General features: G+C 36.0%; 3 protein-coding genes across 5 annotated transcripts in view; 1 reads left to right on the forward strand and 2 right to left on the reverse strand.

Annotated features, from left to right (window-relative positions):
* The window catches only part of LOC133335646 (protein gooseberry-neuro), a 16,635-nt gene extending 671 nt beyond the window's left edge, over positions 1 to 15,964 (forward strand). The window contains exons 2-5 of the mRNA XM_061543955.1: positions 1,224 to 1,537; positions 8,028 to 8,139; positions 14,988 to 15,566; positions 15,633 to 15,964. Coding sequence (XP_061399939.1) covers positions 1,224 to 1,537; positions 8,028 to 8,139; positions 14,988 to 15,566; positions 15,633 to 15,964 — 1,337 coding nt within the window. The remainder of the gene's footprint in view (positions 1 to 1,223; positions 1,538 to 8,027; positions 8,140 to 14,987; positions 15,567 to 15,632) is intronic.
* Positions 15,965 to 38,145: 22,181 nt separating this feature from the next.
* LOC133335609 (neuropeptide-like 1) lies at positions 38,146 to 49,251 on the reverse strand. 3 transcript variants are annotated; one of them, XM_061543917.1, is made up of 5 exons: positions 49,151 to 49,251; positions 42,694 to 42,807; positions 41,723 to 42,380; positions 41,168 to 41,499; positions 38,146 to 38,502 (listed from the first exon to the last, which is right to left on the reverse strand). In XM_061543917.1, the coding sequence occupies exons 1-5, from the start codon at positions 49,241 to 49,243 to the stop codon at positions 38,185 to 38,187; spliced, it is 1,515 nt and encodes a 504-aa protein (XP_061399901.1). In that variant the 5' UTR covers positions 49,244 to 49,251; the 3' UTR covers positions 38,146 to 38,184. The 3 variants fall into 3 exon arrangements, with proteins under 3 accessions (XP_061399901.1, XP_061399903.1, XP_061399902.1); XM_061543918.1 differs by having other exon boundaries at positions 38,369 to 38,502; positions 41,162 to 41,499; XM_061543919.1 differs by lacking the exon at positions 41,168 to 41,499 and having other exon boundaries at positions 38,304 to 38,502.
* Positions 49,252 to 57,650: 8,399 nt separating this feature from the next.
* On the reverse strand, positions 57,651 to 59,212 carry LOC133335647 (protein unzipped). The gene is made up of 3 exons (XM_061543956.1): positions 58,550 to 59,212; positions 58,132 to 58,481; positions 57,651 to 58,070 (listed from the first exon to the last, which is right to left on the reverse strand). Exons 1-3 carry the CDS (start codon positions 59,205 to 59,207, stop codon positions 57,651 to 57,653), a joined length of 1,428 nt encoding a protein of 475 aa, XP_061399940.1. The 5' UTR covers positions 59,208 to 59,212.
* Positions 59,213 to 60,948: the final 1,736 nt, after the last annotated feature.

Raw genomic sequence — 60,948 nt, forward strand, 5'->3', positions numbered from 1 at the left:
ACTACAGTCGAACATGACATATCGGCTATAACGACAAAATTTCAAGAATATCGCTTATAACGACATATCGAAATTGAAAATTTTAAAGACGAAACCTACGAACTAAAATATTTCTCACAAAATCCGAACATACAGCATGTTCGAAGAAATTTCCATGTCTTATTACTATGTTCTCAAGTGTTAAATTTCTATGAAATGTATCAAATAGAAGTACTATAATTGAATTTATTTTATTATTTATACAGCCGAGTACGCTTATAACGAACTTTTTTTATAGCGAACACATTTCCAGCTACCAACGTTTTAAGACATATGGTCATACAAATTTCTACTCATATAGCGAACTACGGATATAGCGAACTACGGATATAGCGAACTTTGTTTATAAAGAGCTTTTTAAGACATATGTTCATACAAATTTCTACTCATATAGCGAACTACGGATATAGCGAACTTTGTTTATAAAGAGCTATTTATTCGGTCCCAACTTTCAGTTTTCATATATTTGTATTCGGTTTTAACGAACATGTAATAAATGTTCATAATACTGAACGATGCCATTTCTCACAAAAGTTCATTTTTACCTAACGCTAGCAACCTTTACAAAAATATCAGCCGTAATGTCAGGTTTATGAAAGAAAAAGAGAGGCAGCTTAAATATCTGTAGAAAGAACACAAAACCCACCAGTTTCTAACTGAATATATATTTTCCGTTAAGCCTATGCTTTGTCTTAACTTGGATATAACGAACTTCTTCTATAACGAACTAATTTGTTTGGTCTCTACTAGTTCGCTATAACCGTACTTTGCTATATATCAAAACAACAAAATATGTGTATGCCACTTATAAAGACCAACTTCCCGCGGTCCCTCACCGTCGATATAAGCGATTTCGACTGTATTAATAAAATTATCTTCTAAGTCGTCGATCATCTTCTACAGAAGAAGTCTACAGAAGACGGCATATTAGCCGATCTTCTTCCATAGAACATAATACGGAAATATTCTTAGTGAGCAGACGAGAATTTTGAGAATCTGTTTCACAAACGTTTATTATCTACCCAAAAGGACGACTCATAGATCATAATAGTTGGCAATAAGTTCACGAATTTCTATATACATATATATATATATATATATATATATATATATTATCGGCCATTGATATATCTATATATTAGCACACTACGCGAAAATTGTACCGTAATATATTGTATTTGCAGGTCAGGGACGTGTTAATCAGCTTGGAGGCGTTTTCATCAATGGCCGACCTCTTCCTAACCACATCCGATTAAAAATTGTCGAAATGGCTGGCAGCGGAATTCGACCATGTGTTATTTCTAGACAGTTGCGGGTGTCACACGGCTGCGTTTCGAAGATTCTGAATCGTTACCAGGAAACCGGTTCCATTCGACCCGGCGTAATAGGAGGATCCAAACCTAAAGTTACCTCGCCTGAAATTGAGGCCCGAATTAAGGAAATGTGCAAAGCCAATCCAGGACTTTTCAGCTGGGAAATAAGAGAGAAACTGATAAAGGTGAGTTACAAAACTAAATCGCAACGAATTGGTAATTGTTTGTGCCGCAATAGAAACCACGCAAATAAAACAAATTGTTTCGCAGTGAATAGTTCCGACTTCCCAAAAGTCACGTGTTGCCACCTACGATGGCCAACTTCCGTTTATTGTTACCGAAGCACCCCATTGACAATGTTTATAGTATTAGGGGCACAACAGCACCTTTTCGGAGTCGGAAATTCAAATCTCGACAATAGGTCCCAGGCACCACTTCCTCGGACAGACTATTCGCCACCCAAACCGTTAAGAAGGCCATTACGAATGGCAACAAGGTGCAATCTCTAATGTCACATTAGAGCGCAGAGCACAACTTCCGCCTTGGCACGATCGCCACTTTTACCAGTGCCGGTATAGATCTTTACTCTCATTTTGCATCCATTGTTGTCATCTTCTGTCTCTCTCCTTCTCTCTGCATGCATGTCCAATGCTGTTTATTGCCAATGACACCTTGAAAACCATTGTACATATTTCGGCCATGACAATCCTATACAATGAAGGGTGTGCAAAGACTCACACACTCAGACATTGTCACAGAAATGTCATGACTTCCATCATTCATATCTAGATGCTTGCTGCAGGAATATCCCGATGTCACAGAAAGGGAATAATAGAACTACCACATCTCCAAGCCATACAACATATTGTAACCCTATTTCCCGCATTTTGTATACATGGATTTTAATATGTGTCTGCAGAATTTTGGATACATATCCACTGCGATCTTATCGTTGGGATATTTGATTATATCGAAGTCATGGACTTCAGCATCACCAAAAAGACGTTTAAGGAGAGAATGGAATAAGTTATGTTTGCCGACACCGACTGTCTTATTGCACAATTTACACACATCGTCGCCATCCGCCATTTATACATAGGTTACGACCACATTTTCTTTCTGGTGCAGATCTAGACGAATGGGCCAAATACTGCCTCCAGGTGCGCTTCACGCTCAATTAGAATATGAAAAACGTTAGGAGAATCACAAACGTTACCAGTGTTTTGTTCTTATCCTCCTTGTATATTCAGTAGGTTATCAAATTTGAAGTCAATTCAAATGCGACCAAGGGATAGAGGGAAGCAGATAATACGAAACAACTGCAATATTCAAAATAAACAAAGATATTGTTTTAGGAAGAGTAAAACGTAGCATATTGCAGATGCCACAGCTTCCGAGTAGAATGTAGGAGAAAAGGCGATTTGCGTACTTCACAACGTAGATAATTATGCCAAAATGAATGAGGAAGACATGTTATTCAATTCAATTTTACAAAATTCAAAAGTTACTTCGGTTAGAAGTGAAATGGTATTGTAGACCGAGCGAACTTATATCGAGGAGATATTTTGAAACAGTCATTGGAATTGCGCTTTAGTACTCAAAATTTACATAAAATAGAAAGCATATACTCATTACTTGGAATATTTCAATAGTTATAATTTGCATGTTTATTTAAAATATCTCAAAATGTTAATGTTTATGTTTTGTACTGTTAACCGGGTATGAATGACGCCTTTCTGCCACAATCCACCTACAATTTGAAGATGCATGCAATGCCAAGTGAACTAGAAAAACAACTGATATTTTGGTTAGTGTTTTTTCAACATTCGCCAGCACATTCCCATAGTCGGAATGTCGTATTTTAACAAAGCATAAATTGTACTTATATTTTGAATCGATTTTTTATTAAATGCTTAAATAAAGATTTACTTATTGTTGTTTTTAAGGGCTTACATGTAAAAACCATCCCAATTTTGAGAAAACAATTGTTCAATAATGGTTGATCTCCACCCATATACTGACTTCAGTAAAACCCTGACATTTGTTGTTCCAGAAGACGGCATAGATACAAATATCACAATAACAATTATGATTTAATAATTTGATGTTTTAATACGTTGTGTGCGTTCATTCGTGTTCGAATGAAAAATATTTTATTTTGCAGCTGAGGTAGATCAAAGTATAGTTGAAGATTATTCATGGTACTTTTCATAATTTATCATAGGATTTTTAGTTATCAGTTAGATACAAAATATGCAGACCACTGATACATGCCGTCATTAGCAACACATATCCTACAGACATAATCCTCGAAATGTTAGCTACACTTTCTCATTCTTAAAATATTGTACAGTCTTCCTGAAAAAAAGAATAATCTTACCTCTAATAAAAAGCAGGGAACGATTATGACGACGCTTTTAAGTGAACGCGACATTGGCCACAAAGTACATACTTTAGAAAACGGAAGCTCTTTCATGCTGCAGTGTGGCTTTTATACAGTGTTTAACATAACTAAATCGTGAGTAAGTGTGGGGGAGCGTAAGTGAGATACCATAATCAAAAATGACTGACCAAAAGAGAATACGTGTTTAGCCATCACCGCTATCGTACTATTTTCTGCATTAGTGATTTAATATTAAGTACGATTTTATCGGCGAAACAACAGATCCACGACGAAATAAAAGAAAATCATACTGCCGCACGACGATTCCACTCGAAGAAAATCACAAATGATGTGAAAACGCCTAAAGTACATTTCACTGTTTGAAGGGTTGGAGGTAAAGTGGGAGAATTTTGAAATGTCACTGATATGAAAGTGGAGAAAGTTGAGAACAGGGTTGATAATACTATACGTGCCTAGCCACCAATTTTGAGCCATCCTTAAAAAAAAAAAAACAAAAAAACGATATGACATCAAAATTGTTGTTGTCCTATTTACATTTTCAAAGGTACCCCACCTGTGGCATTTTACTTAAGTTTATATTGATCTTTTAGGGAAATAAAAAATTGTTTAACGAAAGAAAACGATCACTGAATTCTTCCTGCGCCCTTACAACCAAAATTAAAAAGTTACAATGGCACTGCGAAATCAGCTAAAAAAGGTTTACTCATCTACATTTTGTCGACAATCTAACGCTAGCCAAAGTTGTTTACGCTGCTAGAAAACAACGTTACCACATAAAAAAAATATATTGCGTGTCGGAAATATTTTTAATCGAGATTTTATGAGCGCTATTCAAAGATGGCCTTATCTAAATATTTATTATTTTTTCATAAGAAACATGAATTATGGCTCCTGTTGAAAAAAAACTCATTGTCAAAAAAACCTAATTTTGCTTAATAAATAAATTTAGTTTGATGAAAATTTTTGTCCTAAACAAATAAATATATTTCAATATGACAACGATGAAAATAAACACACCTCTAATAAAATGCAGGGAATGGTCAATTTAATGTTTGTTGTTAATATTGCTTATTGCTCACGGGATTTGAACTTCAGAGCGGGATCACAATTGTTCTCTAACGCGGAAAATGTTATTAAACATGGATACGCTAGACAACCAGCCTATTGCAGTGTATTGATCAACAGCCTAAACTGCAATGTTTTCTTTTTAGTTTGCTGTTTCCTTCTATTCACAGCCACAACAACAACACACTTCTGTTGTAGAATGCAAAGGTGACGTCACATCAACGCAATGCAAAAAGCTAAATAAACCAACACACACGACCGCAACCGACGACTATTGTCATAACACGACGAAAGAAATGCAAAAAAAAAAACGAAAAAAGCACACGTGTTGACGTGATACCTACTGCCTATTCAACTTGTTCTTTCACGACAACCAGGACATTTCCGAAGGAGTAACTACACATACGAAATGCTATGGACCGAACAAAAGTCTCCACTCGATTATTATTTGTTTCTTCATTGGTATATTAACAAAATTTATTAATTAAATAAGAGCACAACAAATGGTGCGCGAGTACCTTAACTACATTTCACTGACACTGACAAATCACCAGAGAAATTAAATTCAAATCTAAATTAATTGCCAATGTACATAACCATGTATGTATATTTCAATACGGACAAGATTAAAACAAACATACCTTTAATGAAATGCAGGGAACGGCTAATTTGATGCTTGTTCTTAATACTTCTTATTGCTCAGGGTTTTTGAACTTGAGAACAGAATCACGAAAAATGTTTTTAAACACACGCGACATTGACGCGGCTGGGCACAAACATGCTTCTAAAAACGCAAACACTTTCACCCGCGCACTTATTATTACGAAGATATTACATGATTGGTCATACCCCGCACACTTGCAATTCAGTTCTCCATAGTTTTTATAAAGCCGTATTTAATTCATTCTTTTCCGAACATTTTAAAGGTAGTAAAATATTATGTATGCCATTGTTGTGATACTGATCAACTACCCAAACTGCAATGTCATCTTTGTTGGTCTGCCTTTTTCTCCTATTCATCGCCACAACAACAACACACTTCTATTTTACAATGCAAAGGTGACGTCACATCAACGCAATTGCCAGCAAACGTCAATTGTGCAATGTGCATATGTACACACGAAATAAACCAAAACACACACGACCGCAACCGAGTACTGTCATAACACGACGAAAGAAATGCATAAAAACGAAAAAAGAAACACACGTGCTAACCAGAAATCTACGAGCCATACGACTTGTTCTTTCACGACAATCAATCTTTCCGAAGGAGTATATTAAACAATGTTAATGTAATGAATCGATATAAATTCCAATGGAAAATAATCTATTTCATTTTTAGTTTAAGTAAACATTTTTACGTAATAAACAAGAACACAACAATGTATGCGCGAACACTTTGACCACTGCTCTTTGACTGATGTGTTGAATGTAAATTGGGATCATTTGCAAATGTCATGGACGAGAGAGTGGAGAGGAGAACAGAGTTGCCAATATTTGTGTGGGTATTGTCCCCTCAAATATCGACCGTTCTCCCCAAAACTCCAATAGTAATGTTTGATTGGTTTTAGACCCCATATTTGGCCCAAATCAGTTTCAGACAATTTGGAGTCGATTTACAATTGTCCCCCTGCCCGTCTGTGAGTCCGTCTGGCTGGCTGATTGGTTTTAGACCCCATATTTGTCCCAAATCAGTTTCAGACAATTTGGAGTCGATTTACAAATGTCGCCCTGCCCGTCTGTGAGTCTGTCTGGCTGGTGCGAACGATAACTCCCGTATTATTTCTCCCAATCATAAGTCAAGTTCGAAGTTGGGGAATATCGGTCCACTCCTTCTGGTACGTCCCTCACAAAATTGTCAAAATTTTGGCGAAAATCAATTTTATAATATCATGTGAACGGACTATCCAATTTGAACTAATTTTTCCCAACAAAATATTTTAAATGTACCAACTAGTAAAATGGTTCACCACTCCTAGTACCTCAAAATAATACGAATGGAATGTCCGATTCAAGTTTCCATTTTTACCAAACCCAGGTCATGTCTGAAAATGGCTCCCATAGATCTACTCCATCATTTCCAAAACTTGTAAATCCTAGGAAATGTCGTTTTGCTTTAAATCAATTATTTGAGGAAAATCGCCGGTGTGGGAAGCTATTTGTTCTGGAAATAATTATCCCCAAGGTATCTTTCTCTCTCAATTAAAACCCTTACGTCCTGTACATAAATTTGTGTTTCCATTTGCCAAAGCTAAATCAAGTCCGAACATCATCCCTAATTATAAAACATTAGTGATATTTAATTTATTTCATGATAAATAACTACTATTACACAAACTATAATAAAATAATTGCAAATTTGTTTAAGACACTAACGACTGTTTCGGAAAATCGACCTACATTTCCGGAAAATCGACCCACATTTACGCTTCTTTCTTGTAATTTAATACAATTCTCCCCTAACGATAGGACATATTAGTCGGTCCGGTATTGGTACATGCACACACAAGGAAGAACGTTACGACGTACAAGATTTTGTTGTGACCTGTCGACTGGGATGACGATGGCCACAGCAACGTTAAAACAGGTCATGTATATTGGAACATTGTCAGTTGGCACTGCATTAAAAGTTGAATCCATGTGTTCTGATGTTATTCCACGCTGCCTGCCAGTTGTTAGTATGTCGGGTGTCACATGTCGGTTAATAAATGCACCAAAAAGGTAGTGTGTTGGTTTCCATTCATGTGACGGCTTATCCCGTTTTCTGACAAGATACGTTTGGTTTGCAGGCGGTGTTGTTCGGATATTTTCAGCGTTGACTTCAACGCAGTCTTCAAATAAATGAATTTTCACCCTGACGCAAGCTCGTTGGAATGTGTGTATGTGGTATGACGTGTGTGAGTACATAGATCGTCTTAAGTTCAACAAATTCAATTGAAATTTAATTAATTAGTTGACATTTGGATGGACATCGCGTTACGTTTGAGTGATTGCTCTATGCCCGACCATTGTACATATATACATTTACCACATTTATGCACATTTACAACAAGTATGTACACATTCGCCAATATGGGCTTGGAGAACGTTCGACACATCCCCATCTAGTTTGAATACTATGTTGTCTTTACTCCTGTTTTTTTAGCTATTTATTTGTGCATTGAACATTTATGTTAATTATCACATTTTCTCTTGTCTGTCCACAGGAAGGCTTCACCGATCCGCCCTCAACATCATCGATAAGCCGATTGTTAAGAGGCAACGATCGCAGCAGCGATGATGGGCGCAAAGACTACAGCATACATGGCATCTTAGGCGGTAAGTTTCTAAAGAGGAAATTTAAAACTAGAATCAACAAGCACCCAAATCGGAATAAAAATTGGCCTTAATTAATTGAAACACCTTCCACAACAAGTCACACAATCCAATCCACAATGTGGCAAAGGGCGACGATACACCGCTTGGAACGCGGCGATCGGAGAGATGGAAGACCGAATGTTAAAATCACTTTTATTGATCAAATTATAGATCATTTATTCGATAATTTGAAAATCATCATCAAATCATTTGTTGCACAAATCAACAGGCGGCGGCACCAGCCTTTGATCATCTTAACGAAAGTCATACGAATGGAAACGACCGCTGCTGTTACCTCTCTAAGACACATGGGTATGGTAGTCAGCGAACGGGGAGATCGTAGTAACAACAACACACTTGAATGTTCCCAACTAATGTACAAAAGACATCAAATCGGATCATAGTCCATTGGTGTTTCTTGTGTTTCGTCTTTCTATTTGGTTCTCATCAAATGCTGGACACTGACAACAAACTACTCCATCCCATGAAATCTGTAACATTTAGCCCAGTCCATCGTGGCCGGCCATCAAAGGCAAGTGTCGATGATGACACCTTTGAAAACGGATGATGATCATGATGATTCGGTAATGATTCGTTTATTTTTCACCTTTGTTTGTTGTTGTTGCTGCTGCCAACAACAACTAATAAGCCGAATTTCAAAAAATCCCACTATCAACCCAAACAGGCATCCCTTACACGGGTTCAATATCTAGAAAGCAGGCTAATTCTATAAATATGCAAAGTCATGCGATAAACGATCTTCCAAATAGCTGCCGCCCCTTCCCTCTCTCGCCCAGTTCAGCGTAGTAAAGCTAATGTAACCTGATAAAAAACTGATAAAACACTTTGAAGCAGCCCAGCCGCATCGAACATAAACTAAGGAAACGATCGTGTAAAAGTGTTAATGACCAAAGCGCTCGTTATTGATGAGAAAAATTGGTAGAAAATTGTGTTAAAATAAAATCGAACAAGCCGAATATCACAGAAACAGAACTGGACCCAGCGAAGTCGATTAGCGTACCTGTAAAGATTTCCAAATGGGGGTGTCAAGTAAACTCGACGATCATCACAACCATCATTAATTACAATTCCCTCAATGAAAATTGAATGGAATGCAAAAAGGATGCGGTTAGATCAGAGATCGAAATTGGCATTGTCTTTGTCGTCAGAGGAATAAACTGCCTAACCGACAGTCTACGGACTATTTTACAGGAATAGGAGCGAATAGGAGCAAAACAAGAATATACATAGACTAAAAACAAAACGACGGCGACAAGTGAAATGTTGTGCAAACAATGCCATTTCCACACACACACACACATACACGCTGCAATGTTATGGGAAAATTGTGCACAAGGTCAGGACTTTGAGTCAGGATAGCAGCTACTGGTGGGTTGGTTGGTTAATGGCTAATGTTTGTTTTAGTATCTGTCACATTGTGTTACGTGAATGCGAGTGAAATTGAATGGCTCAATGCATGAATAGATTTTCAACCTCCTGTTAGAGAAAATATTGTGACATTTCAAATGGCCGACATTGTCGGTATGTGGTAGTCATTGATTCATGTTTCTATTCAAAATTCGCTAAGACGGTTTGGAGTGAAGACCTAATGGATTATAAAGGGCATGTCGACACACAAATATTAGATTAGTAGCGCTGGGCATAACAACAAGTAAATTCCTAACAGATTGAATATGCCCTAAAAATAGTGCCTATTATATGGGCACATTAGTTTTAGTTATATATATATATACTGATAGTAGGTGATCATGGCCAACCAAATATGCCCATTTCCAGTAAATTCGAATAGTAACTGTTCAAATTGTTTTCGTCCATTTAAATGGCTCTTTCTAACATGGCTTCTCGTCATGTTAATTTTTTTTGTTCATGGCCACCGCAACAGAAGAGGATTACATTGATCGATGACAATACCTTCCATCAAATATGACAATGTATGTACATACGTAATCTGTGCCTACCGGCACACCGTCATAGAATTGTTGGTGGGTTCGAATTAGTTAGCTTATGTCGAACTATATGCACCCTTCACCTAAATGTTGTTATTTAATGATGGAAACACTATTACAATTTGTAATGATGTAAAAATGAAAAACGTACTAAGATTAATCTTTCCCTCCACCATGCATATTCATTACTTTTCGTTCATCCTCATTTGTAAACAAATATGTTTTTCCGGGTTTTGGTTCGTACAATTTTATGTGGCCTTTATGGAAGTGACACACATCGGAGAATCATTCAATGGATTAAGTTTATTGGTGAATCCCACACGCAGTGTATGTTCCATTATAGTCACATTCAAAAGGACAGACCTATTATACCGCCACGAAGCAAGAAGGGTGTCAGCCCACCGTTCAAACCGAAGAAAGTATTGTGCGCTACCAACAATCAATTGATCTTGGTCAATGACAAATAACACGTTAACCTGCATGTCTCTACCTAATGTATGTCTCTCAATCATCCGAAGGTTGGTAAAGCGGTTTCGTTCGATCCGTGGCAGCTTAATTGTACTTCAATTTTAATTTCCATTGAAAAGCTGACCCCAAAAAACAACACGACGGCTTAAAGTTTGATCGCCACCAGTGGCAATATGTACACCACTCCCCCTCCTCTATCCGTTTACATTTGGATGGACAAACATACATACTCTATGAGCAGAATTTATAAAAGGTCATGTTCCCGAAGGAAACTGTCACAATTCAAAGGTGTAATCAATATCGGTTTGACATCAGGCTACGACCAGTCTGAGGCAGTCAAACACCTAATCACCAGCGGCCATCAATCTATTTCATCCATTCCCTCGAATATGTTCAGTAATTAATCGTGTAATCAGTGAATAAAAACACATTTCTACCGCGTAAACGACGGTACACTATCGCAGATCGCAGAGATCGAAGATAAGTTAGGATATCCATGGGATGGTCAACGGTCTAACCAATATTTTATTCGGAAAAATTTTAATGGATCTAGATAATCGTCTATCTCCTTTGAAAGTGTTAAAGAAATGTACCTATCTGCGTTTGGGAAAAACCTCACCGCCAAAGGCTGTAACGAACAAAGACGCTTGTTATTTAATATGGCATTAATAAATTGATATCTGTAACTGGCTTGTACTCCGCTATCGATCGCACACGCTCGACCGTTTAAACGCCCTTTCGACACCTCTTTAGCAAACCAAGCGGTACTTATTAATAACAATAATACTCAAAATACAGGTTGAGAGACACGAACTTCGACTAAAATTAATTAAATGCCAAAGCCATGCATACATTAATTAATAATTAATGTGTTTAAAGCACTGGCAGTGTGTTGTCATTTCGGCGCTTTGAACCAATCGAATAAACGGGCATTTGTACAGACGCACATATGGATGATAGCTTACGGTTTAAAATGTCATAAATAGGTGTATTATGTCAAATGTTCGGCACAACTCAGCTACTGGTCATTCCAAAATCACCAAATCAATGTTTTATGATGCCGATCTTATTTCTGTGCTTCTGCAACGAAATGACCCCTAATAATACGGGTTTGAAAAAACGTATCCTTTCTCGGAACACATATTTACAATGCAGAATTATGTCGCTATGTCAAATGATTTAAATAACGACGTATTATTGAAATCCATTATTTCGGTAGGACGCGATTTTGTCTTGATTCGATTTATCAAACTATCAGATGGTATTTAGTTTTTTTTTCTTTCAAAATATTCCAGATCTTTTGTTTTTGTTTTAATTGTAAACTGTAGATTCGGCAATGCCTCCAGGAGTTTACATAGCCAAGTACTGGTCTTTATTTAAATACCCATTGCTGTGGAATGCAAGTCCAATATACATTTTCCGAGTGATGTACAGGTGCCTTCGGATCTAATTTGTAAAACTTGCCGATTGTGGTCCTAATATCCTTTTGAATATTCCGAAGTGGTTTACAATTGAAATGTGTTTAAAAACTGCAAAGTAATGCGGTAATTTGTTTTAGTTTTTGTTTGTTAGCGTTTCGAATCGTTTGGCCGGGCCAAAAGTCAAACCCACTTATTGTGGGAAACAATGACGGGCTAACAATACATCTTTCATGCCGACAAGTAAAGTTACAAAAAACTACCGAATCACTTGAGCCAATCAATACTTTTTTTAAAGGCCATGGAAAATATCACAGCTAATGAAGATTAAGGGAACTAAAATAGGGCAAAGGCACAACATTGGTCACAGACACAACGGAACCTATTGTTGCAATGTGAAAGAGCAATAACAAACACTGAGAACTCCCATTTCATACAAGGACATTCGTGCCGCAACATTTGCCACCACATCTACAGTGTGTGCCTCAGAATGGATTCTGCATTGTTGTGCAGAACAGGTTCGACACCGCACTCTGATTGACGAATGTACACATCGCCATTGTTACCAGACAACAGCACCAACGTGGGAAGGTCTGCAGGATTTTCTGTGAGACACAAAGACGCCTCCCAAGATCATTCTCGGATGTTTTTGCTCAAAGTGATGGCGGCAAGCATTTGATCTCCTGTCGGAGGCGTCAAATGTTTTACACGTTGTCCTCTTTCTATTACTTCAAGCATTGATCTATTGGCGCAAGAAGCCGACGGTGATTGCGCAAAAAAGTCATGTTTTGAACACCTCATTATGTATAGCCTTTGTGTGCGGTCGCCATCCACCACCATTGCTATCATAAATGGCCATTAGGGTAATGGCCACCTAAATACCATAGGACCAGGAAGGAAAGCCGCGGTATGCTCACAGACCTTCCAACCGCCAGTTAACGATGTATTGTTGTGGTATAGATGTTTAATTCACTTTCCTTCTCCTTGCGGCTGTTGTTCCTCTGCTCCAATCTGTTATAGTCGTCGATTAAAAGTGTCAACCGAACAAAAGCCATGTCGGCTTTATATTCAACATTCAGGCGTGTGGTGTACAAATGTACCGCCACGATGCGGCTTCTTTGGTTCTCAGCAGGGTGTCCTGTACGGTCGCTTTCATCTCTGTGTCTCTGCCGGAGTATTCCCATTTCGTTGGGCTGCCGTTGCCGGCCAACAAAGATGATTGTTGGGAACTGACACAACGAAACTGAGTTGGGTTTCGTGTTTTATTTTGATTTAACGTGAGGCTCGATCAGTTACAAAATATATTATTAATTTGTTGTCACTCTTGGGCTAACCTGTATTCCTCGTGTTCGCAGGGTATAGGGGGAATCAAATATTGTTTATGTTAATGCCAGAAAGCGTTAGATACGACGCTAGTTTCCACGTGGGTTCTTATGTGCTGACAGCAGAAAAATTGACGCAAGTACATGGGTACATGGGACGAAGAAAACACACGGAAAGTATACGATTGGAGCAGTTAACCGTTATCTGCTGTTCTGTTAAGCGGAATATGTGGCGTGGTTTAAGTCCATTTGGGGCTCTGATATAAATATATTACGTTATATATCCTTTAAGGTCACAAAGCCACAAACAAAATTAACACACTATTTTTGGAACTAATCAAACCCAAAACTTTACATATCTCCATATAGGAAAAAATAGACTTAAATCACTTTCAAAACTAGCGACTCATATCAAAACAACTTATTGATTCACATTTTCTGAGTACACACTGCCCATCCGTCCAATTGACATCTTCCGTTGGTTAAACCGGTTTCTTCATGGTTTTATGCTGCGTTTACTTTCCACTCATTGCAATATCCTGTCCAAATAGTAAAATGCGGCATTGAAAACTCACGTACATATATAAATCCTTTCTAGGATCAGCATATCCAAACTACCATAAAATGGTCTTCCTCGAAGCAGAATCAATGATGCACACACTAAGGGAACAACAGCCTTGGTGGGTGGTCGGCATTAGAGTCGCGGTTTGGCGATTTTGAAGAGTGCATGTTACATTCGGGGTTGGTTATTGATATTTACATGTTTGTAACTCAATTCCAACTGTCAACTGCTACTCGAAACAAACAAGCGGCGATTCCGTTTATGACAGCTCTTGTAGCCACTGCCCGAATTGAAGTTGTCAAATAAAGCATATTTGAATCGGTTACTGGTTGTCGCGCATGAGCTATATCTCTCCGAAATGTCTGGTTACACAACCCGAGTCTTCTGTGAACTACCGTGGTGGGCCGGTCTAAATTTGTCGAAGCCTATTAGACATTATTTTTAATGTTCACTAATGGCGGCGGTGTCGTTTGACAGATTTGCTACGCTAAAGTATTTCTTCTGTCGCAATGATCAGCCAAAAATACTGGTGTTCCCGCTGCTCTGTTTCAATTTAAGAGTCTACATGTGGAGTTTATATTATGGCTGATGGAAATTCAGCAGTTTATGTATCCAAGAACTGAAAGAGTAATCGTTTCTTTTAATAGAGCAATATTTGCTGTATTAAAACTACTAAAACGGTGCACTAAAAATTTGAAAAATATTCAAGCTGAATTGTGAGAAATATACTGCTAAAACTCAATAAATAAGGAGCTTGTAAATGAAATAATCGTTTGTCCATACCCGAATCAATCATTCCTGTACATTGAGTAATATCTGTTCCTACATTAAACCGGAAGTCGCAATTTAAAAGAGAATCCATCCAATTGATTAACAGCCTACTTAGTTCCCTTTCGGAGATAAGGTTTTCTGTGTGTGGCTAAATACATGAGTGTCCTTCCGGCTTTGGACTGATGACAATTCATATGACAAAAATGGGTGGGGAATGAACAAGTGCGGGCCTTTTTGTGGGATTAGCGCAACAGTGTATTGCTATATGCGTTTCTCATGATGTTTCTGTTCTTACTTTCAGGGAGAGATTCGGATATCAGTGATACAGAATCGGAACCAGGCATACCTTTAAAACGAAAACAACGGAGATCGCGTACAACATTTTCCGCCGATCAATTGGAGGCACTAGAGAGAGCGTTTGCCCGCACCCAGTATCCCGATGTCTACACCCGTGAGGAATTGGCACAAACGACACAACTAACAGAGGCGCGAATACAAGTGTGGTTTAGCAATCGGCGAGCTAGGTTACGCAAACACTCGGGTGGTGCTAACATGAACAGTGCGTCGAATAATGCAGGCGTGCAAACGTCTTCAGGAACGGCCGCCACTGGAGCAAGTGCTTTGCCATTTGGTTCCTTGGCAATGGGTTCCATGGGCTACAGTCCAGCAGCGGGTAGTACAGCCTCCAGCACGGGTATGAATGATCAGCACAGTGTACACGTGGCGGCAGCAGCAGCTGCGGCTCACCATCCCGCCCACCATCACCACCATCATACACAGATGGGCAGCTACGATTTAATGGCAGCTCAATCGGCCCACCAAGGATTCTCCAGCGGTTTCCATAACACACATTTCCCCACACAAAACTACTATCACCAAGGTAAGTGTCTAGCTGACAGTATTCTCGTAATATGACCTCATAGAAATTTTTCTTTTTTCCGCGCAGACTACTCAAAGCTTTCGATAGATGATTTCTCCAAACTTACAGCCGAAAGTGTTTCGAAAATGTCACCCTCACTCCACCTCAACGACAACTATCCTAAATTAGAGAATGCCACGAATTGGTCTCAGGCTGCCGCCTATCAGACAGCAGCAGCCGCTGCGAATTATACAGCTGCTCACCATGCCCAGCTCAACGAATATGCTGTCGCGGCTGGCACATCCTTAACACACAACAGTGTCCCCACCATCACTGGCCCATCTGCTGCTGCTCCCGGTGCAACAACTCCATATCAGCACATACCGCATACACAAAACGATGCCAAATATTGGTCATGAACGTAAGGGCGAGTACACACCATCAGTTTGGACGTGGCGCTTTCAGTTTTGACTGTGAGCTTTTTTACCGATTATTCTGGCATTCCTTTTTTCAATCGAATAGAAAACTAAATCATTCCTACTTTTCTACATTTTCATACCCGAATTTCACTTGACTTACATTGGCAATCGCACACACCACTGTTGTGTCCACAACTACCAAAAACCAACGTGACAGCATCTCATTGTTGTGCCGTATAACATTGAGATGCTGTTCCACAGACGAGCCGAAACAGGACGACGACGTCATTTGTTATGCCTTTCGGAGCATTATTCCAAAATCATAATATATTTTATAGATTTAAATATTAGTTTTAGATTCGAATATGTATTATCTTCATTAGTACGTATATATGTTTGTATTTACTTATTTTATAGAAATAATAGAGAACATAAGACAAATATTATAATCGTACTTTGTACTTATAAAAGCGTAACATACGAAATTTTCCGAATGGATTATAATCTAGGCGGATCAGTACTGATGCGTGGATGTGTGGTAAGGCTGGGTTTGTGGAAATTTGTACTATAAGGTTTGGAATGTACTAAAGTTCACTATAATATAACTGAAATCGGGACTGAAGGATCTGGATGGAGCGTAGAGCGGATGTGAAAAGGAGCGACGTAGAGAGGGAAGAGTTTATGAAAACTCGTACTAAATGTGTACGAAATTTAGTATACCAATTATAATTTGTATTGATTAGGTCACACAATATAAATAAAATACCTAGAATTTGGTATTACCGTTTGTGAATAGAGTTGAATTAAGAAGAAATCGTTCTAATCGACTACGAAAAGTATAAAATCCTACTAAATTTAGTATCTTTGATATTGGGTCACTGAAAAAAGCTGAAATTCTGAAAATTTTATTGCGTCCAAAGAGTTTGAACTTCCAAAGAAATTGAACTTCATTTAGCACAATATGTAGTGTGTGGAAGCGTAGAGGTAGATTCATGAAAATCAAGTATGAGGTACGTTTCCGGTGATTAGGGTTGAAAAAAGAGGGGGATTTTTGTGAATTCGGGTTGGTATATGGTGTTGGCTTTTTTGGTATACTATACGTGTGCACAAAATACTCTAAGTGGTATTAACCCGAGCTGTGCCAGCGTCTCCATATGGCCACGCTCATAAGACGATCAATAAAACATCTAAAAACCCCTTTTACCCGAACAGTGATAAAAAAGGATACATGTCAAATTTTTGGATTCAATGACCCACAATCCAGAGGCGCTGAAAGTTTCGTCCCAAAATTCGAAAAAAATAATTACAGCATTAATTAATTAATTTTGTTTGTGATTTTGTGCCCTTAAACATAGTTGAATACATAACATAATATGGTTTGTAAAGTTTTCTAGAAATTCAAGATTTGCATCAGAACATAGAATGGACTTAAACAACTACCAAAATAAACGACTTATATACAATTCTTAAGTGGAATGTCTAGTAGTGTGGAAAAGGTTATAACTTTGCCACAATTGGATATTTATAGAGGAATTGATTTACAAACCTGAACCTGATGCGACAGCTCTTTTACCAATAATAGGTGCATGAATGGAAAATATCACTCTTTTTTAGATGGAAAATATCTGAGAACGAAGTTGCGGGTATTTGCTAGGTTATTATAATCGGAATTGTAGGAGTACCTCGAGCGTATCCCCAAGCGGTGTATGACTTTGTTCCATTCCGGTTGCAGAGTTAATATAGTATTTACACAGACCAAAGAAGTTGTGGTGGCAAACGTATTTGGATCTGTGTAAATTAATTCACCTCTCTCCATTGTTGCAATCGATATAGCTAAGTCACGAACCTTGTATTGTATTTCTGAATAGTACTAACAAACAATAGAGGGCGGTAGTAGCAACGTAGTCGGACAACTTGAAAAACACATTTTAAATTCCTGCGCTGCTATACGTGCATTTATTATTTAAAATACTCGCTACATATTCGAAATCATACTTTTATTCAACTTTTTACACTTTATAATGTTTATTTTTGAAATTACTCGCATGAAACGTCGAGCTAAGACACTGAATTTCGGATACTATTTTTTGACTATATTATTTGTGTTTTATCTACGTCTGTGGAAAATAAACCACATTCTATGGTTTAAACCCGCACTAACTGATGAACAAGAAACCCTAAATTTATCTTTCGAAGTGTTTGTAATACGTTAAATTCGAATAGGAAAGCAGAGACTAAAATAACTAACACTTATTAACCGAAGATGTTCCTATCCATCTTCGGTTAATAAGTGTATGTAGTTAGCAGTCAAACGCGCACAGATTTCATCGACAAAACACAGCAGATATTTACCCACACGAACACTAACGCTACCTAATAAGAGAAACGTTTTCAATAAAGGGACATTGCAGAATATTTTATCAACCGATGTAAACGGATTTTGAACAATTTTGTTGTACTTAATTTTTTTAATTATTTCATTTTCCCATTTTTTAATAAATTGGCAACAAAACTTCCCGATCAGTACAACGGACGTCTATACTTTACGAATAGATGCCGACTACTGGTACATGCCGACATTAGGGACACTCTATCTTTCCTCACTACCTAAAGGGTATTTTACCAATAAAAAAGGATTTCTGGCCCACAATGTGGTGTTCATATTACTTTCTGAACATCTATTATAATTACTGTCTTTTTTTTGTACGAACAATATTCAATTTAAAGTCAATACCAACACAAATATTGGCAACACTTCTGTGAACGATTGCAGTTGCAGATTTTTTTGTCCCACTACTCTATTGAATCACAAAATCAACTATCCCATCCCTTCCAACCCTGCGTGTGAGAAACAACTCTCAACATAAAATTAACAAAAATCTTACCTTGAAGAAAATCTCATGTCCCAATTCCATACTCTCCTAAGCTCACGAGAGCAGCAGAGATCGAACAACGACGACGGCGGCGACTGCGACGACAACGATTGCTCATACGACCGAGGATGACACGAAAAACATAAACAAACGAAATCACGATAGAACAAATTATAGGGCAAACACATAGCCCAATTTTATTTAACACAACATTTTATATTGGCAAATAATTATAATTTCAATTATTTGACGAATTCAATCAAAACACTTGAACCAAACACTTTTTACTTTGCCAATCACTTTGATTACAAGGAGGAATTGAAACACTGACAATGACATATGGGCAAAAGAACACAAATACAAAACGAAAGCAGAAAATAGATGGACAGCTTGCAAAAAGACTGCGCACAAAACTAAAAAAGCGACAAAAGTAACAGTTTCAATAACAATATCGAATTAAGTGAAATGGTTTAAACTAATTATAAAAAATTACAGATGATGACTCACTAAATTATTGCCGACATTAAAGAAAACACGACTCGCGGAACTATCGACAAACTACTCGCGCCCGGCTTTAATAAAAACACAAAACAACTGAAGAGAAAACAAGTGTAGAGTTGCCCTAGTCGATGTAATTGATCAAAACTCTGGTGGTGGACTTCTGTCAGTCATTTAATTTAGGGACGCAGGGAATAAATAATATCGTAATAATAATATGATTTATTGTAACGTTCAATAAATATTAAGCTATATTCCGTATTATTCCGATGTTTAAAATTTTAATTTTGTTTTATTCGAACATATACTAATTCAAGAAGGTATATTTATTGTGTTAGCATCAAGTGACGGAACGAGTAATTCTCATAGATTCTACATAGCCATCGTATGAACTATATGGAATTTTCCAAAAATCCTATTTCATAGGTCCGACATTTTGTTATTTTTGTGCGACGTTAACAATCCTAGTTCAGAAGAATTTTTCTTTACGTTTATTGGCCAGCCGTTTGAACATCGCAACGAATTTTAAATCAGGGGCCGTTCAAGTATAACGTATTTGAAATATAAAACTATTTTCCTCTTTTACTAAAATTGACTTTTTAGCCAAACACATTGGAATTCTTACTCACAGTGCAATGCTAAAAGAGGCATGCCTGAAATCCTCGTATGTCTCTCCTCCGCTTTAATTCTGTTTCAAATTATCTACAGTAGGGTTGGCGGGCTATTTGGGATACCATTTGTGTTTTGTTATCGTAAAATAGTCAGGCTTATATACAGTTTGTTGATTTTATAAATACAACTATTTGTTAGTGGATAAAGTATGAAAATATCTACCAAGGTATAAGACAGGGAAGACTATGTTTCTGATCTCCCCAATGATCCTCATCAGTTTCCATAGGTTTTGTTGGGATATTCTCTCAAGAAGATATTTACAGCTTCTTTACAGGTATTACCCCAAAAGAAAATGATTAAATTTGTATAAACTCCGCGTTATGGCTAGTGAAGGTATATATATGTAGTTTGATAAGAAAAAATGTGCCTCATCGAAATATGTATTGGCTTTAGACCTCATGCTTCTTTGAACCAAATCGGTTATTTACTTGTTAGTTATTCCTTCAAAATAATTATGTTAAATTAAACTGCTTATCAAAATAGTCAACATTTTCCTAAAAATTAACAATATTCAATTTAAAGACAATACCCACACAAATTTTGCCAACACTGCTGTGAACGAATTGCAGTTGCAGATTTCCCACTACTCTATTGAATCACAAAATCAACTATCCCATCCCTTCCAACCACGCAAGTGAGAAAACAACTCTTAACATAAATCTTACCTTGAAGAAAATCTCATGTCCCAATTTCTTACTCTCCCAAGCTCACGAGAGCAACAGAGATCGAACAACGACGACGGCGGCGACTGCGACGACAACGATTGCTCAGACGACCGAGGATGACACGATGGGCAAACACATAGCCTAATTTTATTTAACACAACATTTTACGTTGACAAATAATTATATTTTCAATTATTTGGCAAATTCAATCAAAACACTTGAACCAAACCCTTTTCACTTTGCCAATCACAAGGAGGAATTGAAACACCGATAATGACATGGGCAAAATAACACAAACACACGAAGATAAAACGAACACAGAAAATAGATGGACAGCTTGCAAAAAAAACTGCGCACAAAACTAAAAACGCGACAAAAGTAATAACAATATCGGATTCAGTGAATTGGTTTAAACTATTTATAAAAAATTACAGATGATGACTCACTAAATTATTGCCGACATTAAAGAAAACACGACTCGCGGAACTACCGACAAACTACTCGCGCCCGGCTTTAATAAAAACACAAAACAACTGAAGAGAAAACAAGTGCAGAGTTGCCCTAGTCGATGTAATTGATCAAAACTCTGGTGGTGGACTTCTGTCAGTCATTTAATTTAGGGATGCAGGGAATAAATAATATCGTAATAATAATATGATTTATTGTAACTTTCAATAAATATTAAGCTATATTCAGTATTATTCCGATGTTTAAAATTTTGATTTTGTTTTATTCGAACATATTCAGGAAGGTACATTTATTGTGTTAGCATCAAGTGACGGAACGAGTGATTCTCATAGATTCTACATAGCCATCGTAGGAACTGTAGGGAATTTTTCAAAAATCCTATTTCATAAGTCTGCCATTTTGTAAATTTTTTATGTGATGTTAACAATCCTAGATCATAGAGCCAGAAATGTACTCTTTTGAATGCAGTTGGAATGTATGGATGCGGGCGTTCCATTCTTTACGTTCATTTGTCAGCCGTTTGAACATCGCAACGAATTTTAAATCAGGGGCCGTTCAAGTATTTATTGTAATTATTTACCATTTTTTGAGTCTGGAAAAACCTTAAAAACTTATTGCAATTTTGAAAATCTGTTACATAATTAATCATTATTGTACTTCCAAATTTCGTGAATTTTTGGCGCTACTTTAAAATCGAAAATAATTTCCACTAATAGAAGATTGTTGAAGTTTTAGAAACCGACCAATAGTGTCACGATTTTAAAATCTAAAAGTTTCCAAATTAACAACCCATTAGTCATAAAGTTGACTACATATTAGAAAATGTGTATACATTTTTAGAGTTCAGTAAGACTACAAGAACTCCAAGACATTTTCTATACGACTCCACAAAAAAAAAAAATATTGATCAAGGTTTTAAAAATATACATGACTAATGATAGCAGATTATAGAAATATATGACAGATAGAGGACATACATTTTATAGATGACAGAAAGTTAGCATAGATGATTTTCCTCTGTGGAGAGGTACGAGAGGTTGGGTTAAATCAAATGCTTGATATTATAAAATTATAAAAATAAGCAATTTAAGTTAACATAATTATTTTGAAGGAATAACTAAGAAGTAAATAACTGTCAGTCGGTGTTGTCGACTGATATGTATATATCCTCAGTGCAATGTTTGAATTATATCGGTTAAGCCCGCTCCAGCCAGTCAGACGGACGGACATTTGTAAATCGACTCTAACACGGTAAAAATTTTTAGTTTAATTTTATGGCCGAGCCGATGTGTATATATAACAAATCCAAAGAAGTATTAAATCTATGCCATTATGGAATACTTTTTAGAACATTAAAATAACACCAATATGTAATAAATAATGCCCTGTGGAATAAGTTATACGCCGAACTAAGTGTTATTTTATTCTTAATAAGAATTTGATTAATACTATTCGGAATGTTTTATATTCTCGAATTGGTGTTATTTTGTATGCTAAAAGGGTGTTGCTTTTAATATAGCCAGGTGTAAAACTAACACCATTTCAATAAAATTTAATAAATAAAACAAATTTAATGGTTAGTTTTTTAATATATATATTTCATTTATTGTATAATAACATAAATTAACTAATACAATTTCTTATCGAGGTAGAACATCGGGTGTTAATAAGTATTGCTTTGTGTTAATCATATAATATTTATATGGCCTTAAAAATTCTGTCTCCTTAAAACTAAGTTCCTTAAATTAAGTACAAAAGTCGGGCGGGCCGACTATATGATACCACCACATTGGGTTCACATATTGAGATGAACTCGAGCGAAATTAAATGTGCTATCTATATAGTTATTTGAACCAATTGAAAAAAACCTCATACATATACCATGTTAAACGGGCAAATTTGGATTCTTTGGTGTACCATTTGTATGAAATCGAGTAAAATTAGGCAAATCTATATTAGCTCCCAATATAAATCTGAACCAATTTTCACGACACTTGACAGACATCAATCTAGGCTCAATGAATGCTGCTGGTTGTTAAAGTAGGTTCTTCAAAGCATAACTCTACAAAAAACAACTACAGGAACTGTACTGCGATATTATTCCTGCCTCAAAATCAATGTCGGCACCGTCGGGATCTTTCACCACAAATGCTCTGCCTTCTACATTAAGATTCAGCTTGTTTACAACTAACAATTAAAAACATTAATTAGCAAAGTATTTTATTGGTTAACGGAGTGAAATCCTCACTTTCTGGATCAGAAATCTTAATTATGTAAAATTTTCCACCACTTTTAACTTTCACGAACATTGCAATGCATTTTTCTTACTTTTCTTCTTCTTTTATTTGTAAACACGTGAGAGAAACGCAACTTAATACCTGTTTTTAATACCTTACAAGGTGTTGTTTTTAAACATTAAGGAATAACTTTTTTCTATGAGAGAAATTTAATTCTTTTTTGGTGTTAATACCAAACTTAAAGTAATAAACAAAAGGGAAACAAATTTCTAATTCCTTTTTTGGTGTTATATTAAACCAAATGGAATTGTTTTTTCTTTTATAGAAATAGTTAAATAAAATTTTGGTGTTATTTTTATACCCAGCAAGCATTAAAAAACTCTCAAATTTCTCATAGCGTTAAAACAATTCCCTGTAGTATTCAAATTTGTACCATATGGTTTCAAATATAGACTATTTTAGAATAAATTTTAAGTTTAATTCCAAAGAAGTTTAAATTTAACTCCGCTATGTTTAAAAATTAATCCAAAACTTTTTACTGTGAAATAGTTTGAAACCGATTTGGTTCGAAGAAGCATGAGGTCTGAAGTCAATACATATTTTTAAGTATATATGCCTTCATTAGCCATAACGCGGAGTTTACTCAAATTTAATCATTTTCTTTTGGGGTAATTCCTGTAAAGAAGCTGTAAATAGCTTCTTGAGAGGATATCCCAATAAAACCTATGGAAACTGATGAGGATCATTGGGGAGATCAAAAACATAGTCTTCCCTGTCTTATACCTTGTCAGATATTGCCATACTTTCTCCACTAATAAATAGTTGTATTTATAAAATCAACAAACTGTACTTAAGCCTGACTATTTTGCGATTACAAAACACAAATGGTATCCCAAATAGACCGCCAACACTTCTGTAGATAATTTGAAACAGAATTAAAGCGGAGGAGAGACATACGAGGATTTCAGGCATGTCTCTTTTAGCATTGCACTGTGAGGAAGAATTCCAATGTGATTGGCTAAAAAGTCAATTTTAGTAAAAGAGGAAAATAGTTTTATATTTTAATTACGTTATACTTGAACGGCCCCTGATTTAAAATTTGTTGCGATGTTCAAACGGCTTGCAAATGAACGTAAAGAAATATTCTTATTTTCGATGATGGACTGGAACCCCCGAATCTACAACTTCCAACGGCATTGGAAAGAGTACATGTACAATCTATGAGAATCACTCGTTCCGTCACTTGATGCTAACACAATAAATATACCTTCTTGAATTAGTATATGTTCGAATAAAACAAAATTAAAATTTTAAAAATCGGAATAATACTGAATATAGCTTAATATTTATTGAAAGTTACAATAAATCATATTATTATTACGATATTATTTATTCCCTGCATCCCTAAATTAAATGACTGACAGAAGTCCACCACCAGAGTTTTGATCAATTACATCGACTAGGGCAACTCTACACTTGTTTTCTCTTCAGTTGTTTTGTGTTTTTTTTAAAGCCGGGCGCGAGTAGTTTATCGGTAGTTCCGCGAGTCGTGTTTTCTTTAATGTCGGCAATAATTTAGTGAGTCATCATCTGTAATTTTTTATAATTAGTTTAAACCAATTCACTGAATTCGACATTGTTATTGAAACTGTTACTTTTGTCGCGTTTTTTGTTTTGTGCGCAGTTTTTTTGCAAGCTGTCCATCTATTTTCTGTGTTCGTTTTATCTTCGTGTGTTTGTGTTATTTTGCCCATGTCATTATCCGTGTTTCAATTCCTCCTTGTGATTGGCAAAGTGAAAAGGGTTTGGTTCAAGTGTTTTGATTGAATTTGCCAAATAATTGAAAATATAATTATTTGCCAATGTAAAATGTTGTGTTAAATAAAATTGGGCTATGTGTTTGCCCTATAATTTGTTCTATCGTGATTTCGTTTGTTTATGTTTTTCGTGTCATCCTCGTTCGTCTGAGCAATCGTTGTCGTCGCAGTCGCCGCCGTCGTCGTTGTTCGATCTCTGTTGCTCTCGTGAGCTTGGGAGAGTAAGAAATTGGGACATGAGATTTTCTTCAAGGTAAGATTTATGTTAAGAGTTGTTTTCTCACTTGCGTGGTTGGAAGGGATGGGATAGTTGATTTTGTGATTCAATAGAGTAGTGGGAAATCTGCAACTGCAATTCGTTCACAGCAGTGTTGGCAAAATTTGTGTGGGTATTGTCTTTAAATTGAATATTGTTAATTTTTAGGAAAATGTTGACTATTTTGATAAGCAGTTTAATTTAACGTAATTATTTTGAAGGAATAACTAACAAGTAAACAACCGATTTGGCTCAAAGAAGCGTGAGGTCTAAAGCCAATACATGCAGTATGTTCGAAACCTAAGCAACTTTTTCTTAGTAAGCAATCATGGTCTTTTATTATCATGTTAAATTGAATTATGAAAAGTACTTATTTTATTAACTATTGCATTATACAGTCGACTACGCTTTACTCAAACGGGAAAAATTTGGATTTTTGAACAGAAAAAAATTTCAGTTATCCGAACTCATCATAAGCGAAACATTTTTTACTTTTACGAATTTCAATAATCTCTATATCATAGCGAATTTGTATGTTTCGATTTTTTTAAGAAAATAGACGATAGAAATTTAAACTAGTTAACATGTTCACTGCTTATGGGAATTTTATTATGAACTGTAAAACTTATGAACTTGTAACGAAATCCATCGTCTGCCTGTTGCAATCGTAAGACCTATCTTAAATACAACGTTTGATCTTAAGAAACTAAAATATCGGCCGATTTTAAGTCTTTTTAACAGCTGGCTAAGCTGTAATACCCAATATGAGGTTGTAAATGAGTATAATACTTCCTTGCAAAACTTGTCACCAGACCTCAATCCCATTGAGAACCTTTTCAGCATTTTAAAACGAAGGATTGGAACACGTCGCCTTAAAAACAGACAGGAACTAATGAACTGCTTAAAATCAGAGTGGGAAGCTATACCAACAACAATTCTAACAAATCTTATAGAATCAATGCCAAAAATATGTGCGGCAGTGATAAAAAAACGGGTATCATACGAAATATTGAAAGTTGCTTAGGTTTCGAACAGCTGCTTTGTGAGTTAATTTTGTTTTCATTTCTTTATTTTTTTCCAAAGAAATATAATTTAAATTTGTTGTTATTTTCAGATTATAGACACATAGTAGGATAGTAAATAAAATATATATTTTTTATAAATCAATTTAACGATATCATATAAGACCATGACTACGTACTAAGAAAAGGTTGCTTAGGTTTCGAACAATACTGTATTTCGATGAGGCACATTTTTTCTTATCAAACTATATATACCTTCACTAGCCATAACGCGGAGTTTATACAAATTTAATCATTTTCTTTTGGGGTAATACCTGTAAAGAATCTGTAAATATCTTCTTGAGAGAATATCCCAACAAAACCTATGGAAACTGATAAGGATCATTGGGGAGATCAGAAACATAGTCTTCCCTGTCTTATACCTTGGCAGATATTTTCATACTTTATCCACTAACAAATAGTTGTATTTATAAAATCAACAAACTGTATATAAGCCTGACTATTTTGCGATAACAAAACACAAATGGTATCCCAAATAGCCCGCCAACCCCACTGTAGATAATTTGAAACAGAATTAAAGCGGAGGAGAGACATACGAGGATTTCAGGCATGCCTCTTCTAGCATTGCACTGTGAGTAAGAATTCCAATGTGTTTGGCTAAAAAGTCAATTTTAGTAAAAGAGGAAAATAGTTTTATATTTTAAATACGTTATACTTGAACAGCCCCTGATTTAAAATTTGTTGCGATGTCCAAACGGCTGGCAAATAAACGTAAAGAAAAATTCTTCTGAACTAGGATTGTTAACGTCGCACAAAAATAACAAAATGGCGGACCTATGAAATAGGATTTTTGGAAAATTCCATATAGTACTATGGCTATGTATGTACAGAACAACGTGTTTTTCGAGGAAAACGCGTTTAAACATTGGGAATCACTCGTTCCGTCACTTGATGCTAACACAATAAATATATCTTCTTGAATTAGTATATGTTCCAATAAAACAAAATTAAAATTTTAAACATCGGAATAATATTTATTGAAAGTTACAATAACTCATATTATTATTACGATATTATTTATTCCCTGCATCCCTAAATTAAATGACTGACAGAAGTCCACCACCAGAGTTTTGATCAATTACATCGACTAGGGCAACTCTACACTTGTTTTCTCTTCAGTTGTTTTGTGTTTTTATTAAAGCCGGGCGCGAGTAGTTTGTCGGTAGTTCCGCGAGTCGTGTTTTCTTTAATGTCGGCAATAATTTAGTGAGTCATCATCTGTAATTTTTTATAATTAGTTTAAACCAATTCACTGAATCCGATATTGTTATTACTTTTGTCGCGTTTTTAGTTTTGTGCGCAGTTTTTTTGTTTCTATTTTCTGTGTTCGTTTTATCTTCGTGTGTTTGTGTTATTTTGCCCATGTCATTATACGTGTTTCAATTCCTATTTGTGATTGGCAAGGTGAAAAGGGTTTGGTTCAAGTGTTTTGTGTTTGTGTTATATTTGCCCTATAATTTGTAAATTTGTATAATTTGTCATTATACGTGTTTCAATTCCTATTTGTGATTGGCAAGGTGAAAAGGGTTTGGTTCAAGTGTTTTGATTGAATTTGCCATTGTCTTTAAATTGAATATTGTTCGTAATTCATTGACATTTCCTTGTAACAAGACATGATGCAATTATAAGGTGATGCATCAAAATTTAAACAATCAATTCAGGTAAAAACTATACACTTTGACAGTTAATCGAATAGTCAGCTGCACTAAATGGACTACCTATGTATTTATTGTGTCATCTAAGAAGTTCCATACTTTTTCAGGAATTTAGGGAGCAGTGTTGCCGTTCGAAGAAATGTCGGACCAAAAGTTACCAAAATCAAATTTTCCAATTAACATTAAAGGGAGTTTCAGCAAAATGTTTTTGTCGTTCGTTGGATTACTCGTTTGTATACTGGGTATAACGTTTTTGTTTTTAAATAAAATATAAACTCAGAAAAAGCTTCGCGATGTAACGAATTGTTCGCTATAGCGACGGGGCCTGACAATATATCATCGTTATATCGGGCTTTGGTGATGACTTTGTGTATGTAATAATCACTGCTTCACAGTAATATTCGTTCAAATATTATGTTCCAGATAAAATTTAATTGCGTTTTTTATTACTCCTTTAGACTTTATTAAAACTTTGCACAAAAGGGAGTTGTATCCATTTTTAAAAAATTTGTGAGCTACAACATCGATTGTTCCTAATGGGCCGTGTTGAGCAATAGAACCGTTTATATACATCTAAGTGCAATCCGTTTCACAAAAATTTTTATTTATTATCAGAAAATTCGGTTCGATAATTTATATATACCGATCATTCTCCCGTGAATAAATGTTATTTATGTGTTTAGCATAATCATATATATTACGTAAGGATCAATGATCGGACAAGAGTGCAAAACAGCGAATAAAACATAGAAATATATTTATAAAATTTTATATATGTGATGAAATACATCAAAATAAACTCCACGTAATTAAAATTTATCTTGAATCCCTTAACATTTAATCCACTTTAACTTCTGTCACTTAATCGTTCCCATTATTTGTTATCCCATCGTCTAGTAAAATGGCATTGCTAATGGCAACTCTGTTATAATTCTCTCATTAGTTCATTGACATTTCCATTGCAACAAGTTGCAAACATTTTGTCGACGATTTCGCGAGTCGTGTTTTCGGTAGTTTCGGTAAATGTGAATTGCAAAGGGTTATTTGTAGTTCATGAATTCACTGATTCATGGACTACAAATAACACTTCGTTATTTTTCGTTATTTTTGAAGATGTTGTAATTCGAAGCCGCAAAACACGGGTTGCATTCAAATTGCCCCCGTCTATTCTTGTGTTTCTTTTGATGTTCTTGTGCAATGCTTTCTTTCTGCCGACTAAATTGCCGAAGTTTGTGTGTATTCATTACTGTAGTCCCTTTGTTGTCTTTGGCAAAGTGGCAAATTGCGTCTGTGGTGTGTGTTTGTTGTATAGCAATTTTATTTTCATAGTTCCCATATTGTGTTAAAGAAATTGGCAAATATTTGTGCTGTTGTTTTTTTCATTTTGATGGTCATGTCGACGTGCATGTGTGACTCGTGTTTTCGTCGTACGTTTACGCATTCGTTGCCGTCTCAGTCGCTGCTGTCATCCCAGTGGGAAAATGTAATCGATGGTAAACGAAAGGGTAATGCACAGCCACTATGATTTATTGATTACAGTATGCATTATCCGTAACACGCTGCATGTCCTACGAAAATAATATATTCCTCTATACTATCTAAATAATGCATAATGTAATCGATGAGTTACAATATATTCTTTTATATGTCCTTACTAATATGTGAAATAATATATTCCCCGGATTTCATTAAATAATTTGTTATTTTTAAATGAAAAACATTTGTTTTTATTCATATATTTTATAATTACAAATATAACGATTTTACATATAGTTTTAAAAGGAAAATAAAACGTATTCACAGAATATTTTTGGGCACAGGCAATACAAATATTTTCATTATTGGTATCTGAAAAAAATTTTGCAATAATAAAAATATAGAAAAGGGATTTTTTTATGATTTCATTACTAACCCTTTTTTAAGTTCAGATTCTAATTGATGGGATTGCTGTCCAAGGAAGGTATCAAGTTTTTTTGGATTTATGTTAAGGATTAATAATTTCACAATTTGTATCTTTTTCTTTATTCACTAATTTTCCACCGACTTTAACAAAATTACGTCTTTGTTGGTGCACGATACAGACAAAACTGACAAATTTACACTCCGACATGAGAGAATCGGCACATAACGGGACTTCAAAAAAAAAAAAAATCTAGAAAAAAGTGAAACATTTAATTACCTTATAGTATCCTTTGGGAAACGAGTAGGTAATTAGTACGAATTTTTTGTCAATTGAAATTACGCTCTCGTTTATTTTGGGATATATTATACACTGTGTATCATAACTATAGACGCACCTTTAATTCAATTGGTATGTTAGTTGACAAATAAAATGGACCCATTAAGTTATTGTTCACAATAAAACGATCAAAAACAGATATTATTCAACAAAAATAATTAATTTATTCTTTATGGTTTCGCCGAATTCTGCACTTTAAAAATTGCTGGTGTTGCATAACTATAGACGCACTTTTACAACATTAGAAAAATTTATTTTTTAAAACTTAAATAAAATAAAATAATTTTTTTAAATAATGGGTAGGGCCTCCCTTATTTTGAATAAGTTCAAAAATTTTATCCATCACACTGTTGATCAAAATTATTCGCAAGTCTTCATCGATTGACCGCCATTCATCGAAAATCACTTCTTGGAGGTAAAATACAGTTTGGTATTGGAGGTTTTCTGCATAGAAACGATGAGTCAAGATTCCACACATTTTCTCCATCGGATTCTGGTCGGAAATTTTAATATTTTTCGATTTTAACCATACTTGAGTACGGCGACTTTTATGAACTGGCGCGTTATCCTGCTGAAAAACGAGTCCTTGATTGTTGCTGCTTTCCCAAAATTGCAATAATTTGTCTTCCAAGACTTGAACGTACTCCATTGAATTCATCCAACAACATGGAAATGTCAAATAAAGCATTCCGTGGCTATCAAATGCTCCATTATTTAAAAAAAAGTTATTTTATTTTATTTAAGTTTTAAAAAATAAATTTTTCTAATTTTGTAAAAGTGCGTCTATAGTTATGCAACACCAGCAATTTTTAAAGTGCAGAATTCAGCGAAACCATAAAGAATAAATTAATTATTTTGTTTGAATAATATCTGTTTTTGATCGTTTTATTGTGAACAATAACTTAATGGGTCAATTTTATTTGTCAACTAACATACCAATTGAATTAAGGGTGCGTCTATAGTTATGATATGCAGTGTATAACGTAGCATCTAGAATGTCTTTAATAATTTAACTTTTTGATCAATTATATTATTTTCTCGATTCTTCCGGATACATTATAAAATGTAATGATTATAATGCATTACTAAATCGATTCTCAATGTAATACGTTCTCACTTTTCCCACTGGGATCGTTCGCTCTCCAACGACCTGTAGTCTCTCTTGTTTTCGAGAGCTTCTGTGAGAATTATTGATGTCAATTGAGATTAATTTTTGACATACATTTTCATATAATAAGAAATTCGTATTTTGGTCATTGGGAAAGGATTGAATAATTGTGGTTTTAACATAAGTCCCAGTCCACACTAAAGTAATTTCACGAACGAATTTACATGAAAGTAGATCGAGTTCCGTTGGCTCAACGGAGGCACGCGATCTAAGAACATATAACTTCGGGGAAGTTGTTTTATGAAATTACTTTAGTGCGGCCTTCGACTAGCTATATAAAAAATAAATCAAATTTATAAGTTTTAAGGAACATTTTTTAAGCCAATTCAGCGTAGCTTAAAAAACAGGGATGGTCCGTTTGACGAATTTTTAGGTTTTCGACTGTCAAAAAGTTGTAAACGTCGAAAACGTCATATACTTGTATAAAATGTAATAAATGTAGTAAACGTCATTTATTTCAATATTATAACCATATACAGTTATTTTCAAGAATATATATTATTTTTACGTACATCTGACTATTCCTTACTAATGCTAATAACAAATTCTGAACTTTTTTGAGAAGAAAATTTTGACATTTTATATGGATTTGAGTAAAGCGTGCGTAATTTTCGAATTGATTAATGGGAATTTCTATCTTGTCAAAAACATAATGGTCAAATGTATTATACGTCGGAAATGTATGTCATTTACGTCACTGTTTCCGACAGGCCATCTCTGCTCATGATTCATCAAAAGGTATGACCTTTTTGAGGTAATCTGGATCGTCGCTGACGATCAAAAAATCAATGATCAGTCACCAAACCAGAACGTGAAAAATTCTTTTTTTATTATAATAAAAAATAGGTTAGCCGTAATTAATACATTTTTGGATAAAAAACTTCAGAGCATTATTTTCTATAGAAAAATGTTTGTCTTCCGATCTTGACAAATATTTCAATTCAATTTTATTTAACTTTTAATTCAAAGCCTTCAGGAACATTGAAGATAAATTAGAACATGCATATAAAGTGCTTAACCTAATAAAGGATAAAATACCCAAAAAATAATAAAATATACAAAAAAAAAAAATAAAAAATAAATTCATACAATCGTAAATACCATAAAAAAACTACTACAAGTAAAATTGTGTCAGTCGGTTTTGTCGACAGATATTTACTAGAATGAGTGGACCGATAAGTCCCATCTTCCAACATTGTGCAGGCATTGTTGCGCAAAGTTAGTTCAAATCCGATAAACCATTCGCATGATATTATATAATTTATTTTCATCAAAATGTTGACCATTTTGTGTGGGAGCTTCCAGAAGGAGCAGACCGATGGGTCCATCTTCGAACGTGATTAAAGTTTGAAACAAATATTACGGCGTGTACATTTTGTATCAAATCAGACATTTCGTACGACTCAGGTTTCATAAGGAACACTTTATTTAGTTTATAATTCTGAACATTGTACCATTAGATAAAAATGATCTCCTCTTGCAGTCATAATCAATGAAATTTGATTTTGATTGTAGTCTTTGCAGCAATATACAGGTTGGTTAAGTTTAAAAAATCAATGTTTTATTTTAATATAGATCATTTCTAAACATGTTAAATTCGTATATGTTTAATAAAAATATAAATAATACTATTTTTAGAAAAAAAAAAATATTTATTATGTCATCAGTATTCGCTTCAGATTTATGCATAGACATAAGAGCTAATAAAGAACAGTTTCTATGTATATGTTATTTATTACCTATTTATTAGAAACAAATTCAAATTCCAACGATTCTATTATCTCTCCCACATTTGTGTGCAATCATGCCGCTTTCACAATATATTCGACATAAAGTAGCAGACCTTTTTGGAACTTTTCGAAAGAATAAACAAATTTCCAAAATTATAGAAAATATACTTCGAATTTCTCGAATCTTCAAAACTGCATTTAAACTTAAATTAAAAATGTGAATGAATGTATAGCGCAGAAGAGAATTTTGATTTAATAATACATGCACTCCATCATAATTGCCCTGCCCTCTCAAAAATGTTGGATCCAAACCCAACCTGATTATTGTGTTTATTATGGCAGTCGACAATTATTTTCCTGTTATAGTACGTTTACATTTAACCGGATTTCGTTAACCCAGTGGGTTTCAATTGTCAATTCCTTTGCATATACGTCAAATAAATCCTCATAAAGTAGGTTAACCCGGTAAAAAGTTATAATGTACAAGGAGTTTTAATCCTCTACGTCCACGTAGCAAAATAAACATTCGTTGACTTTTTTAGATGCCATGTCAAAAAATCTTCTATATATTGATAGGTGCCCCTTTATCCGGAGTTTTGTTCGCTAAAACCGAAAAGAATACAACACTTTTCACTTCTTCAACAATAGACTTCTGAATGTATTCTCCAATTATTTCTCATAACTCGTACTGTAGTCTGGGACTCAGGTATGCTGCATATTTTCATAGGCAGATGGAGTCCATGCATTTAAATACAGTTTTTTCTTTAGTCGCCCACAACGGCGGTTTCAATGTATTGAACAATGCCAAAAATATAGATTTTGCTTCTCATCACAGTCAGTGAAATGGGTGTTGAGTTGAACCAGATTAGCCTTCTAACAAATCCAAATTTAACTGCTAAACATTCAGTATATAACGGATCATAAATTTAATTTTAAACACTTGCCAAACATTTGAATTAAGGGAACCCCACCCATTCTCGATTTTAATTTTTCAAGATTTTCAATGGGCTGGTAAATCAATACCAATGCTTGTTAAGGTTTCTAACTTTGCACATATATATATTTGAAGATTTAAAAGAGAAGAAAAATAATTTACAAAAAATTTTTGTTATTGTTTTGTTGTTGTTTTTTGTAATTAAAGAAATTAAAGAAAGGTCCAAAAAGAAGCATGTAGCTCCGCAAATACTTATTTTTTTAATTTGCCTTTACGCAAATAAAATACAAATACAATACAACCCCAAATTGCATTTACAGATTTAAAACATTTTTATTCAAAAGAAAGTTTGATTGTTTTTTCCTCTTGAAAATTTGTTAAATAGGGGCTTATTGCCTTTACAATTTAAGCCAGAAATATACTTGTTTACCTTACCTGCTAAGCATTCCCATAATGTCCTTCTCTTTTGTAAGAATAGATATTAGGGTAGACGAAGAGATGTGGTAGCGATTCGCCACATCATTTTTTCACCATTGTTCACTGTATTTATGATGTCAAGCTATATGTGCGACCGTTTTTGTGACATTTGAATAAAATTCAATTTAAATATTTTAATATATTTTCATTTTAGTTGTTTTCAAAAAGTTGTTTTTAAAAATTTTTTAAACATTAAATTGTAATTTTATATATGTTGTTTACATATGTTCGCCTCTAAACTTAAATTGATATTCGATTAATTTATACAAAACCGACTTAGGTTTTTTGTTATTATCAAGAGCATGAAACTGTTATGTTTGATCAATTAAATGCAACACGGCAGAGTATTACAATAAAAATAAAAATTTGATTTTGATTATAAACATTACACGGCTGCTTTGATCTTATTTGCTGTCTCTGCTTTCGCGGTTGTCTTTGTTTCGACGTCGCTGCATTATGTGCAGCGACCAGAAAACAACAACAACAAAGAATAGTTTAACAGAGACAGTAAACAAAGTTCATTGCCCGTGCTATATTGCTTAATTATGACCATGAACTATTAACGGTGCAATAGGGAAAAGGGGAATTAGAATTCATGACAGTTTTTTTCTCTCTCAAGTTAGTAAATTGACATCATTGTTGGAAAACATTGGCGCAGATAGAACCAAAAGTACCTGTCATTTACGTAAAAAATATTTAGGTAAAAAACAGGTTTAAATAAAAAAAAATACTTTTTGTTTTGGTACATTCATGTAATTTCGTACCGCAAATCTAATTACTCCCAATTAACCAATGAGAGAGATAAAACGCTCATGATTCGTAATGAAAAGTAGGACTTAGAAGAAAGTAGCGATGTCAGTTCGTGACAATGCTAACATAAAGCAGGGTGCGAAGAATGATTAAAATACGCTCTTTCTCACGAATGCTCACGGTCGAGAATTCGAATGTTTTTCAATTTATCGCGAATGATAAAGTTACAATGAATGAACAAGCATTTGCAATCTCTCGCGAATGTTCGCATGGTACGAAAAATTCACGAACGATAAAATTTCGCTGCAATCGGCGTCGATTGATTATTTCGCGAGCATTTGTTGCTGGAGAACATTCTTTTGAAAAAGTCAAAAAACAAATGTTCGCGAATGCTCGCGAGCAACAACAAACAAAAATATCATAAAAAAGTAAACACACACAAACAACGAAAAAATGTGTGTGTGGCAGAATGTGTGGGGAATAAAAAAACACATGTCCAAAAACTATTGAGTTCACGAATGTTTCTTGTTATTGTTGTTTTTAGCATTCGGGAGAATTCGGGAATGTTTGTTTTCATTCGTGAGAGAATATCAGAAAGCATTTCAACCACCAACCGAAACGAACGAACGTTGTTGTGTGCTCTCACTCGCTTGTTATGTGTGTGCGAACAGTCTTTGGCAAATTTTTGTTTGGTAAAGAATTTATCGCCATAAATTCATTCGTGAAATGATTCAAAATACATTCTTTTCGTTTTGTGCTCAAAACGAAAAGAATGTATTTTGAATCATAAAGGGTAACTGTTTGATATGAAATAAAATAAACCCTGCCGCACGGTGATTTTAATTTTTTTTAATTCAGCCTGATTAAGAAAATAAACCCTGATTTAGCCCCCAATCATGATAAAATATTAAATTTAAATCTGATTTAAGTGTGTGTGTACTACAGTTTAGTAAATCAAAGGGGAAACACATAAGGTAACTTCAGGCTTGGCATGTTAAGTTGTCGTATTTGTTTCCCCCTTTAAGGGAGCAACACATACCAGGATTCAGGGCTGGTCCGTTAAATTGGCTTTATTTGAAATTTAATTTAAAAAAGAATACCAGAGTCAAACCGATATCAGACAAAAGATGCAGGTAACAAAAGCGTAAACTCGTGTAACTTGTCGGTAGTTGTAGCCGATCAATGGCCTCCGCCCTTCCCGCATCCAAGGTAAAGTCCGTCTGTCTGCTTCTGTATTTTATGTATTTTTATTAAGAGAAACATTGACATTGAGTTTATTTAAATAAATGTACATTACATACTTATTGTCTCATCTCATTAATTGATTTTTAGACTTTTATAATTTCTATTATTGGATTTGATTTATATTCGTATTGACAACTTCAGACTTACAATTATTTTTTATGTTTCATTTTTGTTAAATATATTTTCATTGACTTTGTAATTTCCACTGATCTTTTGTATCTATTTATATATATGTATATATAATATAATAAAGACAATAATAATAATAATAATAGTAAATTTGTATATAAATTAGTAGATACATGATTGGGGTGTTTTTGATGAACTAGAAATTATGTATGTATATATATATATATATGTTTATAAAATAGTCAATTGTAAAACAACGAAATATATTAATGTATATATTTTTAATTTTATATGTAAGTTCAATTGTCGTTTAATGTTATTTATAATTCGGAATTGTCATTATTGTCCATTCTTTCTAACGGCTTACAGAAAATCATCACAACAAATAGATGTTATGGGTGTGAGTGTGCATTTTCCGTAAGCAGTTCTTCATTTGCGATTTATTGTCCATGCACATAGGTTTATGCTTCTAGATTTCGCGTTTTTAAGGTTGTATTTGTTTAATTCTTCTTATTCCACAAGAAATGTAAACCAAGAAAATTATTGTCTCTGTTACTAAGCAGTATCTAATATCTTTGTTAAATATTCGGATTTCGTTTTTTTTCTTTGTTTTCAAAAATACGTAATATAATAAATTAATTTGTAATTACTTTAATTGTATTAGTTTTGTAGTGTCAATAGTCATTGATTTTTCAGCGAAATTGCAGGAGCAACATTTTATTGTCATATTATTATCTATTATTTAGCGTCTGTTTTCCGTTAGGACCTTGGGAAACCTTACAATATTTTGAAAAAATAAAAACGAACGTTAGAGCTAGCTAACACTGAAACCTCGCTCAACACAAATCGGGGATCGGAACCACTGGTCGTGGGCATATCAAATTTGACCGATCTAGAGAAGAATATAAATTATTTAGTTACTTCACTTTTCAATGGCGAACGATTTTAATGCTTTCATTTGGGGTTGGCTGGTTTTCATTCGTTTCCAAATGGATGTAAACTCACGTCCTACTCTAACTTCTGCCAAAGTCCTGTGGAAGGGAAACAATTTGCAGATTTTCCTTTCTACTCTATAAATATATATGCATGTGTCATTGTGTATAACTATATTGTATAAGTGATATTATTGTCCAGATATGTTGTAATTAATTAGTTAGTATTTAATTAGGATATGATTAAATATGGATATTATTGTCCTTAATTACTTCTGTTGCAATTGGATTACGACTTGTTTTGCAACGTTATAGTTTTGTTTGCGTAATTATTTTAATTAAACTTAGTTTTTTTTTTTGATTTTTTGTATATCTTTAATTTTGTTCGAGTTCCTAGTATCGTGTTAGGTTGTTGAGATCATTGCGTCGAAAGCTGCGGCGATTCATGGCCGTTATACGTGGTGGCGTACCCCAGGAATGGAAGGGCGCAGACACAGCTGCCTGGCGTCGCAGGTTACGAGGATAGTAAGCGGATGGTAGGTCATTGGTGGAGATGCTTCTGTGGTGTTCCATCGATTGCATGTACAAGGGCCAGCGACCACGCATTCCGGCAGCACCCCAGTTTACCATGGGTCGATAGGGGAAGAAGCAGCGTTTACAAACGGCTGCGATGGGTTGACGCAGTCGCTCTGGTGGGGGGTAATACTCGACCTTAGACATGTCATACCCAACGCAGAGATGGCAACAGCGAACAGGCAATAAATACAATGGGGAGAATGTTAATTAATTGGCATTGTTTAGTTGTTCAACATGCAAATAACACAAAAACTTAATAAATAAATATATACAGCACAGTTTAAATGAATATTTACACATCAACGGACTAATTATATCTCGTATACATACATACACAGTCATTCCATACACAATACAGTCCCGTTTCCGGTCGTTTCCTAACGCGTACTGCCCAACGCAGAGTTCATTTGCCACAGTTTCTGCAAATATTAACTGCTATCAGCTGCACAATCAAATTGCAGAAGCCAAATTGCAGAAGCCATAGCCAGGATAGGAAAACACTCAACACAGTGTGACAACTAATTACCCTTTCCGGGCATAACATTGATTTTACGTTCAGTGATATAACAACTCAATAAAAGAGGCTGAACAACTATCTTCATAAATAAGGGCTATATTGGTTCCAAACAATCGTAGGAATCTATGGGAACCATTACCAGTGTTCCACTTGGCAACAATTTACTTTTTTAATTTGGAAATGGATTTGAACTAGGAAAACATTTCCGGTCACAAAATTTGCTGGGAAAATTGCGACATCTTCTGTACATCTTACCAGGCAAATGTAGTCGAGAAAAACATCCACCTTCATTGATGCAATCATCCTTAAGTTCGCAACCTTCGGAAAATAAAAAAAACACATTCTTTAACTATCCCCCGGGGTGAACTATTTATGACCCACACATTCATCCAGTCATACAGACACTTCTCACTTCAAAGAAATGTTTACCCACTTTCCAAGTAAATTTTAAACGGCAAAAACAACAAATGAAAATACGTATAACAGCAGCGAAAGACAAGGCAACCCTTGCGCCTCAGGCAATGGCAAATGTTTGCAACAAAAATGAATTGAATTTTTCCAAGTTTAGACAAGTTGATTCTGACGCCTAATGCCTAATGGGTATTTTCGTTTTCCACTTCAATGCTGGATGCCGCCAAGAAAGCACTGAAAGTACAATTTGTAGGTATTTATGTGGTATGCCGGCTGGCAGGCAGGTAGGATCGGCTTCGTCATGTATACTTTCCAGCAACATGAGCACAGAGATTTGACAAATCGGTATGACGGTAAACAGCTGAGACAAGGCATGAAGCCACGACAACAACAAGCATTCCCAGTGGGAAGTTTGGAAAGGGCCAAGCGGAAATTTAATAAAATGACAATAGTACGTCTTTAGGCCCGTGGATACCAACGTTAAAATCGAACAAAGGGAAGAATACGTATGAAACGAGAAATAATCATAAACAAAAAAGTAAAATGCAGACATATGCCACTGAACGAGGTTCCACACCAAAGAAACCGGAAAACAGTGACTCTTTCATAAATCCGGGCTGTAGTCATTGTACGTGGGTGTTTTTGTTACTGTGTAATCTGTGAAAGCCATTCATACAAGCATGCATGGCAAACAACATCCACATACACACACTTCAATGTGCTCCTGGTAAATATATACAGCTCTCTCAATCATTTAACGTGGCCCATCGTTGTTAAATTTATGCGACATAACGGTTCACATTGTTGGCATTGTTCGCCAGTTTTATCACCCATATCCTATTTAAAATGCGACCCTGTTCATCCTACGCACCATGCAAACAAACACATGAATTTTTATTTTACCGACTTTCAGTTTCAGCAGCAATCTACATCCCTTTAACACGCATTACATCAAGCATTCGTCGGTAAAAAGTTACAGAATTCCACTACTGGCTGGAACAAGTTCTCTTTGGGAATCACTACAAAACGACGCCCAATAATCCTGTTTGAGCAGCAACACCCTTTTAATCTACATCAATTTAACATGCATTACCACAACCATTCGGCTGTATACTTGATACTCGTCATCTTTGGCAGATCCATGTGAGTGGAAGCGATTTTCCCTGCCTACGGACAGATTTACACTCCGAGATGCAGTGACGCGAGGAACGATGCGGAAACCTTAGAGAGTCAAGTGTTAGTGTTGTCATGCTTGTTGTCTAGTACCTAAAAAGAAGCTATGCTTAAGGCAATTTCATGCGTCTACAGTCGCATAATGTGATAGAGTCGAAGTCCAAAAAAATGTATAAGTTACTCAGATACCCAACGCGATTACAGATACTCAATGCGGTTACATACAAAACGTGCTCAATAACAAGGTTGGTGGCCAGTTTTGGCTAACCGTAGATGCCATAGGTCTAGGGGGGATATGGTGGATTGCCGTCATCGCAGTCCAATGCTCCTGGAACTGTACGCGGAACTGTACAGTACGCGGATATCATTCGAATATTTCGTGTTCCCGATAAATGTTCTATAATTTTCTTGTTATAATTGCAAACTTGAATTTTTTGTGTCCCGGTAGCTGGTGCCAAAGGTATTATATTACAAACCCCCTTTAAAATAGGGGGTTTCGTTCGAACCGACTCTATCACAATGCAGGCACTTTACATTTTATAATTGGTCAACTACCAAAAAAGCTTTCAAAAGTGTTAAGTGTGTGTGCGTGTGTTTTCTATGATTATAGGAACAATTCGATAGCAAGTAGAAGAGCATGTAGAAGAAGTAGAGGAAGGAGAAAAAGATAGCACACAAATCATCGCCATTTACTCATACAAATTGCCTGGCACGTCCAGAACGACTAAAACGGCCTCCACCTACAGCACCACCACTTCCGGAGCCCATGGGGCTGCGCAATGCTCTATACGAGGGCAGGAATCCGGAACGATAGACCGCCCCAATGTGTCGTTTGGCGGGGGTTCCATAGACACCGCTGTCCACGGTGTCGGCGGCGGATAGTGATATGGGCTCGTCAGCGGATTCTGTATTCGGGTCGGTATTTACAGCGGTCTCGGCTTCGACTTGATTTGCAGACGCCTCATTCGAGTCCAAACTTTGCAGGAAATTAGCATTTTCGATGCCGAATAATTCCGGGTCCTTGGAAGTGTCTTTGAAGTTTGATTATATAATTACACAATATACAACAATAGTTGGCGTATGATTATTATACAAAAAGAAATCGAAGGCGCTTATACGCAATTATATAAGTGCGATAATGCGTCTATATGTTTTACATGTATATGTACATAGAGATAGGTTATGTAAATATATTTCGATTATGTATATATATACACGCTGACCTTCACAATTGAAAGAGCTTGGAGTACTTACCGAGAAATCTCTTTTGGGCCCTTCCAAAATCACCCCAGTCCATGTCAGCATAGGTACCATAATTCCAATAGTACGCCAAAGGATCGACATAGTCAAAGGTGGCTGGCAAGTATACAGGGGCCTCGTCTTCGCCTCGTTTCTGCTGTACGCCGTGAACGGGCGAGGCCTTCAGCGCACCGATGTTACGTTTCTCAGCAGCATTGTTGTACATACGCTGCGAGTTGTAACGGGCCACCGCAGCCATATTACGTTTAGGCTCATTGCGACCCAAAAGGCCCAAGCGTGCCATGGTAGCCAGATTTCGTTTGCCATTGGGCAATTGGAAGTCTCGGGCCAAGGTGCCTATATTACGCTTTCCAAAACCTAACATTTGGCCAGAACGGGCAAGAGAGCCAATATAACGTTTATCCTCCGAACGTTGGTCCTCGTCGGGCACAATTTCCGGATCGGGTGTAGGCAGTTGCCCATTCTTGGCTAAGGTGGCAAGACTACGTTTCGGAGAGCCATTCAAATTCAGTAATCCCTGGGCAGCCAATGCAGCCACTGAGCGTTTGTCCTCTTCCAGATAATCTGAATCATGGTCGAGACTTTGTTCTTCTCCCTCGTCGAGTTGTCTCTCCCTTAAAATGTTGCGCAATTGAGTTCGCAGGGACGATACCTACATTGGACGAACAACAAAAGCAGATCGTCGTTTTTTTATCAAACATTGTCCATTTCCCCGAAGAATTGCAAAAACGAATAAATATAAAATACATTGCCTCCAAATGCGTATGGCCTACGCCAAGTTATCTTGATAACAAATAACAAACTCACATACGCACGTATGTCTGTTTCTTATTTGTTTAATCGTCAATGCCAAAATTTGATTGAGAGACCAATACGTCTTCACCGAGCTGATATTTGACAGTTCAGGCGTTCAGCCGGTATACCATTACTATTATATGAGAACCGATGAATGACGAACTACTTACATGCATTTGGTACTGTTGGGAAGGATTCACCAATTGATTTATTATCGATTCCAGTTCACACGGCGAAACATTAGCCACATCATCGATAGCCTTGACAGCTTTTGGATATTGGGCCTGAAATGAAGCGAAAGGAAAATAAAGAAAATGCTAACCCGTACAAATAGCACAAAATTAAAATCAAGGCCTGGATAAATATTTCGCAAAAGTGAGAAATTAGTTCACTTACGAACTTTCAAAACAATCACGCATAAAATAAACACAAACCGTGCGTTGATTTTACCGAAGATAGTATTCCAGCTGACGTTGAATGCACTTCATGGAACTGGCTTCGTAGACCAAAAAAACATAATTTCTCATTAAATTATTCCTCTGCAAAATCATCAGATCTATTCTTAAATCCATAGGCCGCGGAATCGCGTCAATGTGAAAAAAATACTGCTGAACAAAAGGAAAATTAGGAACTGGTATTTCATGTGTATGTCCTTGTAGAAAAACATGCCACCGCGAATATGTTTCCGAAAAACGTTTTGTTCAATGCTGTATCGAAGCATTCACTTCGATTTCTTGCAAACATCCTTGTGGAATTCCGAATACATTTTTTGGTTGTACAAAATATAAATGGCTTTGAATAAGAATTCATGCTGAAGTAATCCCTGGGCAAGGGTTGGATGCTTTGAGAGGGAGAATACTATGTGTTTGTCTTTTCTTCGCGTGATATTTATACTGTGCAAACACTAAACAACCATCGAACATGTTTAACGGCCCACGCTGTGCCAACATAAAATAACCTCCTTTTTGATTAACACAACGACTGCAAAAGTAATTCGCCCGAGTGCATAGTTCCATCACTGCCTCCATTAGTCACAAAACATAGGTCATGGCTGTACGTTTGTACAGAACCATATTTAAGAAAATGCATGGGTATGCATAAAATAGAGCTGATTACTGACGCTTTTTTGACGGAAGGCGTTTTAACTCGTCGGCGTCTTTTTATCCCGGGAAAAATGCAAATGAGCCATCATTTATTTCTTCATGGCGTTTACCCGCAAATTAAAACATTATGCCGAGAAACAACAAAAAAATGCTGCGTTTCGTACTTATTTAGCAAATATGTCTAACAGAAAGGCCGAAATGAGGCACAGACCGACCACCGAAAACATCATCCCAGCCATTCGTCAGCAATGTTTTCATTTCAATTTATAAATGTGTACATGTATGTTGTTGCTCTATCATGTGCTGTCCATCAGTGGCTGCCATGATGCTTGGGCTAAAATAAATGGCTATATTGTCTTTTAACAATTCGACTTTTGCTGAGGCTTCCAAAACGAGCCCTGGGTGCGGATGTGTAGTCCTTTGTTTGACAACTTGCTTACTCATCCGACCCTCTGCTCTGCTAGACTTGAGGGCGATAATATTTTCAGCAGCAAATTTAATATTCCAGTCGAACACACATTCAATTTCTTCTGAGCCATGCTACGTGGGCGAACCTTTTGTAATACACTTTTCGTAGCTGCCGCTCCCCCCACCATCGTCGCTTTATGTTCACTTTTGTAAAATGTGATATCCTTGTCGTCGTCGTCGTCTGTACATATTTAGCAACAGAAATGTTTTACCCAGGACCATGAAGAAAACTTAATACATTTCAAAGGCAAGTACTCCTTTTTGGATGCACAAAAAGCGACTGGTGTGTAAACTGGAATTGTGCCAATTAAATTAAGGAGCATTATGGAGTAAAATCCAACGATTCGGAAGGCTGGAAATTTTGGTGGAAGTTTGGATCAGACGGTTGTTAAGAGAAGAATGACAGTTGAATCCTGTAGAAATAAGTCAAAACCAGCATGTCCTTAAATACATTGAGACATTGATATACCGTGTTGATATGAACACTAACTTGTGTAGAACTTTCGATGCACAAATTTAAATACATATTTCGTTTTATCACCGCAATAGTTCTTAATGCGTCAGAACATTTGAATAAGAATCCAATAGGATTTTTGTCAGTATGAATGAAATAATGAATACAGCATCACTGTTCCCATCTTCAGGTCATTTTAAGGAATTACCGTTTGTATTATTCTAGAAGCAACCACAATTCGGATTTTTCAAATAAAAAAACGCAATAAATACCTCCTCCTTCTGCGGCACTGTACTCGAGACGCTGGAATTTGAATTATGTACTTATTTGAGTTTCCCTAATGTATCATTGGGTTCATGAGGCACTCTGAGTGTGTCTGGGGATGAACCTTTCCTTTTGCAGACGTTGTCAAATACACCTGTTGCAAACAAACAAAGAACGAGTCCATAAGGACAGGCTACAACTCAATAATTTGACGATTAAGCCACTTCAAAGTTTATGAATGGAACACTCCGCCCCTAATCGATATCATCAACGTCAGCTCCAGCCAGACACCATCCACATCATGAAGAAAAGTTTTCAAACAGTTTGAACATTCGGCACACACTTATTTTTCATGGCCTTTTTCAACTTGGCGAAGAAGGACCCAATTACACACTGTAGGACCCAATTCAAGCTGTAAAGCCTTTGTCGTGAACCGAATGCGTATATGGTACCCGTACTTCTATTTGTTCACATTCCGTTTCTAAGGTACACAAAATACAAACACATTTTGTGTGTATTTCTGTCGAACTAAGCTATGAGCACTTCACAAATTGATCCTAAGGGTATTATTAAGACTTAGGAAACTAAAACAGCATACTTTAATGCTAACGCAACAGAAGCATGGATTTAAGGCGTAAGGAATCATATCCCTTCGGGGTAGAAATATTTGTTTGTTTCCAATATCAACAACGACGTCCGCACCAAAGCACACCACTACACAAACATCGCCACAAAATAAATAGCCCTCCATTCGGAGTAAACATGATTATCACTTCATTAGCTTGACTTCAGGCAGCAAAAGGCGTAGCGATAACGACATAGGATTAGGGTACTTCTTTAGACATTCTGTACCAAATATTTTATAAAACTATACTAATAGGTATTGGCATTGTTGGCAACGGTATTATGAGCAGCGCTGATGACTCCATGTGAAATGATCTCTTCTTGCTAGGAACTACAAAGAGTCTAAATTCGGTAACAGTCGTCGTAGAGGAATAAAAATTCGTTGCGCCACATTTCAGCACCATTTCTTTCGTAAAAACCTTTCAAAGAAAATGTGTGTCTAATCGATCCAACCTTTCTCAATTGATGAATTAGGACAGCCACTTCATTTTATTCAATGGGTGGGTTTAACATTAAACAAAATGGAGTGGCTTTAACGAATAGACACAACTTCTATCCACTATCTATTCAAGTTATATTCAATTTGATTTGGATTTCTTGGGGAATGCACGCAGTCCAAAGTGTCCTCAATTGAGACAACTTCGAAAACAAGAGCACGTTTGTTACGTCGAAAGAACTTAAAAATGTACCTTATGTTTAAAGAGTCGTTCCTTAATGTCCTACTAGTATTGGCGTTGCCGACTTGTAACACACATTGTGACAGCAATAATTCAATTCTTCTATTCAGAATTTAATTTGGCTGCAGGACGACTAACTGCAACCAAATGTCTGTCAACATAAAAACAATCTTATAAGAGACAATATTAATGTCGATATTGTGGAAACCAATATCGAAATAGACGCTATCCAAGTCAGAATGAAAAATACACGATTTTCAACCACGATGTATGAGAGCTCTCCCTATTGTCCGTGCTGCAACAGGCTCTGCTCGCATTTCCTATTTTTCTACACTGATTTTGCAGAATTTTTGCTGGCTTCTGTATATCAAAACCACTTCATTGTTTTGCCGCATTTGGCACATAACCGCCCTCGGTCTATCCATACGAACACACACATGTACATATTACTTAAGTGTGCACACATACACAGACACATACTAGAGTTTGCCGTGTATGAGCTGCGGAACCCACAAAGATTAATACAACTTGACATTCCATTTAAATATTATCTCTTCCACCTCTACGTCTTTTACATCTCAAGGAATGAATCTGCTGCTGGAGCAACTTTGGAATAACAGAACGGCCATGGTTGGCCGCCTCTATTTGGTCTAAATCGTTTCGTTGAACAACGAAACAATAACTCGAAGCTAAGGAAAGCAATGTTCAAATCAATCTTCACGCACGAATACACAGCCGCACACTTGTTGTAGTTTGTGTATGTATTCACCCACAAACACAACGACGAACGAACACATTTCGACTTGAACATAAATGTGAGTGGTGCAGAACGGTAGTATGGGTACATACTATTGTAATTACACATCTACATGCGTACATATATACAAATATATACGTGTATAAGCGTATATCCTATACAAACAAATAACAAAAACAATAAAAAACACTGTTGCCTTTTTTGAGTAAACATTTACAAACACACAAACTCGCATCCTTCACGATGTGTACACCCTTAGTTAGGGCCCAGTCTCCTTTTTTTGGCTGGAAGTGAGAAGGGCCTAACAAAGATAAATTATTTCAAATACCATGCTGCCACTCACACACAAACGGACAACTGGCTGTGTTTGCGGACGTTTGTATCCTAGTATACAACAGCAGCATTTCGGGAAAAAGCAAAAAGTCAAATTCCTTCTAAAAATAAAAAAATAATCGATGGCGCATGGAGCCGTGTGGTAAGGCAGTCACCATTTGCTTGACTTGGATATTATTGTCTGAGCTGGGTGGGCTATCAGCAGCGGCTGTAGCAACAAGCTAAAAAACAACCAAATTTATTTTCATTAATATATACTTTGCGAATGTGTTGCTCCTTCCATTGTTCTCCACTTGCTATTGTTTTCTTTTGAGGGCTCTACCAAAACTAAAAAAAACATCAAACAATCATTTATCGAAATCGTTATGGCCGTTCTGGCCGTTTGCAGGCTGCTAATACCTTACGTAAATGGCGTAAAGTATATACGGTAAACGCAACGTTGGTGTTCAATCGGAAATCGGGTAGAGCGTCCTCGAAACCTCGCCAGAACCAGAACATTTCTCTTCAACGTGAAAATGAATACCGATTATTATTATCGTTGGCCCTGTATTCAACTGGGTATTGTCGATGTAATTTCGTTCCTATTCAATAGGTCGTCGATGTTATACCATAGAGGAGTTTATTTGACGTTCCAGTAAATTATATAGCGACGGCAATTGAAATTACAAGATCTTTATATTTAGTTCTTTGGTCTAAACCCTAAACTTGAAATTGCGTTGCCCTTGCCCACTACATGCCTAACGCAGTGGTATCGTTTTCCCAAAATGTTTCCAGGTCGAACGACTGGGTTTTATAAATATTCATGAAAAGCGTCAAAGCGGCCAATCACATCATTGCCTTTGTTCACGGGTACCTTTTCAAACGAACTATGCCCACACCTCGTGTTCCCTCTGTTTTCCTTCTCACGCCGATATACAGACGAACGCCAGTTATTTATGCTATGCACATTAATGACGACAATGTCGATGGTGCGACAGTCTGCCAATATCGAAAGTGAACAAAACAACCAGAACAATAGCAATTCATGCCAAATCAAATATGCAGCTACCAATAAGCAGACAATGCTCCGAATAAGTTACTCAGCCATCATTGTAGGCGTCAGAAAATGTCACTTGTATTCTGAATCATAACTGTTTTTCCGTTAAATAATCTCAGCTGTGTATTGAAACTTTATTGTGAGTACCTCAACTGGGGAAGAAGCAGCAATGCCATGTGAAAACCAATTTAAAAAAGATACCTAAAGACAGGAATTTTAATTATTCTCCTCGTTTCAGTGAAATGATGAACGAATCGTCGCTAAAGGTCTGTCAGAACGCATTCGTGTCATGGATGCTTGTGTACATCAAGCAATTCCCTGTCAATGCCGACATACCAGTACCCTGCTCGGTCAATTCCTGTTGCATATTCATTGTGTTTATCGTTTATTTATCCATTTTAAGAGCAAATATCACCAGAAATTTTGAATGCGAAATAGTTATGTTATGTAAACATTTTGCATTGCTTACTATCCGTATTTGTGTGGACCGGTGTCATTTCAAACAAAGAAATTCCTTCTCCTGTATGGTCTCGAGTAGATCGGCTTCCGTTGCATTTCGACTATTTGCAACAATAATTAATTAACTTGGATTTCGGTGATACTGCCGTTGGCTACTTATACATAGATACCCGTACGTTTATTTCATATTCACCCTTGGATAAATTTCTGGTTTTGTTGCGATACTTGAGTATTCAACATCTGACCTTAGCTGTTTGGGTGTGGGGCAGATACACGCCCACAATTCTTGCGCAACAATATAATATTTACTGAAAGCAGATTTGCCATTCGGAAATCAATATACCCCAAAAGTAATTGTCGTGTGATACCATCTTGGAATCGCTCGATTCGTTAAGTGGGCTACTATGTACATGGGGTACTAACAAATGTTCATTTGCATTGGTGATACTTACCACGTTCAAAAGCAAACCAAGAAACAGCCATAATTTGATAATGTCCAACGGGTGCTGTCGGAATAGTTTCCTTTGTTCCTTTAGCTGCTGCATTGCAGGCCTTAATTACTGCCTAATTGATGGTGGTACTGCAGGTGCTGTTCTTTTCCTACGAAAAGAAGGCTCGGTATCCGTCTCCTTGTCCGGCTGCAAATCAGATGCGTTTGTCCTTCGGTTCGGAAACTAAACAGTCACTTTGCACAATGAGCAGCGTTTTATCACTGAATAAAATAGAAACATTTGCATTAGCGCCATTCAAATCAAAGCCAAAAAGTGGATAACAGGGCACAATCATGAACTTCTTGGAGCATGAATGCCAACAGGCAAAGATGCTGGCGTAACCAACAACTACAGCCACTATTGCTACCTCAAGATTAACAATCTAACTAACACACATTATGTACACGCACACACACAGACACACACACACCCAGCACCATAACTCACAATTTTGTTTGCTTCTGAAGTGCAAATGTTAACACCAGAGTGTTGAAATTGTGGAATTTCAACAAGTCGTCGATTCTCCTTTCTCCACTGCTATGGCAGCAAAGTCGTTGTTACTACTAAATGCTCGTTGCAGGACAGCGGTGCTTTTATAGTCGCAACTCTCTTTCGCATGCTGCGACATGATAGTTGACTAGAAGAGGAAGAAGTTGATGATGCCAGCTGCTGGCTGCTGTGTCATCGTTATGTGAGCAGCTTTGTCTCTCTTGGGAGCGTTCCTCGGAGCTTTTTCGGTTTCATTTGCTCGATTCGGGATTTTGTTTACAAACGGATAACAACGGAATATCCTGCAAAAAGTGATTTGTGAACTGTTGCTGGAATACCGACACATTGACACCGCCTTCGCTTCGATTTCTCAATATACTTGTATGAGTGTGTTTGTGTGTGTGTCATAATGACGTCACACGCGACACGATTCAGACGACAAAGTGTAACGGATATCCTTAATGATGTGCCACTGAAATAAAAGAAGCATAAAGTTGAAAGCGAGTGCACACCGAATCCATTAGTCCATTCATGTGATGATGTATGTGTGAACGCCCGGATTCGATTACCCCCTATACACCCATAAGAACTCAAACTATTGAATTTAGTCGGAAATATTAAACTTCATTGTTTCGTTCGAATTCAAATGAGATAATATCGAAATAGAATAAAAATATTTTTTCTGCCCCAGAACCGGCTAGAAACTTCGAAATTGTTTTCGATTTTCCCTTTATACATTTGAAGCGCTTTGGGCGAAGAAACATACAAATTATTGAATACAATGCGTGCTATCGGGCACAGCAATATAATATGTTATTTCTATGTCTATAATAAATAGTCTGAGTTTCGTTATTCGTTATTCAAGATCCGACTAAGTAAAATGGAAGCGAATGGTCTTATCTGTAGGTCGCCGTCATTGTCGTATACATGGACCGTATTTTATGAACCATCTCAATTATAAAACAGTTATGTGCCTCATTAAAGCTAATCACAAAGAGAATTCAATAATTGCCACTCATTCTCAAATGTCGGACGGAAATTCTATCTGCTTCTCTTTGTAATCCCCCTAAGAGCAATATAAAGATGTGACATGCGCTATAGCCACAGCTGCACAAGCAATTCTAAATTGGATACTTTCACTACCGCTGGCTACTACTTCATTTTATCATACAAACGCCAGTTGTAAAGCATTGCTGCGCTCACAAGCATTCGTGACATTTGCCAAGTGCTTAACGTACCAACCATTCATATTTGCTGTGCAGGCAGCATCGCCACTGCCTTGAAGAACTTCCCACAAAAACCTAACCTTACTGAGCTTCTGCTTGAAGCTTGCGGGGTGACTGGCAAACACAGGCATTAAGGTCCTCCTCGGATGAATGAAAAAGTGTTGCAAACGTAATGAAATTATATTGATCGTACTGGAATTGACGAAATATGCCTGAATGAGATTTCTGTAACATGGGGGGTTTCTGTAACTAATTAAAGACATAATGTTAACGACAATTGTCGATAATTGCAAGTTTTCTTTTGGTAACCAACGGCATTTGTCTCGACCGACTAACGACCGCTTTTTCAATTGTCAACAAAGTGTAGAAATGTTGACATGTTTTTGCAGTGCCATTGGAACTTTTAATTTTTTCGTTGTAAGACCACAGGACGAATTCAGTGATCGTTTTCTTTCGTTAAACATTTTTTTTTTTTTTTTTGGAGTTCCAACAATCCTTTCAAACTACATAAGTAATGTGTAGTTTGAACGTGCCCAGTAAAGCGGATTTGTTAACTTTTGGCTTCGATTTGTCTAAATTTCATATGGGTTAATAATAATAAGTTTTTGCTTTCATGTCTCTTTATGCTTTAATAAGATTTGATCTCATTCTTTAAATTTTCAGACATCTATTTGTTTGTTTTTAATAAATAAATGCATTTCTGATAGGTATGACTAATAAATATATATATATGTAGTAAGTGGTGGTATACCCATTCGTTATACCCTTCACCACACTGTGGTACAGTGTATTATGTCTTTGTGCATATGTTTGTAACAGGCAAAAGGAATCGAGATGGACCCATGGCCCCTTTTGAGAATAAGCATAGAATCACTTTCTGAGTCGATTTACACATGTCCGTCCATGTCCCATTTATGATCCGATTTGAATGAAATTAGGCATAGGTCACTTATTTGGCAGGTCCCAGGTCCCATTTATGATCCGATTTGAATGAAATTAGGCATAGGTCACTTATTTGCCAGGTCCCAGGTCCCATTTATGATCCGATTTGAATGAAATTAGGCGTAGGTCACTTATTTGGCCCAAGGACGAACCCTATTGAAATTGGGAAAAATCGGTTCAGATTTATATTTAGCTCCCCTATTTATTTTCGTCCGATTTTATGTAAATTGTGCACCAAAGCCCCTATATATCTGTCGATTTGCACGAAATTTTGCACAGCTTAATGAATTAGGTCTAGAATTATGTGTGTTAAGTTTCCTGAAATCGGTTCAGATTTAGATAGATGGCTTTTAGATTGCCAAATTTTTATTTTTTATATTTCCTAGTATCAATTTGAAAAAAAAATGCAAACAATTTAAGAGATATTTGAGAAAATATTTGAAGTTCCGTTAAAAGTGATTCCAAAAAATGTGCTGGTAATGTGGTATACCATATGATGTTAATGTGGTATAGTATAATTTTCACTTCCAATTGATATTTTATATAATTTATTGTTTTTAATGAATGTGAATTAGCTCGAGATTTATGTCTGTTAAGATTTTTAACGGATACGTTGAGTGGAACTGTAATTTTAATTATATAATAATTTCTACACATGGCAAAATTTAATTTTTGTATGGATAAGTTGTTAAAACTCATAGCCTTTGTTTTTCATCCTTGTGATTCATGGTAGGCTCTCGTAGAGGACAAATGTTTCAAATAGTAATGAGATTTTGTCTTGTGCTGGCTTTTTTTAATACAGACTCAACCACATTACCTGCACTTGTGTTCACTGAATAAACGTATAGTCTTTTTTCCTAAATTGGTAAATATGTGGTGCAATCGCGCATATTATTTGATTTTTAGTACAAACTAATTATTTTAATGCTTTAATAATAAAGTTTAAAATACATCTGTAAAACAAAAAAAATGTTTTTAAACTTCAACCGATAAAAGTCAATTTCATGAAAAATTTAATTTTGCTACTGATTCTCAACGTGATTTGAATAAATTAAGCAGATCATTGATATCTTATTTATTTAACAGCAAACTATGGAACATGTTTCAGTTATTCTAAAATTTTCAGTTTACAAAAACAAAGTGACTATACCACATTACCAACCAATACCACATTTGCATCACTTCCTCTATATATATATATATATATATATAGATCAAAATTTATTAAAACATAAAATGACACAAAAACAATAATTAATATGGTGAAAAATACAGCTAATTTCCTAGTCTTATTAGCCCATTTGAAATTGTTGGGAAATCGAAGCCAAAAGTTAAAAACTCCGTTTTTTCTGGAGTTTACTGGTGCCCCATCTGTGGTATTTTACGGAAATTTATAATAACATTTTTTGTAGGAAATATATATGAAAGAAAATACATTAGTTATGTTTGATTGTTGAAATGCAAAAAAAAATGTTTAACGAAAGAAAACTATCACTGAATTCTTCCTGCGCCCTTACAACCAAAAACTTAAAAGCGAAAACATAGTCGCTCATGTAAATTTTGTCGACAACTGAAAAAGATAGCCAAAGTGGTTTACGCAGATAAAGAACAAGATTGGCATATAAACAAATTTGGTTGCGGGTCGGGAAAATGTTAAACCTAGATTTTAAGAGCGCTGTTCAAAGTTACCCCACGTTCAAAGGTGCACACTCTCCCCTATATGTCAAATCAAAAAGTATAAAACAAAAAATTGTATGAGGCTTAAAAGCAAAAATTATTCAATGATGCCCCTCGCACCTAATAACAGAAAAGTCGAACAAACCCAGTTAGATTTTGTTGCATATGTGCAACATTGGCCACAAAGGGTTAAATAATTTGGACTCTATACACAAATTAGTATTGTATACATTTTTGCACTCAACTATATTTTGAAAAGCACATAATTTCACCAAAATTTTGAATTTTTTAAATTTTGCTTTTGATATGTGTCAAGATGTATTTAATAAGGTGTATGCATCAGATACAACAACGAATATTTTACAAAAACAACATTGTTGTTATAGAAATTAAATTGTCATGCTGACAATAAGTTTTTGACAAAAATAAACAAAAACAATTATTAATTTATTTTTGTCAAGAACTATTTTTTAGGAATAATTTATGAGTTTGTATTCTTTGTTATTGGCGGTTTTAGGTGAATGAAAAATAAAGTTTAAGACCTGGTCGCGATTAATTTTAAGTTTTCCACATGCCCATGGCTCCTTGTGATGTTGTTTATATTGTGAATTACAATCTATTTTTTCTATGGAGTGGCTTCAAATTTGGCCTTCTTAAAGAAAATAGTATGTTTTCAATTTCAATCCCCGGCCAAAGGGAATTGGGAATTGTGTTAACCGTATAAAATCTTTCTATAGGCGTATTTAACCTCCGACGAGGATTGTGACAAGCACCAAGGGGCCGATTCCAATATGGGCTAACATAATCTCCTCGATTTCATGAGTAGCTGGGATTTATGGACAGATTTCCACACATAACATAAAATATTTAGACCAATCGGCGAACGGGGTTATAACTAATTTAAGCATAGGATCCCTTTCCGTCTGAATGTATTTTCTTTAATTTTTATTTTTTATTATTAAAAAATACTACATTTAAAGACCATTTTTAAAATCGACAATTTACTTTACAAACAATAAGAAAAAAGTTTGAAACCATATGATTGTCACTTACACCTTATTAAATACGCCTTGATATGTGTCCTCCATAATCAGATCTTAACATGTGTAATGCAAATATACGCTTCAAAACATTTTGTTGCCTGTGGGCAACATTGTGCCATAAAGGGTTAAAACACATCAAGTGCTGTATTGTACATGTCCAGATTTACAGCCTCGTAGCGAAAGAATGTATTCGTGCTACATACAGATACAGGCTGTTAGACAATTTCAAAATTACCATCGAATGTAACGAATGAAATGAATACAACACTGTACAGTAACACAAACGGCGAACAGCGTAAGTTGCTGCTATACGTCGACCGTTAATGATTCAAGCGCAGCAAGCCGTAATATGCATGACTTGGTGGTTGAACTGTCGATTGGTAGAGTCACGAGAGTATGTCGACATTTGCGACTTGTGTTTTTCTCTGTGGTTTGCTCATTCCTCAATCGACAATGCAGTGCATGGAACCCAGATCCAGTCGCGTATCCACTTTTTTATGGATTATAGACGATAATTCGTATGCTATTGCGAGAAACGTACTTAGTGACAGGCTGCTTGGTTTATAGCTCTGTAGATATGTCATGCAACTGCAGAAATGAATGCTCGTTCATTATTTATGAATGTCGGGTTTGTTAATGAAAAAAGCCGGTTTTTCAATCACAATGTAAAATTCAGCCTTGTGATGTCTGTCGTTCCTATTGCTGTACACCTTTCAAGACCAATAGCCCAGAACTCGTTGTTGTCACTTTTCAGAATGGAATTAACATGTTCTGCGTTGTAATAAATACGATCTGCTTGATATTCTGCCTGAGTGACGGCATCGGTGTTCTTTATTTTCATTCGACCATTATATTCTGTTATTGTCATATAGAAATATATAAGTATGCATGTAAACCAGTGGTGTGAATGAGAATTTACAGGGCCGGCAAAAATAATAGAAACAAGCTTAACATGGTTGTTTGAACGCATAATTAGCACACCACTTTGATGGTATACTTTGAAGTACATACTACTAACGTATGCAAATATAAATTTTGAAAAAAAAAAATGAAAAAAATGCAACACCAACCAACCATCGTATCTATTTAAAATTTGTTTTTTAATTGCGTTTCATCTTAGTTTTATGATTTTTCGATACACAATAAAGACATATGTATTAATCTATCATGATGTGCATTTTTTACTTCAAAAATAATGTTATTTTATATAGAAAAACATGAATACACTATGAACATGTAAATGTAAAGAATTCACCTCAGAAAAAGTTTAAAGTGTGTGTCAACGTGTGTTCGATCGTTAAAGCGAATGACAGAACATGACCGTATGTTTTGTTTCTATTATGGTATTTTATCAATAAAATCGCCGTAGAAAGTAATTCTGGTACAGAAACACGAAATGGAAGTAGGCAAAAGACGTACTTAAATGTACCTTCTAACCCTTACCATTCCGACAAAAAAGTCGTTTAAACTATCATATTAAGTTTGTTTCTACTATTTTTGCTGGGACTGTATTTCCCAAACAAAGGCTACAATACAATAGAGGTTGTACAGTAATATACCTATGTAAAAAGCAGCGCCTGCTTCAATAATTGTTAAGCAAGAGCACATGGTGCACCAGCGACACCAACTAATTATTGAATGGTGCTGCTTTAGGTGCTGCAAACAACACAATAAGTTACACTCAATTCAATTCGGCATTGTATCAATTTCGAAAGATGTATGATGGTTGTACGAGGCGGATGACTAACGTTGAGTTCATCCAAAAATTAGATTTCAAGGGGATAGGGACGATTTGTAAATATTGCTAATAGGCTGACATCATATAAAATATTCCATGCAATGTACACAATTAAAAATGAGTCTCTCCCGTCTAGTAACAGCAGTAGGTGTCCAAATGCTGCGCTACCGAAGCAAAATAAATAAAATGCCATTGTAAAAAACGCATGTGTTTATTTGTTACATGTAAAGCATCGTTTATGAAATTAAAACTCAAGCTCTAGTTACGTACAGTATTTAATAATTTATGTAAAATTTATTATAGTATAATTTATATTATGTATGTATATATATATATATATATATCATTTTTAGTGTTTTATATTTTACAGTTATGATTTTGATTTTTCTTTTTGCAAAAAATTTCGTAAATCGCTTATAAGCTACAAAAGAATAGTACATATTGTAAAAATATTATTTGGAAATGTTTCGAGTAAAACTAACAAATTGTGGCTATTTCGTATCGCTATTTGGTTCGTGTTTTTTATATTTTGCAATTTCCTTACATTACTGCTGATTCTACGGCCAGTCGGACTACTACTGCACGCCAAGGCATCATTCGGTTCGGACGTAGTTGTGGCATGTATGGAACGGTTTGGTTTCGTTCAAGGCAACATCCCGATTGTATTTCAAATTCTCAATTTATTACTAACTTACTTTTACGTGCATGCCTTAGAGTATAGGTTATGTTTGGACCATATGGAAATAAATTCGAAAGATCAGAAGTTTGGGCAATTGAGTGTTCATCACTTTGAATCACAATAATTCTGCTTTAATAGGGGGTCACCTGTCTCCTTTTTCTTCAAATATATACTCGACATAGAAGGAAATACAAGGGATGCAGTGTGGATATAAATGTGGAAGAATGACTCCCCTTCCTGCTTTCTTCAATCATTGAGACACGGGGGATGTAAAATCGAGAACACAAACTTATAAATGATTGCAGTTACAATTCAATTGAAATTCCTTTCTTTTTCCTACCCATCGTATATGGTTCAGAAGCCAACCCTTGAGGGATAATTGCTTTAGCTGGAAACATTCGTATAAATACAATGGGTCTACAACAGGTACAACAACAATAAAAAATAATACGTAAATGCTATCCTAAATTAAATTAATAGTATATGAGTGTGATTGGACCAAGGGATTTTGTCCTTCGGTATTATCTTGCCGGATTTTCTTTCCAATTGTTTGGCATGCGGTCTGTACAGATCTCATTCAAGGCAAACACATCATCGGTCGGGCTATGAAATCCTATAATTTATATTATAATATTTGAGGGCGAAACTGTGACAAGACATACTTAATCTACATAACCAGATGATGCAACGCTTTTAGGGAGAGGACAAAGCATACAGAGTAGAAGGTCAATGTTTGTACCCCCGATTTTGTAACAGCGGAATTATGTGGCAAACCAATACCTGCCATGGCTGGCTTTAGATTGTGCTCAGCGAGATTGTCAGGTTTGTCCTGTGGTATCTCGTTACTGTGCGGGGAGTCTAACATGGAAGTCTCCAAGCTACCGGCTGCTGAGTTCGTATCAACCAAATCCTTCATTAGAACTACTGGTGGTTCGTGTATTGGGGTTGGGTTGCCTGCTGTTGTGGTTGCATGTGTTGTTGTGGAAGTCGTCGACGTAGTGGTTGTAGTTGGCACAAACGTTCCATTTTCAATCCAATACACCTGACTGAACTCTAACTTGACATCTTTCAAATATGATTTACGCACCTGCAAGACAAACGGAACAAATTGAGAACAAATGAAAGGGTAATTAAACAATAAGACTTACCTCCGATAATATTTTTCTAGATATACTGTCCTCGCTGCCGGCGTAGAAGGCATACAATTTCGCTGAGTAAGGAGCATCCAGAGTCACATAATTTCCCTTCAACGTTACATTGATAGCGGTTCCTGGCCATAATTTTGTTTGCACTGATTTGGTTTCCACGCGTTTTTCGCTGTATTTCAAGCCCCAATTGATTTCCGTGGGATTGGATGGGTCTTTCTCGTAGACCTTAGTTGGCAAACCACGTGCGACGCCCTCATGGGAACCCCAATATTGTATGTAATCGTAACTATACGACAATACCGTCTCTACAAGAATGTACTTGTCAATCTTGTTGGCCAAAATGCCAGAGGCTAGAAAGGAACGAACAAAAAACTGAACAAATGCCTATACTATTTTAAAATATGCAGAGCGTTCTTACCCAATTCCGTGACATTATCTCTGCTGTCCATTCGTATTTGATCTAGACGAATGTCGCGCAGTTCATACCGAAATGGTTCTGTTTCAACCAAAACTTCGCCTTCGTCGTAGTCCTTTTCACGATCCGATTCCATGGCTTTGATTTTACCCAAGCCGGCAGGATCTAAACGACCTAAATTGTAATCAGCCCCTTGGAATGCCTCGCCTTCTTCCATATTCTGATGTTGGGATGACCTGTGTCTAGCAATATAGGAATCCTCGCCAATGCGTATAGCGCCCACAGGTACTCCCAAATTAAACTTGCGCCACTGCTTCCACGAAACTTTACCTAAATGGCCCTTGTTTATGAGGACATCAAAGTGGTCGTACTTTTTATTTTTATAATGGGCAGCCACACACACGTGCGACTGTTGGATCTTCTCTGTATGGCCACTGGTCGTCACTCCTTCGATTGTCACGCGACATACATAGATGGGGTAGTGCTCTTCCTCACTTATGTACTTGCCGCCCTCCACCGCATATTGCAGTTGATTGCTATTCTTAGGATCATACGTCTCCCATACCAAAGTGCTGGACGTTACTAACTGTCCCAATGCAGTGGATGTGTTTTTGTATGTCAGAACAGGATGAACGGCTGCCTCAATTAATTGGATGAACATCAACGTAGTTAACGTTACCGACAAAAATATCGATTTTTGGTCTGATTGGAGACTCGATGGCTTTCGATTCGATGTCATCTGAAAACAAAAAACACGTCATTGCATTAGGTTGCTACTAAAATCAAAAAATCAAATCAAATTCATAGAGACAGTCCACCAATAGATCGATTCTGAATCCTGTGACACACATATGTATATGCGTGCATTCAAATTCAAACAAATTGTATCATTAGGTATGTTCAATATTATGTACCAACACTTCAATAACCATGTTTTTACAACTCGCATGACGACCAATCTGTGTGCCGTCATTTCATAGTATGTACATATATTTTTGTTTACAAAAATAAAAAAAAAAACACACACACACACAATAATCAGCGCTATTAGTCTGAGTATAGCCACTTGGTTTTAACATCACATGGGCAGTTTGTTGGCAACTCTGAAAGTCCAAAGCACGTGCTGTGTGTTCTACTCTGCGAGATGATTTCCAAACCTGTTCAGACACGTAACGTTGTTCGAACACAGATTGGCCAAAACAAAAACGAGTTTGTGGCTTGTATTTTGGAGAGGGGAATTCTTGCCTGTCCAAAACAGCTTTAGGTACTGTTTCTTTATTACCTTCTTCGCTAGTATAGTTTCATTCCAGTACTTGTTCGTAGATATGAACAAAATACTAGACACGATTGCATTATATGTATTAGAGCAAAGTCGACGCCCGACTGTGTCCCACAAAGCAAAGAAAGAGCCGGTTTTAAGATTTCAGTTAAACAGATTCTTCTATGTATTCTATTCGAGCAAGATTACTACTTGAAAATAACTATGTTATCATAAAAACCCAACATATTTTGTATACATTAACAAAAACTACATACACCACTATATGAAATGCTGGCTTTTTGCCCAATTTACAAACTCGAAATGTGCTAATAAAACACAACCACATTCGCTCCGCCACTTATCTCAAAGATTCACATAAACAAATTTCGTTAACCAGAATTTCAAAGCGACGATTAGAAGGGCAAACGCCCATACAAAGCTTTGGAGTACACAACGCAAAAAGCGATGCGGAGTAGAGTTGAATGACTTCAGTCCACCAGGCAGCTCATACAGACAACCAACTCTCAATTAGAAATTGGATCGGCCTCAGGATTAATTACGACCATTCAAGGTAAAGTGCGTGATGTCAGCTGCTGTCTTTATTTATGTAAACTTCGGCAGAAGTAGTTGCTGTCGGTAGATCAATCGACAAGTTTGAATCAGTGGACTTAACTCGAATATTCGGTTTTCTGGATACACAGCTCTACAGATATGAATTTGCGTGACATGTTCGGCCCCCCAATTTCATAGAGGAATTCTTTCAGTGTACATACTGTTCTTGGGCGTGTAATTCTTTAATATAAATTTCATATTTAATTTCAATTAACTTTATGTGCCAGAAATTATGTTTAATTGATGGTAACATTTGCTTGTTCAATTCACTCCGTCCCTAGGACTGTTGTGGTGGTTATTTTTCAACGCTTGTGTCAAAGTTTATACAAATTCCTATTAATTGAGCGCGCAATCAAGCCATATTTCTTAATATTACAGAGACGAAGAGACCCGTATTAAGTGGAATAAAGTAACATGTTCACACATGTCCGAAATATTAGAAATAAATACATAGATCACCAAATGTAAAGGGTATTCCTGTACTGGTGCATTGCTTATATCTTCGATCCAAACTGCGGTATGATTGACC

This window comes from Musca vetustissima, unplaced genomic scaffold (genome assembly GCF_032173495.1).
Source record: "Musca vetustissima isolate MV318-11 ecotype Yass unplaced genomic scaffold, APGP_CSIRO_Mvet_v1 utg8222, whole genome shotgun sequence".
Classification (NCBI taxonomy): Eukaryota; Metazoa; Arthropoda; class Insecta; order Diptera; family Muscidae; genus Musca; species Musca vetustissima.

Coding starts and splice junctions, on each gene's coding strand:
- LOC133335647 (XM_061543956.1), bottom strand. CDS start 59,207: ATGTTCATCCAATTAATTGAGGCAGCCGTTCATCCTGTTCTGACATAC. Junction 58,482..58,549: donor AGATAATGTCACGGAATTGG/GTAAGAACGCTC, acceptor GTTCCTTTCTAG/CCTCTGGCATTTTGGCCAAC. Junction 58,071..58,131: donor CTAGAAAAATATTATCGGAG/GTAAGTCTTATT, acceptor TTTGTCTTGCAG/GTGCGTAAATCATATTTGAA.
- LOC133335609 (XM_061543917.1), bottom strand. CDS start 49,243: ATGCAGCAGCTAAAGGAACAAAGGAAACTATTCCGACAGCACCCGTTG. Junction 41,500..41,722: donor GGCCCAAAAGAGATTTCTCG/GTAAGTACTCCA, acceptor CAAACTTCAAAG/ACACTTCCAAGGACCCGGAA. Junction 38,503..41,167: donor CTGGACGTGCCAGGCAATTT/GTATGAGTAAAT, acceptor GACATGTCTAAG/GTCGAGTATTACCCCCCACC.